The sequence below is a fragment of the Rhipicephalus microplus genome, chromosome 9 (assembly GCF_043290135.1).
Source record: "Rhipicephalus microplus isolate Deutch F79 chromosome 9, USDA_Rmic, whole genome shotgun sequence".
NCBI lineage: Eukaryota > Metazoa > Arthropoda > Arachnida > Ixodida > Ixodidae > Rhipicephalus > Rhipicephalus microplus.
The window spans coordinates 132,072,327-132,144,415 of record NC_134708.1 but is presented as its reverse complement, the minus strand read 5'-3'; the positions used below and the strand labels follow the sequence as shown (position 1 = coordinate 132,144,415).

Genomic DNA, 72,089 nt, shown 5'->3' with positions numbered 1-72,089 from the left:
CGCGTGCGCACGTCGAATTTGTATGTGCCTGCACACGGGGAAATTTTTTGCGCTTGCGCACGTCGAATTTGTATGCGCGTGCGCACGTCGAAATTTCTATGCGCGTGCGCACGTCGAAATTTCTGTGCGCGTATGCACGTCGAACATTCGTATGTGCGTGTGCACGTCGTCATGCATATTCGCGTGTGCACGTCGAATTTGTATACGCTTGCACACGTCGAATTTGTATTCACGTGCGCACGTCGAATTTGTATGCGCTTGCGCACGTCGAAATTTGTATGCGCGTGCGCGCGTCGAATTTGCATGCGCGTGCGCACGTCGAATTTGTATGCTCTTGCACACGTCGAAAATTGTATGCGCTTGCGCACGTCAAACATTCGTATGCGCGGTTGCACGTCGTAATGCATATTCACGTAGAACGTCGAATTTCTATGCACTTGCGCATGTCGTATTTGTATGCGCGTGCGCACGTCGAATTTGTATGCGCTTGCACACGTCAAAATTCGTATGCGCGTGCGCACGTCGAATTTGCATGCGCGTGCGCACGTCGAAACTGGCATGCGTGCGCACGTCAAATTTGTATGCGCGCGCGCACGTCGAACTTTCTATGCACGTACGCACGTCGAACATTCCTATGCGCGTGTGCACGTCGTAATGCATATTCGTGTGTGCACGTCGAATTTGTATGCGCTGGCGCACGTCGAAGTTTGTATGCGCGTGCGCACGTCCAATTTGTATGCGCGTGCGCACGTCGAATTTGTATGCGCTTGCACACGTCGAAATTTGTATGCGCTTGCGCACGTCAAACATTCGTATGCGCGGTTGCACGTCGTAATGCATATTCACGTAGAACGTCGAATTTCTATGCACTTGTGCACGTCGAAATTTGTATGCGCGTGCGTATGTCGAATTTGTATGCGCTTGCGCACGTCGAAATTTGTATGCGCGTGCACACGTCGAATTTGTATGTGTTTGCGCATGTCACAATTTGTATGCGCTTGCCCACGTCGAAATTCGTATGCGCGTGCGCACGTCGAATTTGTATGTGCCTGCACACGTGGAAATTATATGCGCTTGCGCACGTCGAAATTTGTATGCGCGTGTGCACGTCGAATTTGTATGCGTTTGCGCATGTCAAAATTTGTATGCGCTTGCGCACGTCAAACATTCGTATGCGCGTGAACACGTCGAACGTTCGTTTGCGCGTGTGCACGTCGTAATGCGTATTCGTGTGCGCACGTCGAATTCGTATGCGCTCGCGCACGTCGAATTTGCATGCGCGTGCGCACGTCGAATTTGTATGTGCCTGCACACTTGGAAATTGTATGCGCTTGCGCACGTCGAAATTTGTATGCGCGTGTGCACGTCGAATTTGTATGCGTTTGCGTATGTCAAAATTTGTATGCGCTTGCGCGAGTCGAAATTTGTATGCGCTTGCGCACGTCGAAATTTGTATGTGCTTGAGCACGTCAAATATTCGTATGCGCGTGCCCACGTCGAACATTCGTTTGCGCATGTGCACGTCGTAATGCATATTCGCGTGCGCACGTCGAATTCGTATGCGCTTGCACACGTCGAAATTTGTATGCGCGTGCGCAGGTCGAAATTTGTATGCGCGTGTGCACGTCAAATTTGCATGCACTTGCGCACATCGAATTGGTATGCGCGTGCGCACGTCGAATTTGTATGTGCCTGCACACGTGGAAATTGTATGCGTTTCCGCACGTCGAATTTGTATGCGCGTGCGCACGTCGAAATTTCTATGCGCGTACGCACGTCGAACATTCGCATGCGCGTGTGCACGTCGTAATGCATATTCGCGTGTGCACGTCGAATTTGTATGCGCTTGTGCACGTCGAAATTTGTATGCGCGTGCGCACGTCGAATTTGTATGCACGTGCGAACGTCGAGTTTGTATGCGCGTGCGCACGTCGAATTTGTATGTGCTTGCACACGTCGAAATTTGTATTCGCTTGCGCACGTCGAATTTTGTACGCGCTTGCGCACGTCAAATATTCGTACGCGCGTGTGCACGTCATAATGCATATTCGTGTGTGCACGTGGAATTTGTATGCGTTGGCGCACGTCGAATTTGCATGCGCATGCGCACGTCGAATTTGTATGCGCTTGCGCACGTCGAAATTTGTATGCGCGCGTGCACTTCGAATTTTTATGCGTTTGCGCATGTCAAAAGTTGTATGCGCTTGCGCACGTCGAAATTTGTATTTGCTTGCGCACCTAAAACATTCGTATGCGCGTGTGCACGTCGTAATGCATATTCGTGTGCGCACGTCGAATTCGTATGCACTGGCGCACGTCGAATTTGCATGCGCGTGCGCACGTCAATTTTGCATGAACGTGCGCACGTCGATTTTGCATGCTCTTGCGCACGTCGAAATTGGCATGCGCTTGCGCACATCGAATTTGTATGCGCGTGCGCACGTCGAATTTGTATGTGCCTGCACACGTGGAAATTTTATGCGCTTGCGCACGTCGAATTTGTATGCGCGTGCGCACGTCGAAATTTCTATGCGCGTAGGCATGTCGAACATTTGTTTGCGCGTGTGCACGTCGTAATGCATATTCGCGTGTGCACGTCGAATTTGTGTACGCTTGCACACGTCGAATTTGTATGCGCGTGCGCACGTCGAATTTGTAAGCGCTTGCGCACGTCGAAATTTGTATGTGCGTGCGCGCGTCGAATTCGCATGCGCGTGCGCACGTGGAATTTGTATGCGCGTGCGCACGTCGAATTTGTATGCGCTTGCACACGTCGAAAATTGTATGCGCTTGCGCACGTCGAATTTGTATGCGTTTGCGCATGTCAAAATTTGTATGCGCTTGCGCACATCGAAATTCGTATGCGCTTGCGCACGTCGAAATTTGTATGCGCTTGCGCGCGTCAAACATTCGTATGCGCGTGCCCACGTCGAACATTCGTTTGCGCGTGTGCACGTCGTAATGCGTATTCGCGTGCGCACGTCAATATCGTATGCGCTCGCACACGTCGAATTTGCATGCGCGTGCGCACGTCGACTTTGCATGCGCGTGTGCACGTCGAATTTGTATGCGCTTGTGCACGTCGAAATTTGTATGCGCTTGCGCACGTCGAAATTTGTATGCGCTTGCCCACGTCAAACATTCGTATGCGCGTGCCCACGTCGAACATTCGTTTGCGCGTGTGCACGTCGTAATGCATATTCTTGTGCGCACGTCGAATTCGTATGCGCGTGCACACGTCAAAATTTGTACGCGCTTGCGCAGGTCGAAATTTGTATGCCCGTGCGCACGTCGAAGTTGCATGCGCGTGCGCACGTCGAAATTGGCATGCGCTTGCGCACATCGAATTTGTATGCGCATGCGCACGTCAAATTTGTATGTGCCTGCACACGTGGAAATTGTATGCACTTGCGCACGTCGAATTTGTATGCGCATGCGCACGTCGAAATTTCTATGCACGTACGCACGTCGAACATTCGTATGCGCGTGTGCACGTCGAAATTTGTATGCGCTTGCGCACGTCAAACATTCGTATGCGCATGTGCACGTCATAATGCATATTCGTGTGTGCACGTCGAATTTGTATGCGCTGGCGCACGTCGAAATTTGTATGCGCGTGCGCACGTCCAATTTGTATGCGCTTGCACACGTCGAAATTTGTATGCGCTTGCGCGCGTCAAACATTCATATGCGCGGTTGCACGTCGTAATGCATATTCACGTAGAACGTCGAATTTCTATGCACTTGCGCATGTCGAATTTGTATGCGCGTGCGCACGTCGAATTTGTATGCGCTTGCGCACGTCGAAATTTGTATGCGCGTGCGTACGTCGAATTTGTATGCGTTTGCGCATGTCAAAATTTGTATGCGCTTGCGCACATCGAAAGTCGTATGCGCTTGCGCACGTCGAAATTTGTATGCGCTTGCGCGCGTCAAACATTCGTATGCGCGTGCCCACGTCGAACATTCGTTTGCGCGTGTGCACGTCGTAATGCGTATTCGCGTGCGCACGTCAAATTCGTATGCGCTCGCACACGTCGAATTTGCATGCGCGTGCGCACGTCGACTTTGCATGCGCGTGCGCACGTCGAAGTTTCTATGCGCGTGCGCACGTCAAAATTTCTATGCGCGTATGCACGTCGAACATTCGTATGCGCTTGTGCACGTCCTCATGCATATTCGCGTGTGCACGTCGAATTTGTATACGCTTGCACACGTCGAATTTTTATGCGCGTGCGCACGTCGAATTGGTATGTGCTTGCGCACGTCGAAATTTGTATGCGCGTGCGCGCGTCGAATTTGCATGCGTGTGCGCACGTCGAATTTGTATGCGCGTGCGCACGTCGAATTTGTATGCTCTTGCACACGTCGAAAATTGTATGCGCTTGCGCACGTCAAACATTCGTATGCGCGGTTGCACGTCGTAATGCATATTCACGTAGAACGTCGAATTTCTATGCACTTGCGCATGTCGTATTTGTATGCGCGTGCGCACGTCGAATTTGTATGCGCTTGCACACGTCAAAATTTGTATGCGCTTGCGCAGGTCGAAATTTGTATGCGCGTGTGCACGTCGAATTTGCATGCGCATGCGCACGTCGAAATTGGCATGCGTGCGCACGTGGAATTTGTATGCGCGTGCGCACGTCGAACTTTCTATGCACGTACGCACGTCGAACATTCGTATGCGCGTGTGCACGTCGTAATGCATATTCGTGTGTGCACGTCGAATTTGTATGCGCTGGCGCACGTCGAAATTTGTATGCGCGTGCGCACGTCCAATTTGTATGCGCGTGCGCACGTCGAATTTGTATGCGCTTGCACACGTCGAAATTTGTATGCGCTTGCGCACGTCAAACATTCGTATGCGCGGTTGCACGTCGTAATGCATATTCACGTAGAACGTCGAACTTCTATGCACTTGCGCACGTCGAAATTTGTATGCGCGTGCGCATGTCGAAGTTGTATGCGCTTGCGCACGTCGAAATTTGTATGCACGTGCGCACGTCGAATTTGTATGCGTTTGCGCATGTCAAAATTTGTATGCGCTTGCCCACGTCGAAATTCGTATGCGCTTGCGCACGTCGAAATTTGTATGCGCTTGCGCACGTCAAACATTCGTATGTGCGTGAACACGTGGAACGTTCGTTTGCGCGTGTGCACGTCGTAATGCGTATTCGCGTGCGCACGTCGAATTCGTATGCGCTCGCGCACGTCGAATTTGCATGCGCGTGCGCACGTCGACTTTGCAAGCGCTTGCGCACGTCGAAATTGGCATGCGCTTGCGCACGTCGAATTTGTATGCGCGTGCGCACGTCGAATTTGTATGTTCCTGCACACGTGGAAATTGTATGCGCTTGCGCACGTCGAAATTTGTATGCGCGTGTGCACGTCGAATTTGTATGCGTTTGCGCATGTCAAAATTTGTATGCGCGTGCGCACGTCAAATTTGTATGCGCTTGTGCACGTCGAAATTTTTATTCGCTTGCGCACGTCGAATTTTGTATGCGCTTGCGCACGTCGAATTTGTATGCGTTTGCGCATGTCAAAATTTGTATGAGCTTGCGCACATCGAAATTTGTATGCGCTTGAGCACGTCAAACATTCGTATGCGCGTGCCGAAGTCGAACATTCGTTTGCGCGTGTGCACGTCGTAATGCATATTCGCCTGCGCACGTCGAACTCGTATGCGCTTGCACACGTCGAAGTTTGTATGCGCTTGCGCACGTCGAAATTTTTATGTGCGTGCGCAGGTCGAAATTTGTATGCGCGTGCGCACGTCGAATTTGCGTGCACTTGCGCACATCGAATTGGTATGCGCGTGCGCACGTCGAATTTGTATGTGCCTGCACACGTGGAAATTGTATGCGTTTCCGCACGTCAAATTTGTATGCGCGTGCGCACGTCGAAATTTCTATGCGCGTACGCACGTCGAACATTCGTATGCGCGTGTGCACGTCGTAATGCATATTCGCGTGTGCACGTCGAATTTGTATGCGCTTACACATGTCGAATTTATATGCGCGTGCGCACGTCAAATTTGTATGCGCTTGTGCACGTCGAAATTTTTATTCGCTTGCGCACGTCGAATTTTGTATGCGCTTGCGCACGTCGAATTTGTATGCGTTTGCGCATGTCAAAATTTGTATGAGCTTGCGCACATCGAAATTTGTATGCGCTTGAGCACGTCAAACATTCGTATGCGCGTGCCGAAGTCGAACATTCGTTTGCGCGTGTGCACGTCGTAATGCATATTCGCCTGCGCACGTCGAACTCGTATGCGCTTGCACACGTCGAAGTTTGTATGCGCTTGCGCACGTCGAAATTTTTATGTGCGTGCGCAGGTCGAAATTTGTATGCGCGTGCGCACGTCGAATTTGCGTGCACTTGCGCACATCGAATCTGTATGCGGGTGCGCACGTCAAATTTGTATGCGCTTGCGCACGTCGAAATTTGTATGCACAAGCGCACGTCGAACTTTGTATGCGCGTGAGCACGTCGAATTTGTATGCGCGTGCGTACGTCGAAATTTCTATGCGCGTACGCACGTCGAACATTCGCATGCGCGTGTGCACGTCGTAATGCATATTCGCGTGTGCACGTCGAATTTGTATGCGCTTGTGCACGTCGAAATTTGTATGCGCTTGCGCACGTCGAAATTTGTATGCGCTTGCGCACGTCGAAATTTGTATGCGCTTGCCCACGTCAAACATTCGTATGCGCGTGCCCACGTCGAACATTCGTTTGCGCGTGTGCACGTCATAATGCATATTCTTGTGCGCACGTCGAATTCGTATGCGCGTGCACACGTCAAAATTTGTATGCGCTTGCGCAGGTCGAAATTTGTATGCCCGTGCGCACGTCGAACTTGCATGCGCGTGCGCACGTCGAAATTGGCATGCGCTTGCGCACATCGAATTTGTATGCGCATGCGCACGTCAAATTTGTATGTGCCTGCACACGTGGGAATAGTATGCACTTGCGCACGTCGAATTTGTATGCGCGTGCGCACGTCGAAATTTCTATGCACGTACGCACGTCGAACATTCGTATGCGCGTGTGCACGTCGAAATTTGTATGCGCTTGCGCACGTCAAACATTCGTATGCGCATGTGCACGTCATAATGCATATTCGTGTGTGCACGTCGAATTTGTATGCGCTGGCGCACGTCGAAATTTGTATGCGCGTGCGCACGTCCAATTTGTATGCGCTTGCACACGTCGAAATTTGTATGCGCTTGCGCGCGTCAAACATTCGTATGCGCGGTTGCACGTCGTAATGCATATTCACGTAGAACGTCGAATTTCTATGCACTTGCGCATGTCGAATTTGTATGCGCTTGCGCACATCGAAATTCGTATGCGCTTGCGCACGTCGAAATTTGTATGCGCTTGCGCGCGTCAAACATTCGTATGCGCGTGCCCACGTCGAACATTCGTTTGCGCGTGTGCACGTCGTAATGCGTATTCGCGTGCGCACGTCAATATCGTATGCGCTCGCACACGTCGAATTTGCATGCGCGTGCGCACGTCGACTTTGCATGCGCTTGTGCACGTCGAAACTGGCATGCGCTTGCGCACATTGAATTCATGTGCGCATACGCACGTCGAAATTTGTATGCGCGTGCGCACGTCGAATTTGTATGCACGTGCGAACGTCGAGTTTGTATGCGCGTGCGCACGTCGAATTTGTATGTGCTTGCACACGTCGAAATTTGTCTTCGCTTGCGCACGTCGAATTTTGTACGCGCTTGCGCACGTCAAATATTCGTACGCGCGTGTGCACGTCATAATGCATATTCGTGTGTGCACGTCGAATTTGTATGCGTTGGCGCACGTCGAATTTGCATGCGCATGCGCACGTCGAATTTGTATGCGCTTGCGCACGTCGAAATTTGTATGCGCGCGTGCACTTCGAATTTTTATGCGTTTGCGCATGTCAAAAGTTGTATGCGCTTGCGCACGTCGAAATTTGTGTGTGCTTGCGCACCTAAAACATTCGTATGCGCGTGTGCACGTTGTAATGCATATTCGTGTGCGCACGTCGAATTCGTATGCACTGGCGCACGTCGAATTTGCATGCGCGTGCGCACGTCAATTTTGCATGAACGTGCGCACGTCGATTTTGCATGCTCTTGCGCACGTCGAAATTGGCATGCGCTTGCGCACATCGAATTTGTATGCGCGTGCGCACGTCGAATTTGTATGTGCCTGCACACGTGGAAATTTTATGCGCTTGCGCACGTCGAATTTGTATGCGCGTGCGCACGTCGAAATTTCTATGCGCGTAGGCACGTCGAACATTTGTTTGCGCGTGTGCACGTCGTAATGCATATTCGCGTGTGCACGTCGAATTTGTGTACGCTTGCACACGTCGAATTTGTATGCGCGTGCGCACGTCGAATTTGTATGCGCTTGCGCACGTCGAAATTTGTATGTGCGTGCGCGCGTCGAATTCGCATGCGCGTGCGCACGTGGAATTTGTATGCGCGTGCGCACGTCGAATTTGTATGCGCTTGCACACGTCGAAAATTGTATGCGCTTGCGCACGTCGAATTTGTATGCGTTTGCGCATGTCAAAATTTGTATGCGCTTGCGCACATCGAAATTCGTATGCGCTTGCGCACGTCGAAATTTGTATGCGCTTGCGCGCGTCAAACATTCGTATGCGCGTGCCCACGTCGAACATTCGTTTGCGCGTGTGCACGTCGTAATGCGTATTCGCGTGCGCACGTCAATATCGTATGCGCTCGCACACGTCGAATTTGCATGCGCGTGCGCACGTCGACTTTGCATGCGCTTGCGCACGTCGAAATTGGCATGCGCTTGCGCACATTGAATTTATATGCGCATGCGCACGTCGAATTTGTGTGTGCCTGCACACGTGGAAATTGTATGCGCTTGCGCACGTCGAAATTTGTATGCGCGTGCGCACGTCGAATTTGTATGCACGTGCGAACGTCGAGTTTGTAGGCGCGTGCGCACGCCGAGTTTGTATGTGCTTGCACACGTCGAAATTTGTATTCGCTTGCGCACGTCGAATTTTGTACGCGCTTGCGCACATCAAACATTCGTACGCGCGTGTGCACGTCATAATGCATATTCTTGTGTGCACGTCGAATTTGTATGCGTTGGCGCACGTCGAATTGGCATGCGCATGCGCACGTCGAATTTGTATGCGCTTGCGCACGTCGAAATTTGTATGCGCGCGTGCACGTCGAATTTTTATGCGTTTCCGCATGTCAAAAGTTGTATGCGCTTGCGCACGTCGAAATTTGTATGTGCTTGCGCACCTAAAACATTCGTATGCGCGTGTGCACGTCGTAATGCATATTCGTGTGCGCACGTCGAATTCGTATGCGCTGGCGCACGTCGAATTTGCGTGCGCGTGCGCACGTCAATTTTGCATGAACGTGCGCACGTCGATTTTGCATGCTCTTGCGCACGTCGAAGTTGGCATGCGCTTGCGCACATCAAATTTGTATGCGCGTGCACACGTCGAATTTGTATGTGCCTGCACACGTGGAAATTTTATGCGCTTGCGCACGTCGAATTTGTATGCGCGTGCGCACGTCGAAATTTCTATGCGCGTAGGCACGTCGAACATTTGTTTGCGCGTGTGCACGTCGAATTTGTATGCACTTGCGCACGTCGAAATTTGTATGTGCGTGCGCGCGTCGAATTCGCATGCGCGTGCGCACGTGGAATTTCTATGCGCGTGCGCACGTCGAATTTGTATGCGCTTGCACACGTCGAAAATTGTATGCGCTTGCGCACGTCAAACATTCGTATGCGCGGTTGCACGTCGTAATGCATATTCACGTAGAACGTCGAATTTCTATGCACTTGCGCATGTTATATTTGTATGCGCGTGCGCACGTCGAATTTGTATGCGCTTGCGCACGTCGAAATTTGTATGCGCTCTCGCACGTTAAAAATTCGTATGCGCGTGCGCACGTCGAACATTCGTTTGTGCGTTTGCACGTCGTAATGCATATTCGCGTGCGCACGTCGAATTTGTATGCGCTTGCACACGTCGAAATTTGTATGCGCTTGCGCACTTCGAAATTCGTATGCGCGTGCGCAGGTCGAAAATTCGTATGCGCATGCGCACATCGTAATTCATACTCGCGTGCGCACGTCAAATTTGCATACGCTTGCGCACGTCGAAATTGGCATGCGCATGCGCACATCGAATTTGTATGCGCGTGTGCACGTCGAGTTTGTATGTGCCTGCACACGTGGAAATTGTATGTGCTTGCGCACGTCGAATTTGTATGCGCCTGCGCACGTCGAATTTTTATGCGCTTGCGCACGTCGAATTTGTATGCGCTTGCGCACGTCGAAATTTGTATGCGCTTGCGCACGTCGAAATTTGTGTGTACTTCGGTATATTCGAGTGCGCACGTCGAATTTGTATGCCCGTGCGTACGTCGAATATGTGTGCGCTTGCACACGTCGAAATTTGCATGCGCTTGCGCACGTCGAATTTGTATGCGCGTGCGCACGTTTAGTTCGTATGTGCTTGCACACGTCGAATTTGTATGCGCTTGCGCACGTCGAAATTTGTATGGGCTTGCACACATCGAAATTTGCAAGCGATTGCGCACGTCATATTTGTATGCGCGTGCGCACGTCGAATTTCTATGTGCCTGCAAATGGCGAAATTTGTATGTGCTTGCGCACGTCAAAATTTGTATGCGCTTGCGCACGTCGAAATTTGTATGCGCTTGTGTACATCGAATTTGTATGCGAATTTGTATCTTGAATAAGGTACAGCCATTTGAAAGCCTACTACTCGATCGAGAACCCGATATAGTGGCAGTTACCGAAACGTGGTTATCGGCACCCATCTTGAGTCATGAAGTTGCTCCCCCAAACTATGTACTTGTTAGAAAAGACCACCAGTCACGTGGTGGAGGCGTGGCGTTAGTAATAAAGAAATCAATCCCCCTAATTATCCTTCCAGAAGTAGCAGATGCTGAGGCAGTTTTTTGTAACATTATTACCAAAAGCACAAGTATAGTTGTTGGCTGCATATATCGAAGCCCCTGATGCGGGCACGAATGCATAACTGCCATACAAGAGTATTTGCACCACATGCTGGAAAGTGCCGGGTTATTCTTATGGGGGATTTCAACCTTGCCGACTTTAACTGGGCTACCATGCAGTACACGACAAAGGCTTCAGAAGCACTTGTCGATATGATGCTAAGTTTTAACCTGCGCCAGATTGTGGAATGCCCCACAAGGGTACAAGGCGAGTGTCGCAGTGTACTTGGCTTAATCTTGTTGAGTAATAACTTCCTTTTAGAACAAACACAGGTTGAAATAATTGAAGGGATATCAGATCACAGAATACTGATGTGTGAATTACCGCTAGATTTTTCAATACCGATGCAAACGGCAGCGCAATCCATAATAAACTTTGACAAAGCAAATGACGCTTCCATACAAACCTACTTGGCTCATAAATTCCCAGTGTTTTCGGAATTGGCCTCAGATCCCTGGTCTGATGTAAACGATGTCTGGTTGTGTTTCAAAGCTATAGTGTCGCACTGTGTAACACATTTTATTCCTGTGCGGTTAAAAAACCGTTAAAAAATAACCCATGGATTACACGTGAAGTAATACATGCAGAACGCCAACTCAAAAGGATTCGGAAGGCAAACAAGGTACCAGGCACCAACCCATCTAACGCTTCCAGGCTAGCGCATGCAGTAAAAACTTTTAAACAGAAATGCAGAGAAGCGAAAAGTCATTATTTCAACACTGTACTCCCCAGCTTCTTAAAAAACAACCCACATATATTTTAGAACCATTTGCGCCAAATAAACACACTGACAACTAAGCTTTCGTCCATTGAAAAAAAAAGATAAAGCCAACATATACAACCAATTCTTCCGTTCTGTCTTCACTAAAGATAATGGTGCCATGCCGGACTTACATCCGCGGCCTGGTCCCACTATCCAGCTACTCGTTATCACAGACGCCGGCGTTCTTAATCTTCTGCTTGGCCTAGACACCAAAAAAGCCTGTGGTTTGGACAATATACCAAATAAATTTTTTAAACGATACACACAATGGTGCAGCAGATACCTGGTGATTATTTTTCGGAAATCCCTGTCGACATCCAAACTACCAGAAGATTGGAAAATAGCAAAAATTATTCCGATACACAAATCAGGAGATAAATCCATTGAAACAAATTTCAGAACAATATCGCTAACCAGCACGGCATGTAAACTACTTGAGCATATCATTCTAAAACATTTAACCGTTTTTCTTGAACAAGAAGGCATTCTGTCCAATAACCAGCATGGTTTTCGCCAAGGTTTATTCACCATAACACAGTTAACCGAAGTAATACACGACCTCGCACTAAGCATTAACAATCACCGCCAAACCGACATAATCCTACTCGACCTATCCAAGGCATTTGATTGCGTTTGTCATACAAAGCTAAGCGCTAAGTTAAGAAGCCTTATTGGAGATTGAGAAATTATCGCTTGGTTTCAAGATTTCTTGTTTAATAGATCCCAGTTTGTTATTTTTGAACATTTTGCATCAGACACAGTACCAGCTACGTCAGGAGTGCCCCAGGGCTCCGTGCTTGGAACCTTGTTATTTCTCGTTTATATAAATGATATAACTACTAATATAGATATAAAATAAAGTTATTCGCAGACGACTGTATCATTTATCGAGAAATTAACAATCAACAAGATCACCTCTCTCTCAACAAATCACTTATTACCGTTGCAGAATGGTGCTGCATTGGCAGATGACAATCAACATAAAAAAATCTGCATGCATGACGATAACACCGAAAAAAGAACCCTCTAACTTTTGCTATAACATAAATGGTGCTGCTCTCACGAATGTACACAGACATAAATATCTAGGCTTAACAATAACATCAGATCTAATGTGGGACCCTCACATCGACAATTTACTTCTTCTGCTATGCAAAAACTATTTTTTATTCGCAGATCGCTCCATCTGGCACCCACCTCGACAAAACTACTAGCCTACAAAATATTCATTAGGCGATTCCTTGAATATGGAAATACTGTATGGTTTCCTCAGACCGTGACTAACATAAAAAATAGAAAAGGTAAAAAGGAAGGCCATAAGATTCATACATAACAAATTTAAACTGGCTGATTCACCCACTATCCTTCTAGCTGTTTCTGGGCTTCCCACGCTCGAAACACGGGCGAAGCAGGCACGTTTGAAATTTCTTTATCAACTCCTACATAACTATTTCGAAATAGATGTCTCAAACTATGTTGAATATTCGCAAACACGAACTACCCGGCACCAACATACAAATACTCTATTAGAATATAAATGTAACAATGATGCGTTTAAATACTTTTTTTTCCAGTTGCCATCCACGAATGGAATTTGTTAACCCCTTTCACCACTAATGCTCAGTCATTGTGCGATTTCTTATCAAGAATTGAAAATAACGTCATTAGCGCCCTGGATATGTCTTCTTTTCTGTGACATGAAAACCAGAATTCACTTGTATTTGGTGTGTATGGTGTGTATAAGTGCTGATTGTATGCTTCAAGGTTGCTGATTTTGTATTTTTACACATGATTTACCAATTTACGATCCTGAAAGTGTTAAGTGCTCTTTGTAACTGTATACTGTAGTGCCCACCTGGTACGGTCTCTTTGGAGACTGGCAGTATTGTGAATACATAAATAAATTTGTATGCGCTTGCCCACGTCGAATTTGTATGCTCTTGCGCACGTCGAAATTTGTATGCGCTTGCGCACGTCGAAATTTGTATGCGCTTGCGCACGTCGAAGACTGTATGCGCTTGCGCGCGTCAAACATTCGTATGCGCGTGTGCACGTCGTATTGCATATTCGCGTGTGCACGTCTAATTCGTATGCACTTGCGCACGTAGAAATTTGTATGCGCATGCGCACGTCGAAATTTGTATGCGCTTGCGCACGCCGAAATTTTTGTTGCGCTTGCGCACGTCGAAATTTGTATGCGTTCGCGCACGTCGAAATTTGTGTGCGCTTGTGCACGTCCATATTTCTTTGCGTTTGCGCACGTCAAACATTCGTATGCGCGTGTGCACGTCGTAATGCATATTCGAGTGCGCACGTCGAATTTGTATGCACTTGCGCACGTCGAATTTGTATGCGCGTGTACACGCCGTGTTTGTATGTGCCTGCACATGTAGAATTTGTATGCGCTTGCGCACGTCGAAATTGTATGCGCGTGCGCACGTCGAAATTTGTATGCGCGTACGCACGTCGAACATTCGTACGTGCGTGCGCATGTCGAACATTCGCATGCGCGTGCGCACGTCGTAATGCATACTCGCGTGCGCACGTCGAATTTGCATGCGCTTGCGCACGTCGAAATTAGCATGCGCTTGCGCACGTAAAATTTGTATGCGCGTGCGCACGTCGAATTTGTATGTGCCTGCACACGTCGAATTTGTATGCGCTTGCGCCATCGAAATTGTATGCGCGTGCGCACGTCGAAATTTCTATGTGCTTGCGCATGTCGAAATTTGTATGCGCTGCACACGCCTCACATTCGTATGCACGTGCGCACGTCGTAACGCATATTCGCGTGCGCACGTCGTAATGGATATTCGCATGCGCACGCACGTCGTAGTGCATATTCGCGTGCGCACGTCGTAATGCATATTCGCGTACGCACATTGAATTTGTATGCGCTTGTGCACGTCGAAATTTGTATGCGCGTGCGCACGTCGAAAATTCGTATTCGCGTGCACATGTCGTAAGGCATATCCGCGTGCGCAAGTCGTAATGCATAATCGCGTGCGCATATCGTAATGCATATTTGCAGGCACACGTCCAATTTGTATGCGCGTGCGCACGGCGAATTTGTATGCGCTTGCGCACGTCGAAATTTGTATGCGCTTGCGCACGTCAAAGATTGTATGCGCGTGCGCACGTCGAAATCTGTATGTGGGTGTGCCCGTCGAATTGGTATGTGCGTGCGCACGTAGAATTTGTATCCGCTTGCACTTGTCGAAATTTGTATGCGCTTGCACACGTCAAACATTCGTATGCGCGTGTGCACGTCGTAATGCATATTCGCGTGTGCACGTCGAATTTGTATGCGCTTGCGCACGTCGAAATTTGCATGCGCTTGCGAACGTCGAATTTCTATGCGCGTGCGCACGTCGAATTTGTATGTGCCTGCACACGTCAAATTTGTATGCGTTTGCGCACGTCGAATTTGTTTGCGCGTGCGCACGTCGAATTTGTATGCGCTTGCGCACGTCAAAATTTTTATGCGCGTGCGCACGTCAAAGTTTGTAGTCGCTTGCGCACGTCAAAATTTGTATGCGCGTGCGCACGTCGAAATCTGTATGCGGGTGCGCAAGTCGAATTTGTATGTGCGTGCGCCGGTAGAATTTGTATGCGCTTGCACTTGTCGAAATTTGTATGCACTTGCACACGTCGATATTTGTATGCACTTGCGCACGTCGAATTTGTATGCGCTTGCGCACGTCGAAATTTGTATGTGCTCGCGCGCGTCGAAATTTCGGTCTGCTTGCGCACGTCGAAATTTGTATGCGCTTGCGCACGTCAAACATTCGTATGCGCGTGTGCACGTCGTAATGCATATTCGCGTGTGCACGTCGAATTTGTTTGCGCTTGCGCACGTCTAATTTGTATGCGCGTGTGCACGTCTAATTCGTATGTACTTGCGCACGTAGAAATTTGTATGCGCATGCGCACGTCGAAATTTGTATGCGCTTGCGCACGCCGAAATTTTTGTTGCGCTTGCGCACGTCGAAATTTGTATGCGTTTGCGCACGTCGAAATTTGTGTGCGCTTGCGCACGTCCATATTTCTTTGCGTTTGTGCACGTCAAACATTCGTATGCGCGTGTGCACGTCGTAATGCATATTCACGTAGAACGTCGAATTTCTATGCACTTGCGCATGTCGAATTCGTATGCGCGTGCGCACGTCGAAATTGGCATGCGCTTGCGCACATCGAATTTCTATGCGCGTGCGCACGTCGAATTTGTATGTGCCTGCACACGTGGAAATTGTATGCGCTTGCGCACGGCGAATTTGTATGCGCGTGCGCATGTCGAAATTTCTATGCGCGTATGCACGTCGAACATTCGTATGCGCGTGTGCACGTCGTAATGCATATTCGCGTGCACACGTCGAATTTGTATGCACTTGCGCATGTCGAAATTCGTATGCGCGTGCGCACGTCGAATTTGTATGCGCTTGCACACGTCGAAAATTGTATGCGCTTACGCACGTCAAACATTCGTATGCGCGGTTGCACGTCGTAATCATATTCACGTAGAACGTCGAATTTCTATGCACTTGCGCATGTCGAATTTGTATGCGCGTGCGCACGTCGGAATTTGTATGCGGGTGCGCACGTCGAATTTGTCTGCATTTGCGAATGTAAAAATTTTTATGCGCTTGCGCACTTCAAAATTTGTATGCGCTTGCGCACGTCAAACATTCGTATGCGCGTGCGCACGTCAAACATTCGTTTTTGCGTTTGCACGTCTTAACGCACATTCGCGTGTGCACGTCGAATTTGTATGCGCTTGCACACGTCGAAATTTGTATGCGCTTGCGCACGCCGAAATTTGTATGCGCGTGCGCACGTCGTAATGCATACTCGCGTGCGCACGTCGAATTTGCATGCGCTTGCGCACGTCGAATTTGTATGTGCCTGCACACGTGGAAATTGTATGTGCTTGCGCACGTCGAATTTGTATGCGCCTGCGCACGTCGAATTTTTATGCGCTTGCGGACGTCAAATTTGTATGCACGTGCGCACGTCGTAATGCATATTCGCGTAGGCACATCGAATTTGTATGCGCTTGTGCACGTCGAAATTTGTATGCGCGTGCGCACGTCGTAATGCATATTCGCGGGCGCACGTCGAACTTGTATGCGCTGGCGCACGACGAAATTTTTTTGCGCTTGCGCACGTCGAATTTGTATGCGCTTGCGCACGTCGAATTTGTATGCCCGTGCGTACGTCAAATATGTATGCGCTTGCGCACGTCGAAATTTGCATGCGCTTGCGCACGTCGAATTTGTATGCGCGTGCGCACGTTGAGTTCGTATGTGCCTGCACACGTCGAAATTGTATGCGCTTGTGCACGTCTAACTTGTATGCGCGTGCGCACGTCGAATTTGTATGCGCTTGCGCACGTCGAAATTTGTATGCGCGTGCACACGTCAAAATTTGTATGCGCTTGCACACGTCAAAGTTTGTATGCGCGTGCGCACGTCGAATTTGTATGTGCCTGCACACGGCGAAATTTGTATGCGCTTGCGCACGTCAAAATTTGTATGCGATTGCGCACGTCGAAATTTGCATGCGCTTGCGTACGTCGAAATTTGTATGCGCCAGCGCACGTCAAACATTCGTATGCGCGTGTGCACGTCGTAATGCATATTCGCGTGTGCACGTTGAATTTGTATGCGAATTTGTATCTTGAACAAGGTACAGCCATTAGAAAGCCTACTACTCGATCGAGAACCCGATATAGTGGCAGTTACCGAAACGTGGTTATCGGCATCCATCTTGAGTCATGAAGTTGCTCCCCCAAATTATGTACTTGTTAGAAAAGACCACCAGTCACGTGGTGGAGGCGTGGCGTTAGTAATAAAGAAATCAATCCCACTAATCATCCTTCCAGAAGTAGCAGATGCTGAGGCAGTTTTTTGTAAAATTATTACCAAAAGCACAAGTATAGTTGTTGGCTGCATCTATCGAAGACCCGGATGCGGGCAAGAATGCATAACCGCCATACAAGAGTATTTGAACCAACATGCTGCAAAGTGCCGGGTTATTCTTATGAGGATTTCAACCTTGCCGACTTTAACTGGGCTACCATGCAGTACACGACAAAGGCTTCAGAAGCACTTGTCGATATGATGCTAAGTTTTAACCTGCGCCAGATTGTGGAATGCCCCACAAGGGTACAAGGCGAGTGTCGCAGTGTATTTGGCTTAATCTTGTTGAGTAATAACTTCCGTTTAGAACAAATACAGGTTGAAATAATTGAAGGTATATCAGATCACAGAATACCGATGTGTGTATTACCGCTAGATTGTTGAATACCGATGCAAACGGCAGCGCAAACCATAATAAATTTCGACAAAGCAAATGACGCTTCCATACAAACCTACTTGGCTCCTAAATTCCCAGTGTTTTCGAAATTGGCCTCAGATCCCTTGTCTGATGTAAACGATGTTTGGTTGTGTTTCAAGTATATAGTGTCGCACTGTGTAACACATTTTATTCCTGTGCGGTTAAAAAACCGATAAAAAATAACCCATGGATTACACGTGAAGTAATACATGCAGAACGCCAACTCAAAAGGATTCGGAAGGCAAAAAAGGTACCAGGCACCAACACATCTAACGCTTCCAGGCTAGCGCTTGCAGTAAAAACTTTTAAACAGAAATCCAGAGAAGCGAAAAGTCATTATTTCAACACTGTACTCCCCAGCTTCTTAAAAAACAACCCACATAGATTTTGGAACCATTTCCGCAAAAAAAACACACTCACAACTAAGCTTTCGTCCATTGAAAAAAAGATAAAGCCAACAGATACAACCAATTCTTCCGTTCTGTCTTCACTAAAGATAACGGTGCCATGCGGACTTACATCCGGGGCCTGGTCCCACTATCCAGCAACTCGTTATCACAGACGCCGGCGTTCTAAATCTTCTGCTTGGCCTAGACACCAAAAAAGCCTGTGGTTCGGACAATATACCAAATCAATTTTTTAAACGATACACACAGTGGTGCAGCAGATACCTGGTGATTATTTTTCGGAAATCCCTCTCAACATCCAAACTACCAGAAGATTGGAAAATAGCAAAAATTATTCCGATACACAAATCAGGAGATAAATCCATTGAAACAAATTTCAGAACAATATCGCTAACCAGCACGGCATGTAAACTACTTGAGCATATCATTCTAAAACATTTAATCGTTTTTCTTGAACAAGAAGGCATTCTGTCCAATAACCAGCATGGTTTTCGCCAAGGTTTATTCACCATAACGCAGTTAACCGAAATAATCCACGACCTCGCACTAAGCATTAACAATCACCGCCAAACCGACATAATCCTACTCGACCTATCCAAGGCATTTGATTGCGTTTGTCATACAAAGCTAAGCGCTAAGTTAAGAAGCCTTATTGGAGAACGAGAAATTATCGCTTGGTTTCAAGATTTCTTGTTTAATAGATCCCAGTTTGTTATTTTTGAACATTTTGCATCAGACACAGTACCAGCTACGTCAGGAGTGCCCCAGGGCTCCGTGCTTGGACCCTTGTTATTTCTCGTTTATATAAATGATATAACTACAAATATAGATAGTAAAATAAAGTTATTCGCAGACGACTGTATCATTTATCGAGAAATTAACAATCAACAAGATCACCTCTCTCTCAAAAAATCTCTTATTACCGTTTCAGAATGGTGCTGTCACTGGCAGATGACAATCAACATAAAAAAATCTGCATGCATGACGATAACACCAAAAAAGAACCCTCTAACTTTCGCTATAACATAAATGGTGCTGCTCTCACGAATGTACACAGACCTAAATATCTAGGCTTAACAATAACATCAGATCTAATGTGGGACGCTCACATTGACAATTTACTTCTTCTGCTATGCAAAAACTATTTTTTATTCGCAGATCGCTCCATCTGGCACCCACCTCGACAAAACTACTAGCCTACAAAATATTCATTGGGCGATTCCTTGAATATGGAAATACTGTGTGGTTTGCTCAGACCATGACTAACATAAAAAATAGAAAAGGTACAAAGGAAGGTCATAAGATTCATACATAACAAATTTAAACTGGCTGATTCACCCACTACCCTTCTAGCTGTTTCTGGGCTTCCCACGCTCAAAACACGGGCGAAGCAGGCACGTTTGAAATTTCTATATCAACTCCTACATAATTATTTCAAAATAGATGTCTCAAACTATGTTGAATATTCGCAAACACGAGCTACCCGGCACCAACATACAAATACTCTATTAGAATATAAATGTAACAATGATGCGTTTAAATACTCTTTTTTCCAGTTGCCATCCACGAATGGAATTTGTTAACCCCTTTCACCACTAATGCGCAGTCATTGTGCGATTTCTTATCAAGAATTGAAAATAACGTCTTTTAGCGTCCTTGATATGTCTGCTTTTCTGTGACATGAAAACCAGCATTCACTTGTATTTGGTGTGTATGGTGTGCATAAGTGCTGATTGTAGGCTTCAAGGTTGCTCATTTTGTATTTTTACACATGATTTACCAATTTACGATCCTGAAAGTGTTAAGTGCTCTTTGTAACTGTATACTGTAGTGCCCACCTGGTACGGTCTCTTTGGAGACTGGCAGTATTGTGAATACATAAATAAATTTGTATGCGCTTGCCCACGTCGAATTTGTATGCTCTTGCGCACGTCAAAATTTGTATGCGCTTGCGGACGTCGAAATTTGTATGCGCTTGCGCACGTCAAAATTTGCATGCGCTTGCGCACGTCGAATTCGTATGCGCGTGCGCACGTCAAAGTTGTATGTGCCTGCACACGTGGAAATTTGTATGCGCTTGCGCACGTCTAAGTTTGTATTTGCGTTCGCACGTCGAATTTGTATGCGCGTACACAAGTCGAAATTTGCATGCGCTTGCGCACGTCAAAATTTGTATGCACGTGCGCACGTCGAAATAAGTATGTGGGTGCGCACGTCGAATTTGTATGTGCGTGGCCACTTCGAATTTGTGTGCGCGTGCGCACGTCGAATTTGTACGCGCTTGCGCACGTCGAAATTCGTATGCGCGTGCGCACGTCGACTATTGTATGCGCGTGCGCACGTCGAATTTCTATGTGCATGCGTACGTCGATTTTGTATGCGCTTGCACAAGTCGGATGCGCGTGCGCACGTCGAAGTTTGTATGTGCTTCCACACGTCGAATTTGTATGCGCGTGCACACGTCGAAATTTGTACGCGCTTGCGCACGTCGAATTCGTATGCGCTTGCGCACGTCTAATTGGTATGCGCTTGCGCTCGTCGAAATTTTGTATGCGCGTGTGCACGTCGAATTTGTATGTGCCTGCACACGTCGAATTTGTATGCGCTTGCGCACGTTGAATTTGTATGCGCTTGCGCATGTCAAAATTTGTATGCGCTGCACACGCCTGACATTCGTATGCACGTGCGCACGTCGTAATGCATATTCGCGTGCGCACGTCGTAATGCATATTCGCGTACGCACATTGAATTTGTATGCGCTTGTGCACGTCGAAACTTGCATGCGCGTGCGCACGTCAAAAATTCGTATTCGCGTGCGCACGTCATAATGCATATTCGCGTTCGCAAGTCGTAATGCATAATCGCGTGCGCACGTCGTAATGCATATTTGCGGGCGCACGTCGAATTTGTATGCGCGTGCGCACGTCGAAATCTGTATGTGGGTGCGCACGTCGAATTGGTATGTGCGTGCGCACGTAGAATTTGTATCCGCTTGCACTTGTCGAAGTTTGTATGCGCTTGCACACGTCAAACATTCGTATGCACGTGTGCACGTCGTAATGCATATTCGCGTGCGCACGTCGTAATGCATATTCGCGTACACACATTGAATTTGTATGCGCTTGTGCACGTCGAAACTTGCATGCACGTGCGCACGTCGAAAATTCTTATTCGCGTGCGCACGTCATAATGCATATTCGTGTTCGCAAGTCGTAATGCATAATCGCGTGCGCACGTCGTAATGCATATTTGCGTGCGCAGGTCGAACTCGTATGCGCTCTCACACGTCGAAATTTTTATGCGCGTGTGCACGTCGAACATTCGTATGCGCGTGCGCACGTCGTAATGCATACTCGCGTGCGCACGTCGAATTTTCATGCGCTTGCGCACGTCGAAATTTGCATGCGCTTGCGCACGTCGAATTCGTATGCGCGTGCGCACGTCAAAATTTTTATGCGCGTGCGCACGTCGAAATCTGTATGTGGGTGCGCACGTCGAATTGGTATGTGCGTGCGCACGTAGAATTTGTATCCGCTTGCACTTGTCGAAATTTGTATGCGCTTGCACACGTCAAACATTTGTATGCGTGTGTGCACGTCGTAATGCATATTCGCGTGTGCACGTCGAATTTGTATGCGCTGGCGCACGTCAAATTTGTATGCGCGTGCGCACGTCGAATTCGTATGCGCTTGCGCAAGTAGAAATTTATATGCACGTACGTGCGTCGAACCTTCGTACGTGCGTGCGCACGTCGAACATTTGTATGTGCGTGAGAACGTCGTAATGCATATCCGTGTGCGCACCTCAAAATTAGTATGCGCTTGCGCACGTCGAAACTTTTATGCGCGTACGCACGTCGAACATTCGTATGAGCGTGTGCACGTCGTAATGCATATTCGCGTGTGCATGTCGAATTGGTATGCGCTTGCGCACGTCGAAACTTGTGTGCGCTTGCCCACGTCGAAATTTGTATGCGCTTGCGCACGTCGAAATTTGCATGCGCTTGCCCACGTCGAATTTGTATGTGCTTGCGCACGTCAAATTTGTATGTGCCTGCACACGTCGAATTCGCATGCGCTTTCGCACGTCGAAATTTGCATGCGCTTGCGCATGTCAAATTTGTATGCGCGTTCACACGTCGAAATTGTATGCGCTTGCGCATGTCGAATTTGTATGCGCGTGCGCACGTCGAATTTGTATGCGCTTGCGCACGTCGAAATTCGTATGCGCTTGCACTTGTCGAAATTCGTATGCGCTTGCACACGTCGATATTTGTATGCATTCGCTCACGTCAAATTTGTACGCGCTTGTGCACGTCGAAATTTGTATGCCTGTGCACACGTCGAACATTCGTATGTGCGTGTGAACGTCGTAATGCATATTCGCGGGTGCACGTCGAATTTGTATGCGCTTGCGCATGTCAAAATTTGTATGCGCTTGCGCACGTCGAAATTTGTATGTGCTTGCGGACGTCGAACATTCGTACACTCTAAGCCGAAATCGGAGAAAAAAGGACTAACGGCAGCCGTTAGTCATTTTGACCAACCATTAGTCCACCGTGCGTGCCGTGCGCAAAGCGAGAGTGCCGTGAGCAAAATTTAGAGACTAACTGTTCGTCTTAACCGGACAATGGTCGAAGGTGGGAATCAAACGCAGCATTTAGTCCGCGAGATTTGGTCCTCTCAGTTAGTCCATGACCACTCTGTGCGAATACACTTAAATTTGGAACAGTAAACATGTACTCAATCATGCATTATAGCAGAGTGCAGTTTTCAAGTTTCATATCACCCTGCGTCGGTAATCTCTATTGAGTGGGATGTGAATACTCGAGTTGGTAGATGACGATGGCGTCATCTACCAACTCGCACGCAAAGATCATGGCATGTGAAGCACGCAAAGATCATGGGCATGTGCTATAGGCGGAAAGTGGCGCTTGATGTTGTGCGCATTTCTGATTATCCGCACTTCATCACCGTATTTCAGTGTTGTACAGTGTTCTCTCACTGTATAGCGCCATTCGATCATGCGGGCGAACGGCCGTACGCTCACATCACTGAACGTGCACTGCCCAACTTCTCGGACTTCAAACATTTGCTTTCTGTGTCACCGACTACTGTCTACATTTCATTTTTTCGGACTCCGTATGGACCCTGAAGTCATCTGAGAAGTCTAATGCGTGCTTATTTGATTCCACGTCGTTCGAATAAAAGTGATTGCAGGACGCACAAACTGGTATGCGCAGGAAAATTAGGCCACTGCCGTGTAGGCAGTGTAAAGATATGACTTATCTAGACTGTGTTGGACATTCGCCATAACTACGTTTTAGCCGGGAGTGCATTGAAAACTGGTACACAATAATGATACACTACCGACTCGGCCGACCTCATCTACATACTACAGTGTTTCGTGACAGTGGACCCTTCCATTTCCTAATATGCTTTGTTGCATAGCACGTTTGCCTTGCGGAGAAGCTAACTTTTAAAACCTTTAAATGAATTTTTATTTCATTGCTAATCAAATACGTGCAAAAGTGGAGATGATGCAGTTTCTCTAGTCCTCATTTTCAAACTAGCTATTACTGTTTCAAACAAACTGTTTCTATCCTTCATGTGTGACAGCAGTGTTCAATTCTGTAGACAGTTTTTCACTGTATTGCCAAACATATTCTGTTGCCCTTGAACAATGCAGATAAATGTGCCTCAGTACTGCCCTAATAGTTTTTGCCCAAACTTTCAGCGTTCGACATGCCAGTTGTGTAAATAGCTAATAAAGAGCATTTTACTGGGTTTGAATAAATGCATGCTGACAAAATGCATGCTCAAACACTTCTCGCTATTACAACGAACCATGCCACACATCATGATCATCACCACTGCAGCAATCAACTCGAGTTGTCTTTTGAGGACTCACTTGATGCTACATGGGTTCACATCTTGCTTTTATGTATTTCTGCCCTAACAGAGACATCAGCTCCAATTCATAATGTGGGCGTGTGTTGAAATGTGGCTAACTGCATTTATATATGCCACCATTATTTATACTAATAACACACTCCCTTACAAAGTTCCATTTTGATTACAGCATTTACCTCACACATTATCGTTATAAATCTATGCATGTTATACTACTATCATGACATGTCTTTGCATTTGCATCTCTGAAATAGTTTCCGACATGCGCCTGAAATACCATTTTTCAAGCTTACACTACGACTAGGTTGGCTAACTATATGGCTATAGGTTGGCTAACTCACTCAGACTCAGATAGAGCCATGAGTCTGAATGAGTCCAGACCCAAGAATATTTTGGTGAGTCTGAGTCCAAGTGCCTACAGCCTACAGCACAAGACACATTTTTTGAGTGAGTCTGAGTGACTTCTTTTTTTTATACAGACTTATGGCCCAAAGTGTACACTCTTCAGCATTACTATCAACATTACCTGGACTCATGACTACCCCCCCCTATTTCAAAGCAGTGTCATTTATACACCATTTCAATAGTTATTGATCAGAGGCAGGAATTAACAAAAGGGTATTTTGATTTCTAGCTCACAAGTCGGGAAATTTCTTGATAAATATGTCTTATGTTGTCAGCTCTTTAAAGAAATGTGACCTTACTCACAACTCATACCTATTTGAAGGTACTATATCAATTGGCACCAAGAGGAGCACTGATTACGTGAGATATTGGCGTTAATGAGTGTAGACACCAGGTTTGAAAAAGTTCATTCAAGACTAACGGACTCTTGAGTCGACTCACTCGGTCTCAGTTACACTCAGGTCAAGCCGTGAGCCTGAGTCTGAGTGAGTTCGGTTGAGCAACGTTTTGGTGAGTTTGAGGCTAAGTGAGTTCGGGGAAGAAAGTTTTCGTGAGTTTGAGTTTGTCTCAGGAAAAGTTTGGTAAGTGTGCATTCAATTTATTCGAAAGCGCAAAGTATGTTTATAAAGTGGGTGTGAGTGAGCTCCACAAGTTGTGCCGACCAGCTGCGTGTACTGTGCAGAAATGGTTCTTTTTTGCCCGACCTCATATAGCGTAAATTAAAATTTAGCGTAACAAAAAGTGCCAAACAAGTCTTCTGTAGTTGTGCATGTTGCACTTTAGACAGTGTGGAACATGCAGTTTGACTTCTTCAGGTATATGCAAACAATAAATATCAGCAGCAATAAAAATAAATACAGGCAGACTATCATACAGACAGACTATTAGCTTTTGAGCTCCAACTGCTTCAATTGGCCATAAACTAGTGAACTAATAAAACATAATCAGGCTAACACATCTTAGAGTGTGTGAGACAATATAATGTACCTAAGCCAATGAACAAACAAATGAATTCTAGGAAGCTAGGTTTGGTTGGTTTGATTCTGCCTGGCAACTTGCACCAGGCAACGTGCACGAATCAATGCTATCTTTCCTAATTACACAATAAAAATTAATGAGCTCGGTATAGGGCGTCCCTGTGACAGTGCGGCATCTTGAAATACCAAGCTGAAAGCCTAAACGACAAAAATAAAAAAACTTGCTATTTCATGCAGTTTTATTCTAACAACCACCTGGTTCTGAAGAAAGTATTGTACTGCTGCTCCACAACATCGTTGCACTTGTTTTCTGCTTTAGTGGATGAAATAAGCCTTAACAGTATCAGCAGGGGTTAGCCAAGTATAGCATCCCTTCTTGTCTACTCCCATCTTACAGAAAACTTAATTTACTTTGTAATGTCGGGAAGGTGCAGCATCAATTTCATCATTCCAAAAATTGCTGATTGTACCTTAAATCATTCTGTCCCTCCAAATTTTCTATTTTAGCCACTGGTATATGGTTCTCACCACACACTATTTGTGCTAAGCAAAATGTACAGCTGTAATACAGACCAAATATACTGTATTGCATAGAAAGGACATTTCAATACCAGTTTTCTACATGACAACATTGCTTGGTTTAGCATAGATGCACGCTGAAGGCCTGAGCCAATGAATAAACTAGACATCACTGAATTATGCTTCTTCACGTAACTTATAGCTATTTTTGTCGTACTCCTGAATCAGCATTAACATAACAAAGCTCGAGATTTGTGTTCATGTGAATACGGTTATGTCCCAATTTTTAAACACAGTAACTTAGGATAGAGAGGGATGAAGTGCTGGCAGATTGAGGAGATACTCTTTTATCCAATTCATAAGTGGTCCACAAGCTTCATGTAGTAACACAACTTCTTGCTGAGGTCATATATAGAAGCCTGAACACTTTGCACTTTGCTGTTACTGTTGATTCACTCTGAAGATGCTAATAAAGAACGCCCAAACAGGGAATTAGCGTGACACACAGGAGAGGGCCAGCCTCATGTTTGCAGGTTGAGGTTTTATTTTTCTATCTCCCGCAGCACAGCCTCCGTAGCTGCTGAGCTTGCTTTCTCCAAGCACTTGCTTAAATATGCTGTGTGACAAGTCTTTCCAACCAGCTCCCACCCATGAATGCAAACATAAACTTACACCTCATGTGATGCATCAAGAGCAAAGACAGAAATACAGAGTTCTTTTTGATGTTTCCAGTTGTCCTACAGGCCTCACAATGCTTGTTATTTCTTTAAATGTGAGCCAGGTGCGTAGCCATGGTGGAGTGTGGAGACTTGATGTGTTCACCCCCCCCCCTCCCTGATGTTTTTTCAATTTTGCTTGCATATAATGCAAATACACATACGAATGCAAGCATAAACATACATAAAGTATGGTTGAACACTCTCCCCCCCAAAAAATTTCTGGCTATGCCGCTGGTGTGAGTGTGTTATATATCACGGTGCAGTGTTACATTAATTTTCCCACACAGACACATATTCTTGTCGCTGGTTTTTTGTCAAAAACATAAAGACTTGGCAAACTTCAATGAAGATTCCAATATCACTTCTTTGGCAAGCATTATACTCACAGTAGGCATGATATACTTTAACTTTTTAATGTGTGTAGCACTTTCATTAGCTGCGAAAAAGTACTTATAATTAGAATGGAAGCCACGTACCACGTCTGTTGCACAGAATAATAACACAGTTCTTTGGGCTCAGCTTGTATTTGTTCTTAGGTTGTTATTGACTACAACAAGAAACCTGTGAAATCCTAGGAAGAACACACATGCAGAAATTTTGCTTGGCGATTCAAGGTGAGCTGCTTTTCTGGTTGCACAAGTGAACACTTGGATATAAACTTTGAGTGTAACCTCAGCTGACTGACATTGCTTTACATATAATGGACCTGCAAAATCTAATTGTCGACTTGAAACAGCTTTGCTGCTCAGCTGCAAGCTCATTGGGGCATATTGCCCATTTGCAGTCTTTGCGTATCTTTCTGAGAGACAGTAAATATTAATGATTTAGTTACTATCTTGTCAGGCACAAATGACCCAATATGCTGTCAAATCTGCAATATATTTCTTGACTTGGTGTTTTAGTGTCTATACATATTAATTCTTTTAATTGAGCCATAAAGATGAAGCTGTTCACTTTGGTACTGGTAAGGATGAACGTAAAAAAGCACTATATAACAGCATCTATAATCCAACGGTGTTCAAAGTCATCCACACATACTTTGTGCTCGACATGATAGGTCCAGAACATTTCTGTCTTGTGTAACTTGTGTGCCGAAACTGTTTCACTGTGCAGTTTTTGAGTACAATGGCATAAACACACATAGATTAATGTAAAGGTATTTACCACAAAAATTTCTGCAGCACAGTGTTAAGACAGGTATACGGGAAGGGAACACACACAGTGCTGTGTACGTTCCTTTCCTGACACATACCTAGTCAATAAACCTGATGAGTTGTCTTCAGCTGCGTAGTAGCGCCATAGTACTGGGTCAGCAACTACCATGATTTCAGTCTCTCAACATTTTACATGCTAACCTAACTTGTTGTGGTCACCCTTGATCCGGTTTTAGAACAATTAATCGTAAGTCTGTCTACATGACGGGAGGAAAGTGTGTCAAATTTTATGATAAATAAATGGCATGCTGTGGCAGCATTAGTATTGATAGCTACTCTACTTGTGATTTAATGGCTGCTAGCGTAAATGATGCAGCTGAATTCGCACAATCATCTAACCGCTCTGCACATGCTCCATAAGCCTTCTAGCTTGCTTGGACCGTCACTCTGTTTTTTTTAAATGCTCAATCTATCTCATTTTGCCTTCGGTGCGAATGTTTGGTCCAGCAAAGCAGGACTACGTGTGAGCACCATGATGTTCACGGTGTCCCAATCCTCGTCTGGTAACTTGTCCCCTTCAGGAATAGCCCAAAGCTAAGAAGCATTGAAACAAAGGATTTGCCATGACAGAGCCAAAAAGGTTGAAATTCAGAAAGCAGCCTTAAGCTGTGTTCATTCTGTGTCAGGCTGCAGCTGGGCTTAGTCTAAATATTTGAGTGCAGATGCAGCAGAAAATTCAAAGCAGTTATAGTTGTCTGTTTCAGTGCACCACCAGTGCATCATCAAAACTGCAATTTATTTTCTTGTTGCACATTCTACATGCTTCTTCCAGTCTTCAAAGGTCTTCTGTGGCTACTTTTTTTTAAATCATTCATGCATCTCTCATCAATCATTTATGCTCAGTCTTTCATTGAGTGTTTCACGCCCACCAGTACCTACAAGACTTCTTCGGAATAAATGTAACCACTATATGTCATATCACAAGCATTAGGTAAGAGGGAAGGAATATTGTAGTCGCCATGAGCACAAAAGCAGTTGACAGTGATGCAAATTGATGGCACATGTGTAATGCGTATCGTGTGTCATTTGACACATGATTTGAGTTTTATTGCTTTGGCTGATATGAATGGCATTGAACCACAGAAAATAGAATGAATTCTGGTCTCTTGGAATGCCTTCTCGATACCTCAGTTTTTGGTAATTCGAAACAAGCAATTCATTGAGGTTCATTGTTTTATTCGGTGTCATTGAGGGATGGGATGCTTTGCATCTGTGACAATGCATGCTACTTGACCTAGACCTTAGCAGTTATTGACACCTGTCTAACGGCTTCCTGGTGTTCAAAATAGCTATCAACTCGGAGAATAGGGACATTGTCAGGTACCATTTTAGCATGTCCTGCCTCCAGAAAATGTTGTAACACTGTCATTGATCCAAAAATGTTTCATCAGTAGCCCTTTTCACCAGTATTCATAAACTTCTGAGAGCAGTATTATGGTTGTTTATAACGGCCTGCTTGTCAACTTTTTTTTATGACAATGCTATAATGTAGAGGGCTAGTCTAAAAGTTTCTGGGTTGCACTGCCATACATATATGATAATCCATGGCTTCAGAACTAGTTTTGACCACCCCTGTATCTGTCGTTTTTCTAATTAACCGTTCATTGGGACTGGTGCGCGCCGTGGTGGAGCAGTGTTTATGGTGCTCGGCTGCTGACCCGAAGGTCGTGAGCTTGATTACGGCCGCGGCGGTCGCATTTCGATGGAGGGGAAAAAATTGATTGAGGCAAGTGTACTGTGCGATATCAGTGTCCATTGATGAACACAAGATGGTCGAAATTTCTGGAGCCTTTGCAGCGTCTATCATGATCTTATCTTGGTATTCCGGGCGACGCTTTGCGTTGCCATGCAGACTGACCGTGAATCATTGCTAAATAATTTACTCGCGGGAAGCAGGTCGTAAAAGCAGCAGTGAGCAGTTCTCATTTTTTTTAGCGACTTGGACTTCGCATACGGTGTGTGTCCATCCAAACGCCATACAGTTCAGCAGAATTGTAGCTTGCCGTGATAACGAGTTGCGAGGCTCACCGTCACATATCCAGATAGATAGGAGTGAAAGAACCAGCTCTTTCACTCTTCTGATGTTGCAGCTGCCGTTGCTGAATCACGAATGTTATTATTAGTCCGATGTTGCCATACCGCTACAACGTTTGGTTGATCGCGTCCGGCGCAAAGCAGGTGCTGCTACGCTATCACTCATAGTTGCGATTACGGGCCAATCTGCTTCATAGATCGCGTTTCGGCAGTCAAGCACGATCCGGATTTGTACCGTGCAGCAGCAACGGTTACACGTTAACTGCGATTCAAAGAATTCCTATGTGGGTGGCATTGCATTGATCGCGCCCAAAGTGTTCTCGTGACTCTGCTATCCACGATTACGTCCCAGAACAATCATCTATGGCAATGCTTTCTGGAGAAATTCGAAAAGTCAGGAACGTAAAGTACAGTCGGACGGTGGATATTTAACTGCACGGCATCGTAAGTAGCCCTAGGCCTCGTACGTCGCTTCCCGACTTATCCCTTTACAGTTGCCGAAACGGTTCTCATATAAAGCCTTGAATGTCGATAGGCCGTCAAGTGCTGCTGCGGCTTCTCCGCGTAAATAAATAAAAAAAACATCGTCGTTTGTTCGTTCTCTGCACAGTCGGCTGATTGCCCCCAAAAGTTGACAATTTGTGAACGTCGCCCGGCCCTTAATGTTGAATAATCAAGATTCGGTAAGCTAGCCAATTATGGGCTTAGCTTCAGGAACCGACGTAGGAGTTGCATTCTGTGGGTGCAAACTCCAGGATACTGTCCATTATTCCGTATATAGTGGCGTCGCACTTCGCAGCGCGCCATATCGTTAGTTATCTTCTTCGCGAGAGGAGGCAGTAGCACTATGCTAATCACAGACCAATACTTTTCTAAATTGTTCATCTCTGAATAATGTACCAAGCTCACACTAGTTGTTATGCTGACGACTGGTGAGGTTGTGCCAACTGGGCCACAATATTTTATGCCACAACCGAATTCGCTGCAAACCTGTCCTCCTTCAACCCATTCGTGACAAAGATCTCTGTTATGATTCCCCTTCCCCCACGCTCCGCGGTCCTCCAAGTCACAATACAGATTATCGACACGGGGTCACTCCAAAGGTCCCAAACCTCACTGTCCAAATCTATTCAAAGACGTGAAAGATATGTTACCCACTCTGTCTCAGCAAGTATGCTGGTAGCGTGATCGTCACACTAGTTCTACTGTGGGCACTATAAATCAGCAGTTCGATACAGTGCATCGTTGAACTTTCAGAACTCATTCTGTTTGTGCATAGTCAAAACTACCAAACAGCTTAAGCCTGTCACAGTAAGATCTGTAAGTAGCAAATAGGTTTCCTGCAGAATGTGTGTGTTCTACATGATTATTAGGCTGACCGCCGGGGATTTTGAGGCAATCAATTCAAATAGCCCTCCAGCTAAAGGTCTGCTATCACCACCAATGATATATAGAAGGCGTTCACTCTCCACTAAATTGCAAGAGCATGCAGTTTATCAAGTATAAGGCACGTTGGAATACGAGATGACTGAAAGCTGTCCAGGCAAAGGATGTCAATGCAAAATGTAGAAAACTAATGATAAGTGAAGAAACAAGACAAGCTTATCTGCCTGGATGTCCACATTTATTTGCCTTATTTTACAGTCCAAGTGGACATTGCACCATCGTGTCCTTTGTGACCACAAGCATTATTGCAATCTTTATTTGCACTGAACTTTGCATTATTTGTAGTCATCTCTTTTGCGCTAGTCATAAAATTTTAGTCAATGCTTCACAGGCCTTGTTAAGTCTCACTTTCTCCTACCTTTCTTTCCTCTATTCCATAAAAAAGTGATAGCAAAGCAATAATAGCACCAGTGAATCAAGCCTATTGGCCATTAGTGACTTCTTGTGCCATCATCATTCGAACTTCATTACCAATACAGCAAATTGAAATTACTTGCGAATATTGCACAACTAAAGGCAGGCATTGTGCCCCTAATAATATTATGTGGAGTTTTAAATACCAAAATCACATGTTTATGCGAAACACTACAGTGGAGAACTTCGAAATTTTGACCATTTACTGTTCTGTGACGTGCACTGACATTGCACAGTGCCCGGGCCTCTACCGTTTCCCCTGCATTGAAATGTGACTGCCGTGGCTGGTATTGAACCCGCGACCTTTGAGTTAGCAGCCGAGCACCCAAGCCACTGATCCAACGAGGCGAACCCGCATTGTGCCCCATTAGATGGCGGTTGTGAGCCTGTTCCATCCTCATTTGCTTGTGTTTTCGTGTTTCTTGTGTATCAAAATTAAATAATAATAATAATGCCATGAAAAAGTGAAAGCAAAGTAATAGCACCAGTAAATGCAGTTAATTGGCCATTAGTGACTTCTTGTCCTATCACGATTTGAATTTTAATACTGATACAGCAAATACAAATTACTTGCAAATATTTTATTGCCCATCACCCAAAGGCAAGTAGTATGGCTAGTAACAGGTATATGTTGGTAGCAAGCTAATCAATGATGCTTAACAAAGAAAAAAATATCAACATTATGGAAAAAAATACAGATGGAGTGGGCAGTGAATAGTAAGGTCAGTACCAAAAAAATTATACAATTACTTATAGCAAGTGAAAATATCTGACAGGTTCAGCTGACATTTGCTAAAAATAGCATACTGCAAACTAATATGGTACGCTTTTATTTTATTCAAATTGTATGGCACCAAAGAACCTGATCTTGAGTAGTCAATAACACTTTTTAATAACTAGAGGAGTGTAAATTTCAGATGACAAAGTTACAGATGCTTCAGTGGTGCTCCATCCTCTAAATTTTGAAAAAGGCCTCTAGGGAAATGTGTTTAACTTTTTTGCACTTGTGCCAAAAGCTTTCATGTCATGAACGGTGGCTCACAGCCACTAGATGCATCATGCACAATTAAGTGTACATACTTCCTCTACTTCTTGTGCAAAAGCTCTCGCATTTGACTGTTCAAATGTCACTCAGCTTGCCTAATAGACTTTTTACTGCATGGAAGAGTAACAACTCCTGTGGAACACTGCATGAAAGTAGTCGCAGGCTTTTTTGCACTGCCAGGTTGCTTGGCATTACACATGCAAGGGCATAGCCTCTCAAGTTTCTTGGGGGTTGAAAGGACCTTCGGCACTGTGTACCTACCCTAAACTTTGCTGAGACTATGGGAGGATTTGTGGATATCGGGCACAACTTGAGGTCTGATCTTTTAGCATGGCAGCCATCTCTCACCTGCTCCACATTTTCACTTCTGTAATAGCATCTCGGCAATTACGGAAATGATGGAAGTCGAGAAGCTTGAAGCCAAAAACGGGCTCGCCTAGTTTTTTTAAGTTTCACTGCATCTTGTGTAGGCATGATTTGATCAGTGCAGACTTGAAGCAAAATGAGCTGACACATCTAACAATCTTACAATGTGCTGTATCAAACAGCCACAGCTGTCTGTTTACTCTGAATTGATAGCACCAACAAAGCTTATTGTCATTACACGAGTCGCAGATATAAAACTTTCAAGCAAGGTTTGTGAGGTTTCTCTACAGTGAAATTAAGGCCCTACCTCGCTCTCTACAGTTAACGAGAATACATGATTATCAAGTTTATCTCAAGACATCTAAATTAATCCACATATCACAAAATTATTACATACCACCCACCTTTAAAAATGTCATGAAATCCCCTATGTATACATCTGCAAAAAGTCATACAGAACTAGTACGACTGAGAAACCAATACTACTCATCGCATAAGGTAGGGCTCATTCTCAAAGCTAATGTCACATTCACATAAAACTCTATTATTTTGACATGTGGTGACTACATCTCCGCCATAGTCTTATTATCATGACCTTTTGACATTCAATCTGACTGCACATATGTCACGCCACTGTCATGATTTTAATACTTAAGTTTTTACCCGCATTAGCGCGGGGAATTTTAAGGCCCCTTTACAGCCTCTTATCATTTACAATATATATCATTGTTCATATTTCTAGTCTATCGAAATGGTACTCTTTGGCCATCAATTGGCCCTTGCGCCATAAAGCGCCACACGTCATCATCATAATTATTTCGACAATTGCACCTGCTATATAATAAATGACACTACACGAAGAAAAACTAACTTTGCATGCAAAACTGAACGAAACAAATCCTAGCATTTATGAAGACATTGTCTATGAAGAGATTAATGCCAAAGGGATCCACTTCGAAAATCTTCACCTCATTCTGCAGGAACCTTACTTTGCAGGAACATTAAACTTCCAACACCTACTATTAACTGTGACTGACCATGGCACCGAATACTTCTGTGTCTCAGTGATGTAAAATGTATGCCACCCCATATAAAACAAGCCCCGGTGCACACTAGGAACATTCCTATCTTCTAATGTAAGTCGGTCTCCTCTATAGTGTTGTGACGAGCTATGACCAGTAGATACATAAGGACATAATACATAAAAAACTTTATTTCATGAAGATTCCAGGCCTCACGGTACACATCAAGATTTGTGCTGTAAGGGCTAGTCTTTCTCACATAAAAGTAATAAAAGTAATGGCAAAAACAGTGCTTCAAACATAGTACACAAGACTTTACACTTCACAATACTTTATAGTACACATATCATAGAATTACGCATCTAGACTTGCACAAAGGAAAAAAGACATGGAAAGAGTACCAGGCTTGTGAATCTTTCTGAAGGAGAACACACTACTGCATTTGTAAATTTCTACTGCCCTAGGAAGTACCGTCTGGCCAACCTCCCTGCTGAAGTTCTTAGAGTAAACCTTTCACCACTCTTTGTTATTATGCCACCAAAGTTCTTCCTAATGACTGGCAAACTTGACAGATCTTTTCATAGTCAAAGAGGCAAATCTGATGCCATAATTTAAACCCAAAAATCTTTCAAGAATGTCTTCAAGAAGTTTAATGATAGTTTGACATAGTGAAGCTGATCATTTACTTCTCGTGGAGTACGCCACAGTGGTGTAGTGGTTACAATTCTCTACTGCGGACTCGAAGGTCGCGAGTTAGTTCCCAATTGCAGTAGTCCCATTTTGATGGCAGTAAAATGCTAGAGTGCTGTGTACTGTGCAATGCCAATGTACATTAAAGAACACCCCAGGTAATCAAAAATTCTGAAGCCCTTCACTATGGCATCCCTCAATTATATTGCGGTATTTAGATGTAAAACCTCAAATCTTATTATGATTATTATTTCTTATGGGGTAGCCTTGCAGATAAGAGCACACATCATCTTGCTTGACATGTGGCTTCAATAATGTTGAGCACCGGTACATCAGCTGAGGCAAAGGCTTGAAATATAAAACGACTGGCCCACAGTCGTAGAAATATCCTCTTAAGATGGTTTGTAATACATCTAACAAAATAAAACATCAGAAAAACAAACAAATATGCTGTTTCGTACCTCTATGCTGACAGATTTCAGCAACCATTGGCAACATAGGTTTTATATTCATGGTTTATACTAACAGTGCCAGAAGTTTCAGTCCACATTAGACAAGCTGAACAAATCAAAGCCTAGCTATAGCAAGCTACATATGTGTCTTGCCAAACAAAAAAGGTCAGCACGCGGACTGCTGCCGTGACACTGCAGACGACGTGGCGGCGACTGATCCGACGTGGTGGGGAACGAAGATGACTGTGGTGGCTCTGGACGATAGGAGTCGTAAGTCGCTTCACCAAGAGTTGGGTTGTAGTCCCGACGACGGCAGTAGCGTGCTACGTGACCGGGAAGACGGCAGAAGTAGCAAATTGACCTGTTGTCCGAAGTGCTCTAAGGGTTAGTTGATGGTGGTGCGAGGTGGCGAACAGGAGGTGGGTGGGGACGGATAGGTGGACTTGCTGCGTAAAGAAGACGGGGCTGTCGAGCAAGATCCATGACGGTTGGTAGCGACAGCGGCAGTCTGGCAATCTCAGCGAAAGTGAGACGGGCAGAGATAGGCGAAAGATGGTATGTGGGAGACAGGGCGTCAAAAACTTGCTCTTCGATTGCCTTGTGAAGCGTTGGGGTCAGCATGTGCGCACTGGTTGGGACGACGTACGGCACAAGAGACAATTGGCGTGACACTTCTTCTCGGACGAACTGCTGGATTTGCTGCATTAACGTGGTTTGTTCGGAGGAAACAGCGCCAATAGTCAACACAGATGTAGAGGTCGTGTCGAGGTTAGGGCGTTGAGTAGAAATGCGCTCTCTCTGCGGCTCGTCGAAACTTTAATAGTGCTGAATAAGCTGGGCGACGGTTTGCGGGTTTTTTGCAACGAGCATGTGAAAAGCGTCATCCTCGATACCTTTCATGATGTGCCGTATTTTGTCAGTGTCAGACATGTCGGAATCAATACGACGGAAGAGGTCCAGAACATCCTCAATATACGAGGTAAAAGTCTCGCCAGAGCGCTGTGCTCGGCAGCGCAAGCGCTGTTCGGCGGGGAGCTTGCAAACAGCGGGTCGGCCAAAGACTTCTGCAAAGCGTGTCTTGAAGGTTGACCAAGAGGGTATTTTTATTTTGTGGTTGTTAAACCACAGTTCTGCCACAACCGCGAGATATAAATTAAGGTAAGTGAGCTTGTTTGTGTCATTCCACTTATTGTGAGGGCTTACGGTTTCATACTGGACCAGCCAGTCTTGGTCGTTGGTCGCGTTGAAAATCACTGAATCTCGCTGTCGTGGCATTCCGGAACAAGTGACAGATGGGATTATGACTGCAGGTGGCTGGGTCATGTCGTCAGGAATTGGCGAGGCAAGAGGTTGAGGTAGAGTTCGGAAACGGAGTTCCAGTTTGAGACAACCAGCACTCTCCACCAAATGTAAGAATACTGTTAGACGCCACGCCGGGGTGGAGCAACCGTTTAACGGGCCTAAAAGCAGCGATACAGCAGCTAGTGGTTTCAGCAGCAGCTGCAGTAGCACGAGCCTCGGCCACAACAAACGTCTTTTTCGTTGCTTCTATAGCAGAGCCCGTATTTGTCACTACTTACAATATAAATTGAATACACAGAACCCCAACTATTAGTTACCACAACTCCCATTTTGGGACAATTTCTCCATTTTTGTACAGATCCAAAAGGCAAGGAGCAAAGGTATCAGCAGTTTCATGAATTTGCTGCTGATCCGACCTTGAAACAACATAACAAAACCGGTGCCGGTCAAAGCGCTCAATTACCAGAGTCCTCGTAAGGATGTACAGCATGCCACTGGCGACGAAAAGTGACTCGATTTGAAGAAAGTCAAAGGAATCAGAGTTTTGTGAAACCAAGACACTTCCACACCTGAACTTGCACTTGTCAATCGCTGCAAATTTGACTTCATGGGTGGTAGGAGGTAGGAGCCCTTTGGCACACTCTGGCAGTTTACTGACATCAACGGGCTTGCTCTGCGATGTTGAAAGTCCTTCATACAGTTCGTAGAAGTTCATCTGAAAGCTCTGCTTTAGCTGATGTCGTTTTGAAAGTGTGAATGTAATGTTCTTGAAATTCTTCACACATAGGGCTTGCTTCTTCAACTCCTGGTGCTTGCTCTCAAAGCGCATGGACCAAAGATGTTTTAATGGCCCCACTTCACGCACGTACCTTGCATAGTGCACCATATAGAGCATTTTTGGTGACACAACTTGGCGGCCATACCTGTTGGCAAATTCTGTTAGGAAAGTTTGTACAAGTATATCAAGGTACGCGAGACGCTTTGCTTCAATTTCCGGAGCAAAAACAATGTCCATGATCTCGCGAAACTGTAATAGAAGTTCCCAGTCCGCATTTCCCTCAGAAATGTTCCCTCCAAGCATAAGCGGTATGAATCGCAGCAAACACCATTTGCCTGATGCTGTCCCTCTCAGGTTCGCTTTCTTCAAGACGAAGGTCATGTTGATTTGAGCAGGCTTGTTCTTTGTGTCATTGGGACCAAACTCAAATGAAGAGATGTCCTCCACATCTTTTTTTGAAATGACAGCAGAGGAAAGGAGGCCTTTCAGTACTTCACGCAGGACACACTCAGCTGTCCCTTCAACGATGTCGTGCATAATATCTGGGGGCAGCTGGCGGGTGACGTCAAAGTAAGGCAGTTCAAGAAGTGGCGACTCTTCGTTCACACCATATAGAAGCTTGTTATAAAGGCTGCTAACAGCAAGTGCTTGTAGATGGAGCTGGTGCCTGTTTGCCGTACGTGCTTGACACACATCATCGCTAGTTTTGTCTGCAAGCTGTTTTGAAGACACCATGCAAAATCTGCACACTCGACCGCTGCTAAAACAACATGAAAAACCTCCCAAACGGTTCAGTGATAGGTTGTCACCGCAAAAGCCGAAAACAAGCACCTCAGCACGCTGCTCTATGCCATCCAAATTAAAGCTCATGCCATGCTCATACAGGTGCTTAAGATCATCTACTAGTGGCTGTAAAATAGCTTTCAGGCCGTACTGATTAACATCAATGTACCGTACAATCATCACCAGATAGATATTACGCAGTTGCGACCTGTATTTGACATGGAGATTTAAAAGAGTACAGTAAACAGCCAGAAGCTTGTGCTTGCCTCGCTTGGCACCCAGCGGATTGACGATCTCTATTTCGTCTGAGTAAAATAAAAGAACAATTGTGTGTGTTGTTGTTGATGAGACAAGAGACCAAAGGTGCTGTCGGTACAGCTGGCCATCTGTAAAATCTCTGTAGACCGTGGGTGTGTGGTTCTCAGCCTCTGGTGTTGTTAGGTGAGCAGCAATGTCTGGTACATTGCAAAGCACAGAAAGGAGCTTAGGCAGTGGCACATAGTGATATTTAGAATTTTGGCCAATGATTTGTTGCTTCGGTGCAACAAGAGGGAAATTCATCTCCGCATATTTATCCCTCTTTCGCCTGCTTTGCAGGCCACTGAAAATTTGTTCAACAAAATTACATTTTAGCAAATCATTCAGGATAGATGTTGGCTGAGATGTTGACATGGCATTTGATATTTCATTCGCGTACGCTACGAACAACTGCTCAAAAACAAAGCGTAGTTCTGAAAATAATTTTTCCACAGCAGTGTGTGGTAAGCTGTGCTGATCAATCACACTAAAAAAAAGTTCCACAAGGTGCTCTTCGCTTGCTCTACAAAGGTACGTTGACCGTTGCTTTGCGTTGCACTGCTGTTCTGCGGCGGCTGCTTTGCCTGATCCTCGCCATTTATTCCCTCCGCACAGTTCACATCAGAAGGGTACTCAGGGCAGAACTGATCGAACAGCGAACAGCTGACATTGTCAGTTGCCGCAGAATGAGAGCCTGAAAAGTTGCTTCCACTCTCCTCTAGCACATCCTTGTGTTGACGGTAGAGGTGCGAACGGTGTGAGGAAAAAAATTTGTATGTGTTTGCACAGCCGCCAATACCACAAAAAATCCTGAATCCAGGTTCAGCGCTGTGGGCTAAACCTATGTGGCTTACAATCTTCGTAAATTGAGGGGATGAGAATGGACACCTCGGGCAGTGTTTCACATCCATTGCGGGTCACGAATTGTTGCTCCTCAATGAGACAGTCACGGAACCTGGGCTGCCAACGACGGGAACGAACCGAGTCGTCGCAAATAGTTAAATATACAATTACACACACACACACATCACTGCACACAAGAAAATAAAAGCAATCGCTGCGTGTGCACAGTCCGAAAAGATGCCCCCGTAGTGTTACGTCCAGCCTGCACGTCCGGCGGTCGCGTAGCGGGCACAGGAATAGTGGTTGGTGATTATGCCACTTCCAATCGCTCTCTGACACACCGTTTCTTCTTCGGCTTCAATTGCTTTTCGTGAGCCACTAACACGGTTATGACACGGCTGCCTCCAGAGAACCATTCAGTACGCGCTCTGTTGAGCGTACACAAGTGGATGTCGCACGGCGCCTCTTACGACGGAGAGTAAGAATGAGAAAAAGCTCGCACGCCTTTTCAGTGCGCTGTGTATTTAATGACATAAAACTTTATTCTTTTAGATTGTGAAGCGTCTATCATTTCATAGGTGTTTTTATCCGCAACTGTGCCACAGAACCTGTTCTGTAGTAGCGCCGGTGGCGCCAAAAGCGCGCCGCAAATAAAGCGCGCACGGAGGAAGGAAAGGTTTCACGGAGGAAGGAAACCTTTCCTTCCTCCGTGAAAGCGCGTGTTCAGCCATCATTCCCTCTGCCCCAGTTGCACAGTGTTCTGTGGCTGCTCTACAGAGATTTCCCGCGTTAACGGCAGCTCAGTTCTTTTTCTTTTGTCACGCAAGTTCGCAGCACGTTTGATGGCGGCATCGAAGTGTTTAGTCGCCTACGGCGATAAAAACGTCGTCGTCACGTTTCATGGACCGTGGACGAAGGAAAATTTAACTGAGCACATCAAAACAAGCAAGCCTTTCGAAGGTCTCGACTTCTCCGCAATGAGCTTGAAGGTGAGTTATGTTCCTGTCACACTCTATGACAATCCACAGGCTTGCGCACGCGGGAAGTGGGGGGGGGGTGAGGTGAACAAAGTTGACGTAATTTCTGTGTGATTAATGCCTCATTGTAGGTTCCTTGTGGTTCAGAACCAAAGGGACAAATGACAAAAGCAAAGGCAGGAAAGGGTTAATGAAAAAAACAGTACTCGTCGCACAAATGGTAGCCCGCCCTCAAGTGTCACTAGAGTAGGATGCAGCATTCGGGGTGCTCAATGAAGGAGCGCGCGGATCAGGATGTTACACTTCCCGCAGTGCAAAGCGTGAGCTCAGGTTGATTTAACGCGCATGCCACTCACGCTGTAACAGCGTATAGTATTAAAAAAAATGTAGAGCATAAATTGACAACCACTAGTCTGTGGTCAAGGCTACTTGCTTGATATGCTCACACATGCGCAACACTTTTGCTGTATCAGTCGATGACTGCAAGGGAATGGATATGAAGGTCTCATTTTTTATTGTACGCAGCCAAATAAACTCGCAGTCAGTGAAGCAAAGGGAGGCAAAAAGGTCATTAATTGTATTTTTTACATGTATAGTAACTATGACACAAATGTAAGGAACTCCAAGTAGGTGACCGAGCTGACCCACAACGTTCTGATAACACATACAGTGCTCTGCTAATTCAGCTATAGTAGCTGGGAAAACGAACACAACTTTTCCATCCATTCGTATCCAATCAAAGGCATACTAGGGTATTTCCCTGTACTGATGCTGAATTCCATTGATTTCCAGAAACATCAATCGCCTGAAATTGTTTTCTTAAACTATAATGCTAAAGTCTGCCTTGTTAATACAGCTTTGCCAATAACACAAAAGGCTAAAGAAGTTCATTAATATTTTTTACATATAGGTTTGACCTGTATTTATTTATTTATTCATTCATACTACCAATTCCAAGAAAAGAAATATAGCAGGGACATTATGTTGTCAAGTATGTATACTTTTCTTTATCAACTAATATCAGCCAACCTCACCACTTTAACTCCATGAGATCAAAATAAAGACAGTGTGACCTAATGGCATTATAATATGGTTTCATGTGACTTGTGCTGATAGTTCCATATTGTTTTGTCTGCTGAGGTATTGTAAAATGTGCAAAATCACTTTAAAAATGTGACAAAGCACTCGTGCAATGTTTACATGTCTAGCTAAATTAGTCTACTTGTTAAGTGCACTAATATTGATCGAAAGATCATGCTGGGAAAATAAAAAAGTTGGCAATGATTTAGGAAGAGTGAGGTGTGTACATTTTAGTGTATTATGTTTCCACTAGGTCTTCGACAAGGACTTTGAGATGTATGTTGACATAGACGACGACTTCATCATCCCAGACAAAGCAAGGCTTCTTATCAAGGAGACAGTACAGTACAGGTAAGGTTGCTTATCAATTGCATGTTTTTCGTGGCAATACTCAGTGCTTAAATGATATATCACCTGACTGAAATCTCACCATGGTCTGACAGCAAGCTGACTATGCCATTTATAATGGCACTGACATTAGCGGCCACAACCATTAGAGATCAGCTGGACTGCAGAACTAGGGAAGAAAAACAGAAGCCATTGTCATTTGCTACTCAAGGTGCTGCTGTGTGAGCTCTGCAAGCTTGTCTGTGATGCCACTTGGGGAAGGGGCGAGACATCACAGCAAAGCACAAGCAGCCACTAAAAATGTAATGTTAATAAGTTAATGAAGATATTACTGGGTACTGTTAGCTCAGCTGGATGATCATTCATGCTTACTTTGAAACCGCATTAAGATATGCTCAAGGCTATGCTCGCTGCTAATGCTCAGTCCGAGGTACACATGCATGCATTAGAAAGAAAGAACACAATTATCTTGAGCTCGAAACTTTGATGTCATTTCTAATTCACACATCACTTGATGCCTGTAAAAAGTATCTATGTGTGCATTCCGGATAAAAGAATAGATTGGTGTGAACTCCGTGAGCAGTTTTGAATTGGTGAGTCTAGAAAGGTTAAGGTTGTTAAGTGGACCTCCTGAACATTTGCTGAGCTTCGTCTTAAGACAAAGCAGCTCCAAGTCACATGGAGCCAAAAGAATGAAGCTTAGACAAATCTGTGTAGTACCCAACATTCCAATGGTGGCAAACGTGCCATGCATTGCAGCTCCCATAAACACTAGTGCAAGATTTCACTCTAATGTATTATAAGAAAACTTTTAATATACCCAGTGCACATTGCATAGCCAAGATTTATGTATGTACTCCGCCCCAGAAACTATTCTGCAGTGATTTGTTTTTAACAGTTTGCTATGCCAACATGCAATTGGGTGATGCAATCAATGCTGGGGTGTCGCATTGTCATAGCAGTGCCCACACAGTGAATTCTTTGGAAATTAAATCGCTGGAGAACATGAAATCTGATATGTCATATAAATTCACAAAATGGCCACACAAGCAATTGTATTACTATGATCATATGGTTGCTATTACTGCCATCTTGCTGCTACTGACTCTAGTTAAATGGAAATAAGCTCGATCCGTAAGTATTGGAAATGTGTAAAGTAGCACAACGGCTCATTTACACATGCAACTAGGAATGGTCATGCGATTATGTTAGTTGCAAATGTTTGCAAATGGCCACTTGTCTATAAAAACCATTGTTTTGCTCAATCACTTGTTGCTAAATTTTTCAGTCACAAGAGTGCAGCGGCACGCCTTTGTACCGAACAAATACACAGAACAGGACATTAGCTTATTTATCAGATCAGGAAGAGGAGGTCAGCAAGGCAGTAGTAACGCGAGCAGTTACCGCTTCAGTCGTTGGGTTGTAGTCTCAGAACTTTCAAGGTGTTCCATGCACACAAGAAGGCTGTCTGGTAGTCTAGGCTTTTAAAAGAAAGGTACCGTACGTACTCGATTGTAATGTGACCATAAACGTATAGGGCGACTTCTCATAGTGTCCAGGAAGAAAAAAACAGAATTTCGGTATACGATGTAGCTCTAGGGTTGACTTTAGGTAGCAAAAAACTAAAGAAAAAACATCACTTTTGAATACATATCACATTGTCACATCGCATCATTCATTGGTGCACGATATACTACATACAAGTCTCACTAGTAGGTGTCAATATCAATTGCCTTGAGTCCCTTTTTGGTTGGCAGCCATGAGTGGTCGTATAACCGGTGCTAGTTGCAGGTGTGAGTGAAACTGAAGCATGCTGATCTCATTGATATTTGTTCATGGTTACTACCTGGTTTTTGTTGTTTTGTATGGTGTAATAATTTTAATAATTCTGCTCTTCCTTTTATATTATGTAAACCATAATGAACAAAGATTATGTATTTTAAGGTGTTTCATTCACCAAAGGTAATTAATTTTGCAGAAATCTTAGCATGAGCTTGTGTATAGCACACATAAATAGCTCTGAAAATTTCACTGCACCCATTAGCAACAACGTGTTGGTTTGGGCGAGTCAGTTCATCTTGCAAATAACTCGTGGCAAGAAAAATATCAGGACAAGAATTACTTATGAACACAACAGCATGAGTGCTATTGTGCTCATCTTGTCTTCATTCTCGATTCTAGTCTTCATTTTTTACACTGCTTCAAGCTATTTGTAGTCATTAGTTGTTTTTTTACGAGATCTCTTCTATTGTCATTATATAAGCATGGTTTCATGCATCCCCCTGTTTTCGTTCTTGTTCAGCCGTTGTCACTAGAGATTTATCGAGCATTGCTTGTGCTTAGCTCATTTATACCAACAACTGCGCAATAAGGAACAAGGGATAGGAAGGCTGTTCAGCACTCGTCTGTGCTTCTTCTTATCCCTTGTCCCTTATTGCACTCTTGTCAGTATCTTTCAGCGTGTTTTGTCGCTTTAATGACAAGATATTGTAGCAATGATGCCTTATCCGAGTATGGCTCTTAAACTGTTAAAATGTGAGACTCGTAGTACTAGCGGGCTTGGATAGCTTCATAGTGCTCTGGTGTTGATCACAGAGGTTGACTATAAATTTTGCACAGTGGCCACTTCCATTCCATTTGCCCTCAGATTGATGCTTGACCGATGTCTTTGTGCAGGGGTTGCACTTAGGCTATAGTGCCTAGAGCATACTGGCTAGTGTGCCGTTTGCCAGCTCTTTTCAATAGAGGAGAGTAGCACCGATTTGGATGTATGCCCACGGTGGCCGTTGGAGGCGCTGCCAAGCGGGAGGGTGTGGACAGAGTGTGTCGTCTGCTCCGCATAGCCGATTTGCAGCTGTTGCGGGATTTTCGTTTTCATGTTTTTCAGTGTTATTACCGGGTGGTGCGTTTGTTGTTCACGTCGTCAAAGGGTGAGTGAGTGGTTGTCGTGTTTCTGTGCCTGTCCCAACGGGAACTATGAGGTCAATGATAGAATGTCAAAGTCAAGGCGATTGAAAGAAAGGACCTGCTTCGTACCATTCTGTGCAACTGGTTATATCGTTCGAACAGCGACTATCATTATTCATGACGTCATCAGATGAAGCACATCTCGCGGAACAGGACAGAAGGATAAAGAAGCGGACAGGAGACTGCCACCAACTGCTGTGGTCTGTGAAAAGCCACAGAGTTTCGCGGGAAACACTTTGAAAAGAGTTTTATTGAGCGAATGTTCACCATTGCCGTAAACGGCGTGTTCAGCAAGATCCCCCACAACAAGGCACGCCTGCGGTGCCCACAATAGTCCTTGAATATTCTGAGCAAAATGTGAGCGAAGTACCAGCAAAACGACAAAAACGAATTGGTCTGTGGAGACATTTCAGCAACACGCGTCGCAGTAGTGCTCTGAAGCGAGCTCGACCGTCGAAGGTCCTAAACTTGAAGAGTGCACTACACCCTGAGGATCTGAAATAGTCAATGCTGGGGGAAATGCTAGTTGTCAATGCTGGGGGAAAACTGGGCTACAAGAAGCAGGCGGCGCCGCGGCACCCACCCTGGCCACAGCGCCCCACGCAGCAGTCGCCGGCATTCATCCAATTTGGTGCCACTAGAAGGCTACGGACGACACATTAGCCAGTGTATTTTAGGCTCCATACTTAGGCCCTGCTGAGCGTCAATCTGCAGCTTCTGAAACTTGCTAACCCCCTACTTCCTAATAGTCAAGGCTGTGTGACACTTTATCCTCAATTTTTATGCAGGATTGTCGACGTGCTGAATGTTGAAGAAGCCGTACCATCTGCAGTCTGTGGGGATGAACGAACTGTTTATCTTCTGCCGAACATGCCTCTCGATGTCAAACTGAGCATCGACAGACATCAGCAGGGGCACTATTTCGAAAATCGCCGCAGAGTTTTGCAGTGGCTGTATAATGACTTGTGCTCCTACAGAATGTAAGTGTTGCTGCAAGCCAGCCTTGTGAAAATAGGAACAGTGCACTTGGGGGTACATGCCCCATCGTGGTGGTGTTGCTGCTGAAAGCCTTCCCCTCCTCCCCTTCCTAAATTATTAATAAAGGTCTTGTTTAGAGGTTTTCAAAAGTATGCGATGACAAAATGTGCCCCCTTTTCTGCTTCACTCAAATTTGAGTTCCAGAACCCCTGTGCGATACTAAAATGCAACTCTTTTACAGCCTGTAGTAGTGTCTGCACATCTTGCTTTTGTAAATTAGCCAATGCAAGTAGTGAATACGAAATAGTAGCTCGGACCTGGTAATTTAAATAACTTGAAGTTGTTATCTGCTCAATTTTACAATCATTACTGTATTGTAAATACTCAGTGATGACTGTGACAAAACTTGAATCAGCAAGTTGGTGCCATTCTTCTTCTGTAGTCAGAAGACATGACGAAATGTATGTTATTCCCTATTTACAAACATATACTAGGTACCCTGGGAAGCTTTATGAAGAAGCTGCAAGAGCCCTCATTGCCATGTTTCCCAATTTGGCAGACTCCACAGGAACTGGATATGTAAGGAGGCACTGTTTTTGTTTCTTGTATGTTAATTCAGTTGGCATTTGGCATTCATGACATATTACTGGGTAAACAAAGTTCAGTGTGTTTTTGTTAATGTATTTGAAGCAAATGAAGGGTGTTTCAGTGCCACCCCAAAGTTTTTGGGTGTTGCATACCCCGGTCTCCCCTGCCTTTCAGCCTATGTAAATAGTAAATATGAAAGTTAGCAAAATAATCAGCCCTTTTTCTTTGTTATTACAGCATAAAAATGACTAGATGTTGTTTGGGAACAGACTCTCATAGTTTTAACTTTTTAGCCGGTGGCGTATAACACTCCCTGAAAATATTTCTGGCTACACTGCCGACTTTACCTATAGACAAACTTTTTATGGCGTTTTTCACTGGTAGATTCAGGGAAAGTTTTTTTGCCCTGTGGTGACAAATTCGAATTTCACTTGTACATTTAGAGCGAATGTGCGCTTTTCACTGGTAGTTTCAGAGCAACTCGCTCCGAGGCAGATTGCTCCCATCACACAGCCGCCAAGTTGCATATTCTTGTGGCAGTATAAGGAGCAGCATACGCCATTTTCGTCATTGTGCATGGGCTGCGCTTCGCAAAATGGCTGCGTTCTCTGCTGTGGAGGAACTGGTGTTTAGCGACGAGCACGTTCAGCAGCAGCCGACGCGCAGCCGGATAGATTACCATGTGCTGGTTCATATTTGTCAGCGCAACACTAGAAAACTGTACCCATGCTTTGTGCGACAACATAGTCTAAATGCACGCTTTGCAGTGGCGACTAATTTGCCAAGGAAGCGTAGAGAGGAAAAAAGGAAATCGTTTCTGGAACCGGTTTAGTGACGTAAACATAAACAACTTCTTCAACGACCTCCAACGGGGCATTTTTGTGTTTCACTGGCAGATTTGGCTTGGTGCAATTCGAGTACTCACTCTAAGGTTTAGGTGGCACTCTGGACTCTGGATATCCAAGTTTAAAATGCCATTTTTCATGGATCGACTCATTCATACTCGGACCAACTCAGGACTCTAGTTGGGCGAAATTTTGACGAGGCAGTTTGAGGAAACCCAGCTGACGAAATTCAAATGAGTTTGGTTAGTCTAGTCTGAATGGACCTTGTCGATCAAGATTTCAGTGAATATGAGTATATACAAATGAGCACGAATGAGCCAATTTACAGAGTCTAGTCGGTATGAGTAGACCTAGTTGAAAACATTGGTGAGTCTGAGTGCGATTGAGTGGCATACAAATAAGTATTTCTAATGAACCTGAGTGAGTTGAGTTTATGTTGCCAACCTTAATGTACGTACTGTCAGACAACACAACCAAACTTTCTACCTGATAACTAGGGTCTGTGTGGAGAAATGTTTTTACTTGTTTTGACTGGTGGCTGTACAACATTGCAGGATTCATGGCGTGAGGGCCTGCGCTTCAAAGGAAAATATGAAAGATACAAGCTTAGGAAGGCCAATGAAGGGGAAACCGGTGCTCCACCACCGAAAATATCAAGAAGCAGCCCTCAAAATAAGCTGCCTCTTAGGATCACAAGGCCCAGTGCTGTATGTACAAATGTGTTTATTATTCAGTGGGCATCTTGAAGGGACAATAGACAAATAAGTCAGTGTATATTGTTAAAGTATCATTACAGAAACCTCTCAAAACTGGTTTCATGTCTATTTAAATCAAGAGAAATTGATGATTGGAGGGTATTCCCACACAGCACTATCTTAATTACCCAACACCAAACCAGTAGAGTGATGCCACCTATGCCACCACCACCCTTTTTTTGTCCTGCAAGGAGTACTACAGACTCTTGCTCAAAATGAGCCTAAAATTCAAAATCGCATCTATGAAGTGAGCTGACAACATCGATAGACATGCAATTTTCTCTCTTTTGAATCTATAACAAGTAAAGCCAGCAAGCATAACACTTCAGTAAAACCAGTATTACTAAACTGCAAGGGTGATCAAACTTTTTTATTACTCGAATCATTGTCTACAGACGGTGTCATCGCATGGTAGCCATGATGTGCTTGTGGTTAGAAGAACTTGCTGCTTGTCTAGTTGGTGCCTATGCTTACTGAACATCTTAATTCTGGCACAATGCTTGAAACATGAGAGCACAGAAGAGACAGAGGAGGGCTAAGTACCAACTGTTCATTGACTGTCAAAGCTGCTAACGAAATAAACTTCCGAGCATGCGTGGAGGTGCAAAAGCATGATGTCAGATGTCATCACGGAAGCAGCTCCTGCTATAGAATCTTACTCTTGCTAGTCCTGAAAACAGCTACCTTTTTTGTAATTGGTTGCTGCTACATGAAATTGTCTATGGCACGCAAGTTATGAGAGTGGGAAGTATGGGAGCTATGCACTTCCTTAGGAAAAAAAATATATGAATGGCACAGGTGGCATTTTATACTGTCTTAGAGCACTCTTCAATAAAGCTTTATTAAAACTTGCTTATTGTAAGGAAAGAATCCTATGGAGCATGGGCTACATTGAGTGAGAACTAGTCTCCTGCTAGAGTCTCTTCTTTTTTCTTACCATACCCCCTTAAAGCTTATCTTGCCACAAATAAGTTGTCTATCTGACGGGCGAAGGCATAGCAACTGGTAGTTTTTAAAGCTAAGTCAAAAAGCCAAAACGAGTCGTACTGCTGGTACAACCTATTTTTGTTATCTATTGAGGTTTTTTGTTAAAGTATGAATGCCACAGCATGATTGCAACTGCACACACTTCAAAATACCCTGTAACAGCAGCAATATTAGTGAGAACTAACAGATAATAATGCCAAGAGAAATGTAGGGGATGTTATTAGTAGTGATTGTTATAGGATTGTTAACAAAGAAAAGTGGCCAGGCAGGAAGAAGGACGTTCCACAATTGCCGCCACAGCTACTGGCGACACTGACTGATGATTCCACGTTTAAAATGCACATATATACCTCATTAACAGCCACAGTGTGAAAGAAACGTTCAATCTGGACCTCTTGAGTGGTCTCGGCAAGAGAAAACAGCTATTTCCAACTAGTGGGTATGTAACCAGGTGTCAAGGTAGAAGCTAACATCAAGGCTAAGTGTGCTTCTTGGCCCTTGGTATTTCTGTTATTTTTCACATCTAAACCCCTCTACTAATGCCAAATCAAGTAAAGGATAACTTGTTTCCACTAGTGCATGCAAACATTTACTGTGCATCTCTACATGACAGCATTGCGTTTACAAAGGTAATAAGTTTGTCCTTTCTCTAGGCTTTGAACCTCAATGATGCTGAGGACGAGGACCGCATTGCAGCGCACATTGCTGGCATGCAGAAAGAAATGTTAAAAGCGAGTCCGAATTATGAATATATCATGGACTCCATATCAAGAACGTATTCGGAGCGAAGATTATGGATTTCGAAAGAAATTCCAAGTGTGGCTGATGTTGTGGAAAAATATCCAGCACTTACAACAAGCACCATTGTAAGCATTCACATTCACTTATTTCCTCATGGTATAGTGATTTGGGTCTGTGTTGCAGGACTCATTCCTTCGAAGGGCACAATCGCGTGGCTTACCTGCACCCTTTGGCCAGTTCCTGGCCACACCTTTAAATGTAGCTGTAGAACATTTATATTATTCACAGCTGCATTTACCATCACCCTGCAGGACATTAAAAATAAGTCTTAAATTTGTGAAAGTCTTGTTTAGAATGCTATTATCTGAGATTTGTTGTATAAGTTTGAAGAACTTAATTTTCACCTTTATTTTGCTGAATTAAAGGCAGAAGTTAGGAAATGCTCGCAACACTTAAAATATGTTCTTGTGCCTGAAAGAGCTTTGAATAAGTTGCTAGTTGTTTTTACTCCACACCTAATTTTTTTATTGATTTAGTTTGTGAGTAAGTGATTGTGTCAGTTTTGTAGCAGTGCAGCAAACGATTATCAACCTGGATTTGTGAGTGGCAAAACATAGTTCTAGTTTTCACACTTTTTATATCTTGCTATGACACTCACCAAAAGAATTATGGTAACTTTTGGCTGTAACCTTATTTTTTTTAGGCCCACTTGGAGTTCCACCTACTCACAAAGGTGCAGCTAGTGGATGCCTTGCAGCACTCTTTTGCAGCTGCAGCTGCTAAAATTGTTGATGCCGCTCGGAAGAAGCGGCACTTGGACGGGTTCATGAAAGAGCTTGTGGACCGTGCCGACTATGCTCTCGAGGCTCCGAAAAATAATGGTAATGATATAAATACTTTCATGGTACAAAGGGTCATTATCTTTGGTTAAAAGGCTTTTTTAAGAAGATAAATGCCACAAGCATAATAGTTGTCCAATAGCATTTGGTACGGACAAGCAAGAAAATTAAGGTTATTTTTCAGCAGCATATTTTATCTATATTTTAAGGCACTGCACTTGGAAGAAAAGGGTCTGGCACATGTTAATGATATTCAGTAAATAGCCACGGTGCAAGCTGAAGTTCTGCAACGTAGCTTTCATTTGATAGGTGTGGCTCAATATGCAGAATTGTCAGCACTAGGCAAAGGTGAAGGAGCAGTTTATTTTTTACGAAGTAGTTACAAAAATAATGTCTTTAGCTTTTGCTGTTACAGTAAGTAGCCAGCAACTCACTGATCATTGGTGGAACACTTCATTACTTGAGTGCATGATGGTTAAATTTTGGTGAAGATTTTGTAGCAATCAGCTGCAGCTTTGGTTTCAGAAAGCACTGTCAGAGGCAGAACCAAGTTGTTGGTTTTTGTCAACACAGCTGGCCTTATGATCACAGAATAGTGCTGCGAACTGAAAGTGGCACTGTGTGCATTTTAAGTCTGTAGCCAAAAGTAACCAATGCAGCCAATGCAAACATGCTGTCCAGGTAGTCATCGGTTATTAGTACTATAATGAAGTCGTCACCCATGCTACGAGGAAATTTATTTTGTGCTCAGTTGTGCAAAATGCAACAGAGCATGAGACGGGTACTAGATGTGCCGTGTACATGCATTTATAAACAAATAAATAAATCACGATAATACTAAATGAATTTTCTGTTTTGAGAGAAAAAAACCGACTGAGATTGTGCACCATCATAATGTGGGTGATAAATAGACTGTTGTGCTCATTGACATATTTAGGTACAGTCGAGCTCATTTATAAGAGGCAAACCCATATATCACACAAATGGGTATAAGAGGCAGCAGTGTGCCTACAGTAAAATACAGCTTGATAAGCAAATTAATACGAGATACCCTGCTTATAAGAGACGTTTCATATAAAAGACAAGAATTGCTGCTTGGAGCATGCCTCTTCTAAAGGGGTTTAACTGTATTAAAAAGGGCTTGTAGATAACTGTGTATGGTATTTTCTTGATAAATTTCTTGCAACATGATGTGATAAAGCTACTGACCCATTTGTTTCCCAATTCAGATGTCCTGCTAACGGCAGCAGTGTGTGTTTTGCCAAGTCTCGTGAAAGAGCGTATGGAAGCCTTCATTTGTCCTGAGGCAAGTAACCTTTGACAATGAAGTTATTTTGGGGGGAACAGTGCTGATCTACTAAGCTGGAGCATTAGAAAAGTTTTCAAATAACGTAAAGTGTGAGATTAGGTTAGTTGGTATTCCAATATTAAACTTCTCAGCGCAAACATTTTTAGACAACAAACCCAAGAGATGAGGACCAGCACAGTCATCGTCTCTTGTGTTCATTTTCTAAATTTTGTGCTGAGCAGTTTAATAACTTCAGCTGACTATTTAAAGCTTAACCCACTCATAACCACATTCGAATGCCATATGAATATTAAAAAATAAAAGAATTAGAGGGAGGTAGAGCTGCTGTTGATACCAGTGGGGCACTGAGTTCAAAATATGGCCCTTGTTTATTGATAGAGTGACACCAGGCAAACAGGTTTGTTTGCTGAAATCACTGTGATGTGCAGGGTTGGATCACGTAATCTCGCCTTGCTCTGGCGGATGAAAACTGGCAGTTGGATGCATTGTTTTTAGCCGCGACTTCGCGGTGTTTTCATTTTTTAAAAGCATTGTATTGCTCTGACTTATGGTGCGCGGACTTCTGCAGACTACACAATGTGAAAAGTCGCAGTAAATGTTACCGGCTGCGTGCCATAGTTTGCTGCCTATGCGATGCCGCTGTCACTGCCACTGTTAATTCTCTCTTTCTTTGTTAATGTTTTCGAGTCCATGGGGTTGAAATGAGCACAGACCATGACTGTTCACATAAAAGCAGATCGTTTCAGATTGTGCACAGGAGCCTCATTCACCACGAAAAATGAATATGCAAATGGTCCGATTATGTATATTTAAAAAAATAGGACGTAGAAGCGTACATCTTCGGGAAGTTGCCATTATTGCATTAAAAATGTGCGCTGTTGTCTGAATTGTCAGAGTCAAGATAGCCCACAAGTCCAATTTTTCCCCTTTATTTTCGTTAATTTCATCCTATTTCGGTTCATTTCGTGGCCAGTTGCTCCTGTGTGTTCGAGGAGCGCGTTTGACGAAACCTTCTTTCTTACATTACACATGTGCTGATCCAGTCTTCGCAAAAGCTTACTTCTCTCGCCAAGGTAACCTTTACCGCACTCTGCGGCACCACCATCTCCTTCTTGGTCGTCCGTACTTGTGTGTGTACCCGACCACACGGGTTTCCATTCGCCAGTGGTGGCGTAGGCAGGGGTTGGCACACCCAGCCCCTGACCCCCTCCCCCCCAAATTCCGTGGTATATGCGCACAAAGTGATGGTTTACTACCGCTGCCTGCCCAGGCCCAATTCTAATCTGGAATATAGGTGGTGCTTCGTGAAAAAAAACTGCCAACGCCGGTGTTGTCCATAACTTCAGCTCACAGGTTTAGTTCCTTCCTTATAGATTACGTGTGGAATGGGCCAGAGCCACTGTAACTACCTCTCAATGTTGTTTTGATCTACAAGAGAAAAGAGCTGCCATGAATATTGCACAGCTTATGAATAAAGCTGTAAGAAGAAAGAAAAAAAACTGGACATTGGCTATATTACTGAAACATGATATTGCCATTTAGATCACGGTGCGCAAGACCTCGCAGCATCCACTTTCAAGGGTGCAAAATGATACGGCTGGCTGATCGTAATTTTATCATAATTTATCCTTGTATAGAAGCCCTGAAACTGAACCAATCATTCAGAATTTTCACCCATGTGTGGCTCGATGGCGATATAATGTGCAACGCGTGACCACCATGGAAATTTTTCCACAATAAATGTTAGGATTGTGCCACAAAGAAAAGTTACAACACTGAATGAGGCACGCGCGTGCATGATTCTCACATTTGCCTGCAATGATAACAGAAAGATGCGGTGGCATGCGGCTGTAATAATGCTGTGTCACTACCCACAAAGTGCAGAATGCGCTTGTGCTGTGCTTCGTAGGGCTATGTGTGCTAAACAGCCCCGCCACGTTGGTCTAGTGGTTAAGGTACCCGGCTGCTGACCCGCAGGTCGCGGGATCAAATCCCGGCTGTGGCGGCTGCATTTCCGATGGAGGCGGAAATGTTGTAGGCCCGTGTACTCAGATTTGGAAGCACGTTAAAGAACCCCAGGTGGTCGAAATTTCCGGAGCCCTTCACTACGTCGTCTCTCATAATCATATGGTGGTTTTGGGACGTTAAAGCCCACAAATCAATCAATCAATCATCATGTGTGCTAAACAAAGATGCAATTTGCACATGCTTGTCATGTCAACCGCTGACCCTCTTTGACGCAAACCGACAATGAATGAAGTAGCTTGGTTGAATGTATTTCGTTCAGCAAAGATAAGTTTCTTTACCGTTAATACCTATTTGATACTTCAATTCGACATGGAATGAGCTCCGACTTTTTAAGAGGTGGCGCGCTCGGTTCTCAAGTTTTTCATTGAGGTGACCAGAGCAGACGATGTCAGTAGTCGGGCATTATGAGAAGTGTAAAATATTTCCACGGCAGTTATTTAGCTCTTTGTACAGTCAGGGAAGAAGCTGCAGGTGTATTTTACTGATTTTGTTGAGTGAAGTACAATAAAAAGAATAATAAAAAGAGGAGATGCGAGAGCGGCTGCGGGCTGTGCATGAGAGGGCGGCGGAGCAATTCAATCACGTACGTCACTGCCTCTGCATGGTGGCGCCGCAATATGTCCTCATGCCCAATAGACTTTCTAACGGCTTTAGTATGTTTTGACAATACATTTTTACAGGAAACCCTCACAAAGAAATTTTCCTGCTTTTATTTACTTTTTTTCTAGCCTGCACTGTACTTCTCTTATAATGTCTTCTGCTAATTGACTAATTTCAATAACAAGTGCAACGTTTGCCCATTGTGGCAGGCAGCCTGTGAACTTGGAGTTGAACAATCGGGGAGGATCTTTTAATTTCCATTAAAACTTTTAGGCTTCTTCGGTTCACTTGGTTTAGGACAAAGCACATTGGATAATCTATATCGTGATACTGATAAACTGCTGAGAAGTATCAAAAAACACTTTTTCTCTACCAATTTATTGAATTGTGAACATAGTAAGCGGGGCTTTCTGTACTTAGTGGACCTTCACTTAGTCTTCTGCTCTTGGCAAAAAAACTTTTCTTGATGTTGTGCAGTTCGAAAGATAATAACCTACTGCTCAATGCATTCTCTTTCAGGACCCAGAGGCCACCTACCTGTTTCCGAAAATTACATACAGAGGAAGCAGCATTTTTGATGCCACGCTATTTACTGTGCGGCTGGAGGACATCTCCATAATCGAAGAAAATTTGCTGGCAGCAGTTGCTACACAAATAGCTTTGTATTGGGTTTTTGACATTGTCTTTGATTCGAAAGCGAAAAAATCCCTCGACTTGTTCTGCCGCGCTGCTCAAGTTGACAGTGGAGTGAGCCCTACACCCCTCACTCGGCTTGCTGTAGCACTGTTTGCACAGTAACATGTAGGCTTAAATAATTTTTAATAGTGCAATAATTTCAGCCAACTGTTACTGCACAGTCCAACAGTGTCAAGTGCAAATATTTTCAGACTAAAGGATAGTACAGATGTGAGTAGGCGTTAGCTGCAGAATGAAATTAAAAATTACACAAGGCATGTATACCCTACAAACAAAACAAATGATAACAGATTCATTTCACCACACAAGCATGTGCTATACAAGCATTCATACACTCATTGAGCACATAGATCAAATATGTCCTTCATGAAGGCCAGCTCTTTCGTGATCAAAAAAGAGGACAGTTACAGCCCTCAAGCTGCAGCTGGATATTTCGGCATTCTCCCATCTGTGATTATAGCCATCCCAAAACCAAATAGTGTATTTCTCAAACAACAGCTTGCACTTCCGCACATTGCAATGAACAGCCTGGATAGCCAAGTTGCCATCAGTGCCCTTGTTCCACTACATGAACATGATCATGCAGCTGATATTCTGGCCAGACTGTTTCAGTGCCTTAAACATCGCCTGCATGAACATGCTAGTAAAGTGGAAAGGGGGCCACTATTGGGAGCTTTGCTAATCAGGCTATTCATTGAAATGTGTGCAAGTGCAAGCTGTTGTTTGAGAAATACACTGTTTCATTTCGGAATAGTTATAAGCATGCACGGCATATTCTTGAGGCATCCTAATGGCAGCATGAGAGTAGTCTAAGTGTGTCAGTATAACATTCTCTTTTCTGACTATGAAAGCACTGGCCTTTTTAAGATACATACTTGATATACATGCCCATTAATTGCATCCATGCTTTTGTACTTTCCACCTTTGTGGCAAAATTCATTTATTATGGGTTTGTTTATAGAACACGCAGTTTTAACCCTTTGAAGGAGACGTCACTGGAAGCTGCTGTTGTACATTTTACGAAGTGTCTCTCATAAGCAATGTACCTGTTCACTTTTTCTAATCTATCCATATTTCTATCAGGAAACTCTACTGTCTCTTAATATAAAGGGGTTCAACTGTGTATGTTTTATCATACAAGAAAATTTGAGGATGATGCTAATGTCTGTTTATGTCAGTGTTGTTTTTATTGTAATGTAGTAATTGCTGGGATTTATTATTGTAAAACGATGATTTGATTGAGAGACACTGTAGTGTAGACCTCTGGAAATTTCGACCACCTGGGTTTCTGTAATGTGCAGACCACAGAACCGTGTGGCAGAAGGCATACACGCGCTATCTAGCGATGTGACACCATCTGCAGTAAGTAAGCACGTCTAGTTGTATCAGTTGGCCTCTCATGCCACTCTGTCTGACGCTGTTACGCCGCTTGCAGCCGAAACGACAACTGGGTGCCGCTTTCTTTGCTCTATTAAATTTGTGCCGTTCTTTTACGTAGCAGCTGTGCTGGGGGCGGTTCAAGTGCCAGGCTAAGGTTAGCCTTTTTAAGCTAATTTTGCTGATCTAAATTATGGGATAGCATAATCAACTGTGCCTAATTGGATTTGGCTGTACTTATCTCGACCCATCTGGGTGTAATGAGGCTTACATTAGCATGAAAGGAAGCTGGACTGTATTAATTAGGCCTACTTACACACAAGTGTATTGGGTGACACCTTGCTCATATAAATTTGATTAGTTTTTTCTACAGTGACATTATATAAGTAAGCTCATTAGTGTCTAATTTGGCTTAACCTGACAAGGCAAGCTCGGCTGAGAAAACTTAATTTATTTTTTTGGTTAATTAGGTTGTGTGATAGTAGCTATGTTTAGTTATGCTAATCAACCGTTGTAAATAACGCAAGCCCAGTGCTTGAACCGGCCCCGTCACTGCCACTACATTAAATAACAGCACGAATTCGATGGAGCAAAAAAAGCGACACCCAGTTGTTTTTGCTACGAATGCCGCAATCGCATCAGAAAGACTGAAATAAGAGGGCAACTGATACGCCGGCACATGCATGTGCACCGCAGCAGGCGTCTCATTGCTAGATGGCGTGTCGATGCCATATAAACTAAGTACACTGGTCTCAAGCATTTTTGCTTCTATCGAAAATGCAGCCATGGTGACTAGGTTGGAATCCCGTGACCTCCAGGTCAGCACTCGATCACTATAACCACTGGAGTACTGTAACTATTATATTTCCCTTTTTTTTGCACGCCTCGCTGCTGTGGTCTATAGTAGCTAAGGTACCCAGCTGCTGGCCTACTGGTCGCGGGATCTAATCCCGGCTGCAGCGGATGTATTTTCATGGAGGCAAAAATTCTGTAGGTAGGTGGGCTCAGATTTGGGTGCACAATAAAGAACCCCTGGTGGTGAAAATTTCCGGAGCCCTCCACGGCGTCTCTCATAATCATACGGTAGTTTTTGGACGTTAAAACCCACATATCAATGAAATGTTTTGCACTTGACACTTGCAGATCATGGGTGTTTTATTCAGGTAAATGTCGTGTAAAAAGTTTTCAATGACATTTCTCAGGACATCTATTTTGCCATTTAGTGTTTGTATCGTCAAAGAAACGAAATATGTAGTGTTATATGAAGCCATTATTGAGCTGTGATATTTCAAGTCTGTCCACTTACTTCATGTTAGGGTTTTGTGCTGTTTTGTTGCAATATTTTACGTGAAGGTGTTATGCTGTCAAAAATACCATTTCATTACAGACAACTGTGAGATTTAACGTTGTTTGTTACTTCTGGTTTTCTAAATGCTGCCTAGCAAATTGGATTACGGCAAGTAGTTATTAAATGTGTTCATGGCTTTAATGATGCTTTCTTACACTATGCTGTATTGCTTGACTATTTCAGCTTTATGTAGATTTTCAAAATATTTTCTTGCTTTGTTAGGCTGTTTCATTGTCATTGTCGATAGCACTTTCATTTTTGACTAGCTAGTCCAGAGAGCTTTTCTTTTTTGTGAAAGTGCAATACGTTTTCTATTGTGACAGAAAATAAGTGCTGGAAAACATTTTTTATATGAATGTAGTGAATATAAACTCTACAGTGCTGATATAACAATTTTTCCCTTACTAAATTTGCTTTAATTGAAAAAAATATACATATGAGCATCACTGTGAAGCCGTGATATTCCTAACTACTGAATATTCCGGGCATCATCATCATCAGCCTGACTACGTACACTGCAGGACAAAGGCCTCTCCCATGTTCCGCCACCAGTCAACTTGGTCCTGTGCTTGTTGCTGCCAATTTATACCTGCAAACTTCTTAATCTCATCTGCCCACCTAACGTTCTGTCTCCCCCTAACTCGCTTGCCTTCTCTGGGAATCCAGGTAGTTACCCTTTATGACCAGCAGTTATCCTGTCTACGCGCTACATGCCCAGCCCATGTCCATTTTCTCTTGTGGATTTCAACTATGATATCCTTAACCCCCGTTTGTTCCCTAATCCACTCTGCTCTCTTCTTGTTTCTTAAGATTACACCTACCATTTTTCTTTCCATTGTTCCCTGCGTTGTCTTCAATTTAAGCTGAATCCTCTTTGTGAGTCTCCAGGTTTCTGCTCCGTAGCTAAGTACCGGCAAGATACAGCTGTTATATACCTTCGTCTTGAGGGATAGGGGTAATCTTCCTGTCATAATTTGAGAGTGCTTGCCAAATGTTCTCCACCCCATTCTTATTCTTCTAGTTACTTCAATCTCGTGGTTCGGCTCCGCGGTTATTACCTGCCCTAAGTAGACATAGTTTTTTCGCAACCTGATGTGCACTATTACCTATCTCGAAGCATTGCTCTTTTCTGAGGTTGTTGTACATTACTTTTGTTTTCTGCAGATTAATTTTAAGACCCACCTTTCTGCTTTCCTTGTCTAACTTCGTAATCATGAGTTGCAATTCGTCCTCTGAGTTACTTAGCAGTGCAATGTCATAGGTGAAGTGCAGGTTACCAAGGTACTCTCCATTAACTCTTATCCCTAACTATTCCCATTCTAGGCTTCTGAAAACCTCCTGTAAGCACACGGTAAATAGCATTGGGGAGATTGTGTCCCCCTGCCTTACACCCTTCTTGATTGGTATTCTGTTGCTTTTATTATGAAGCACTATGGTAGCAGTTAATCTCCTGTGGATTTCTTCCAGGATGTTTTTATATACTTCATCGACGCTCTGATTCCGCAGTGTCTGCATGACGTCTGGTATTTCTACTGAATCAAACACCTTCTCGTAATCTAAGAAGGCTATGTATAGTGGTTGGTTATATTCTGAGCATTTCTCTATTACCTGATTGATAGTATGAATGTGGTCGATTGTTGAGTAGCCTGTTTGAAATCCTGCTTGTTCCTTTGGTTGATTGAATTCTAATGTTTTCTTTACTCTGTTAGCAATTACCTTTGTAAATAGCTTGTATACTACAGCGAGCAAGCTGATCGGTCTGTAATTTTTCAAGTTCTTGTCATCTCCTTTCTTATGCATTAAGATGATGTTAGCATTGTTCCAAGACTCTGTTACTCTTCCCGTCAGGAGACACCTCGTAAACAGGGTGGCTAGTTTTTCTAACACAATCTGTCCTCCACCTTTCAGGAGATCTGATGTTACCTGATCCTCACCAGCAGCTTTGCCTCTTTGCATGCTCTCCAAAGCTTTTCTGACTTCTATCATTACTTGTGGGGTGTCATCTGGGTTACTGCTAGTTGTTATAGTGTTAAGGTCGTGGTTGTCTTGGCTACTCTACAGATCTCTGTAAAACTCCTCCACTATTTTAACTATCCTATCCATATTGGTAGTTATTTTGCCTTCTTTGTCCCTTAGTGCATACATCCGAGTTTTTCTATCCCAAGTCTCCTCTTCACTGCTCTGACACTTCCTCCGTTTTTCAGAGCGTATTCGATTCTCTACATGTTATACCATCTTACATTGCATACCTTACGCCTATTAATCACCTTCGAAAGTTCTGCCAGTTCTATTTTGTCTGTTGTACTTGAAACTTTCATGATTTGACGCTTCTTAATGAGATTCTTTGTTTCCTGGGAAAGCTTGCCAGTGTCCTGTCTAACTACCTTGCCTCCAACTTCCACTGCACAGTCCGTAATGATACTCGTCAGATTATCATTCATTGTATCTACGCTAAGGTTGGTTTCCTCAATAAGACCAGAGTACCTGTTCTGAAGCGAGACTTTGAATTCCTGTACTTTCCCTCTCAGTGCTAACTTATTGATTGGCTTCTTGCGTATCACTTTCTGTCATTCCTTCTTCAAGTCTAGGCGAATTCGAGACCGTACCACTCTATGGTCACTGCATCGTCCCTTGCCAAGCACTTCCACATCCTGCACGATGCCTGGGTGTGCACTCATTATATAGTCTGTTTCGTCCTTATTTTCGTGCCATTAGGGCTCCGTGTCCACTTGCCGTTTCCTCGTTTTCGGAAGAAGGTATTCAAAATCCATAAATTATTGCGTTCTGTAAATTCTACTAGTAGCTCTCCTCTGGCGTTTCTAGTACCGATGCCATTATTTCCTACTGCCTGGTGTCCAGCCTGCTTCTTCCCTACTTTTGCATTAAGGTCTCCCATCAGTATAGTATACCGTGTTTTTACCTTACTGGTTGACGATTCCTCGTCTATTCCGGGCATATGACGTGGTATCTATTCATTTTGTTATTGCGCTAGATCTTGCACTGCTCGGCCACATAATCGTCATAGTCCTACTCAAGAGCTGTTTGTGTTTAAAAGTGGGATTTTCCTGAGTTATTCTTGTGTTCATTTAACTACTAGATGTTTGACTAATCACCTATGATATGTTGATGTTTTTTTTTCATCATAGGCCCTAGGTGACATGCCATCCTGTTTACTTTCGTCATGTTGATTAGCATTGTCCTGCTGTTTTTTTCTTTAAAATTCATGTTTTCTATGGTTTACTCGTATAGTGACAGCCAGACACCTGAAGAATAACAATATGGCTCGCATTTGTGTTTTTTAAATACAGTGTTGTATTATAATAATAAAAATGATCAATTGGTTGGATAAAATGTGCTTTGATAATGTTGTACTCTGCAAAGCTGCTCAATAAGAGTCTTTCTAAACTGCGAGTGACGGCACGCTTTCTGCACTAAGCCTGGGCCACTTCCACCACGTATTTTGTTCACTCTTTCACAGAGTAAAAGCAAAGTCCTGCAGGATTCAGGGCATGTGGCAAACACAACTTGCTGCTCAAAGTGGCAATGCCATATAGGTCGTTTCTTGCAATGTGGATCAACAGGCTTCACTTGATTTTGATTTACCTTTTTACTTGAATATGAAGAATGTCCTGGAAACACTGGAAAAGTTATCGCAATGGCAGACTGGCAAATGCTAATGAGCATCACAAAGTGCCAGAAATTCTTTCACTAGCCGACATCATTTTCTAGATAAATAATTGGTATTTATTCAGTTGAGGTAAAGCCCCTTTGTGTGGGGTTACATTTGAACTGATTGGGACGACAGACTTTGTAAGCCTAAATGTTGCTTTAGACGCGCTTTCTAGTGGCATAATTATGCACGAAAGTTTCTTCTGAAAGAGGTAAGAGGTTCTCCTTGTGGTCTAGCTAACCATGATCCATTACACTAGCTGGGACCAATGATGGGTGCTGAATATTGCTCCTGACCAACTTAAACTGTTAAACCCCTCTAGATTAACTGAAAGAGGCTAACAGTTACTCCTGTATTTAGTACTTGTGGTCTAACATGAGCAGGCCAAGTGTTAAACCTTCAGTATTAAATGGGGTGGAGCAACAGTTGATCTCGCCTTTAGTCTTTGGGGTCTAATGTGAGCAAACCAACGGTTAAACCTTTCAGGGCTAAATTGGGTGGAGCAACAGTTGATCCTACATTTAGTCCTTGGGGGTCTAACATGAGCAGACCAACTGTTAAACCTTTCAGGGCTAAATAGGGTGGAGCAACAGTTGATCCTACATTTAGTCCTTGAGGTGTAACGTGAGCGGCCAACCGTTAAACCTTTAGGGTATAAATGCGGTTGGCTAACAGATGCTCCCGCGGTTACCCCATGGCGGTTGGTCCCGCCATTAGACCACGGCAGTTGCTCCCGCAGTTAGTCCAAAATTGGTTCAAAATCTGTGGCAGCGCAGTTGGTCTCCCAAAGGTTTAATGGCATACTCCATTTTAGTCCTTTTTGGCTTAGAGTGTATGCGCGTGCGCACGTCGAACATGCGTTGCGGGTGTGCACGTCGTAATGCATACTCGCATGTGCACGACGAATTTGCATGCGCTTGCGCACATCGAATTTGTATGCGCGTGCACTAGTCGAATTTGTATGTGCCTGCATATGTGGAAATTTGTATGTGCTTGCGCATGTCGAATTTGTATGCGCTTGCGCACGTCGAATTTGTATGCGCGTGCGCACGTCGAAATTTGTATGTGCTTGCGCACGTCGAATTTGTATGCGCGTGCACACATCGAAATTTGTACGTGCTTGCGCACGTCGACTTCAGATGCGTGTGCGCACGTCTAATTGGTATGCGCTTGCGCTCGTCGAAATTTGTATGCGCGTTTGTTCGTCGAAATTTCTATGTGCTTGCGCACGTCGAAATTTGTATGCGCGTGCACACGCCTGACATTCGTATGCACGTGCGCACGTTGTAATGCATATTCGCGTGCGCACGTCATAATGCATATTCACGTGCGCAAGTCGTAATGCATAATCGCGTGCGCACGTCGTAATGATATTTGCGGGCGCACGATGAAATTTATATGCGCTTGCGCACGTCGAACATTCGTATGCACGTGCGCACGTCGAACATGCGTTTGTGCGTGTGCACGTCGTCATGCATACTCTCTCGCGCACGTCGAATTTGCATGCGCTTGCGCACGTCGAAATTTGCATGCGCTTGCGCACATCGAATTTCTATGCGCGTGCGCATGTCGAATTTCTAAGTGCCTGCACATGTGGGAATTTTTATGTGCTTGCGCACGTCAAATTTGTATGCGCGTGCGCACGTCGTATCTGTATGCGCGTGCGCACGTCGAAGTTTGTATTTGCTTTCGCACGTCGAATTTGCATGCGCGGGCACACGTCGAAATTTGTACGCTCTTGCGCACGTCGAATTCGTATGCGCGTGCGCATGTCTGATTGGTATGCGCTTGCGCTCGTCGAAATCTTGTATGCGCGTGTGCACGTCGAAATTTCTATGTGCTTGCGCACATCGAAATTTGTATGCGCGTGCACACGTCGGACATTCGTATGCACATGTGCACGTCGTAATGCATATTCGCGTGCGCACGTCGTAATGCATATTCGCGTAGGCACATCGAATTTGTATGCGCTTGTGCACGTCGAAATTTGTATGTGTGTGCGCACGTCGAACATTCGTATGTGCGTGCGAACGTCGTAATGCATATTCGCGGGTGCACGTCGAATTTGAATGCGCTTGCGCATGGCGAAATTTGTATGCGCTTGCGCACGTCGAAATTTGTATGCGCTTGCGCACGTCGAAGATTCGTATGCGCGTGCGCACGTCGAACATGCGTTTGCGCGTGTGCAAGTCGTAATGCATACTCGCGTGCGCACGGCGAATTTGCATGCGCTTGCGCACCTCGAAATTTGCATGCGGTTGCGCACATCGAATTTGTATGCGCGTGCGCAAGCCGAATTTGAATGTGCCTGCACATGTGGAAATTTGTATGCGCTTGCGCACGTCGAATTTGTATGCGCTTGCGCCCGTCGAGTTTGTATGCGCGTGCGCACGTCGAATTTGTATGCGCGTGCACACATCGAAATTTGTACGTGCTTGCGCAGGTCGAATTCAGATGCGCGTGCGCACGTCTAATTGGTATGCGCTCACGCTCGTCGAAATTTGTATGCGCGTGTGCACGTCGAAATTTCTATGTGCTTGCGCACGTCGAAATTTGTATGCGCGTGCACACGCCTGACATTCGTATGCACGTGCGCACGTCGTAATGCATAGTCGCATGCGCAAGTCGTAATGCTTATTTGCGGGCGCACGTCGAATTTGTATGCGCTTGCGCACGTCGAAATTTCTATGCGTTTGCGCACGTCGAAATTTGTGTGCGCTTGCGCACGTCAAACATTCGTATGCGCGTGTGCACGTCGTAATGCATAATCGAGTGCGCACGTCGAATTTGTATGCGCTTGCGCACGTCGAATTTGTATGCGCGTGTACACGCCGAATTTGTATGTGCCTGCACACGTCGAATTTGTATGCGCTTGCGCACGTTGAATTTGTATGTGCTTGCGCGTGTCAAAGTTTGTATGCGCTGCACACGCCTGAAATTCGTATGCACGTGCGCACATCGTAATGCATATTCGCGTGCGCACGTCGTAATGCATATTCGCGTACGCACATTGAATTTGTATGCACTTGTGCACGTCGAAACTTGCATGCGCGTACGCACGTCGAAAATTCGTATTAGCGTGCGCACGTCGTAATTCATATTCGCGTTCGCAAGTCGTAATGCATAATCGCGTGCGCACGTCAAAATTTGCGCACCTTGCGCACGTCAAAATTTGTATGCGCGTGCGCACGTCGAAATCTGTATGTGGGTGCGCACGTCGAATTGGTATGTGCGTGCGCACGTAGAATTTGTATCCGCTTGCACTTGTCGAAATTTGTATGCGCTTGCACACGTCAAACATTCGTGTGCGCGTGTGCACGTCGTAATGCATATTCGTGTGTACACGTCGAATTTGTATGCGCCTGCGCACGTCCAATTTGTATGCGCGTGCGCATGTCGAATTCGTATGCGCTTGCGCAAGTAGAAATTTGTATGCACGTACGTGCGTCGAACATTCGTACGTGCATGCGCACGTCGAACATTCGTATGTGCGTGCGAACGTCGTAATGCATATCCGCGTGCGCACCTCGAAATTTGTATGCGCTTGCGCACGTCGAAATTTTTATGCGCGTACGCACGTCGAACATTCGTATGCGCGTTTTCACGTCGTAATGCATATTCGCGTGTGCATGTCGAATTTGTATGCGCTTGCTCACGTCGAAATTTGTTTGCGCTTGCCCACGTCGAAATTTGTATGCGCTTGCGCACGTCGAAATTTGCATGCGTTTGTGCACGTCGAATTTGTATGCGCTTGCGCACGCCAAATTTGTATGTGCCTACACACGTCGAATTTGCATGCGCTTTCGCACGTCTAAATTTGCATGCGCTTGCGCACGTCAAATTTGTATGCGCGTGCACACGTCGAAATTGTATGCACTTGCGCATGTCAAATTTGTATGCGCATGCGCACGTTGAATTTGTATGCGCTTGCGCACGTCGAAATTCGTATTCGCTTGCACATGTCGAAATTCGTATGCGCTTGCACACGTCGATATTTGTATGCACTTGCGCACGTCGACTTTGTACGCGCTTGTGCACGTCGAAATTTGTATGCGTGTGCGCACGTCGAAATTTGTATGTGCTTGCGCACGTCGTACATTCGTATGCGCGTCCGCACGTCGAACATGCGTTTGCGCGTGTGCACGTCGTAATGCAAACTCGCGTGTGCCAGTCGAATTTGCATGAGCTTGAGCACGTCGAAGTTTGCATGCGCTTGCGCACATCGAATTTGTATGCGCGTGCACAAGTCGAATTTGTATGTGCCTGCACATGTGGAAATTTGTATGTGCTTGCGCACGTCGAATTTGTATGCGTTTGCGCACGTCGAATTTGTATGCGCGTGCGCACGTCGAATTTTGTATCTGCTTCCGCACGTCGAATTTGTATGCGCGTGAACACATCGAAATTTGTACGTGCTTGCGCACGTCGAATTCAGATGCGTGTGCGCACGTCTAATTGGTATGCGCTTGCGCTCGTCGAAATTTGTATGCGCGTGTGTTCGTCGAAATTTCTATGTGTTTGCGCACGTCGAAATGTGTATACGCGTGCACACGTCGACTTTGTATGCGCGTGCGCACGTCGAAATTTGTATGCGCGTACGCACGTCGAACATTCGTACGTGCGTGTGCATGTCGAACATTCGCATGCGCGTGCGCACGTCATAATGCATACTCGCGTGCGCACGTCGAATTTGCATGCGCTTGTGCTCGTCGAAATTTGTATGCGCGTGCACACGTCGAAACTGTATGCGGGTGCGCACGTCGAATTTGTATGTGCGTGCGCACGTAAAATTTGTATGCGCTTGCACTTGTCGAAATTTGTATGCGGTCTCACACGTCGAATTTGTATGTGCTGGCGCACGTCGAATTTTTATGCGCGTGCGCACGTCGAATTCGTACGTGCTTGCGCACGTCGAAATTTGTATGCGCGAACGCACGTCCAACATTCGTATGTGCGTGCGAACGTCGTAATTCATATTAGCGTGCGCACGTCGAAATTTGTATGCGCGTGCACACGTCGGACATTCGTATGCACATGCGCACGTCGTAATGCATATTCGCGTGCGCACGTCGTAATGCATATTCGCGTACGCACATCGAATTTGTATGCGCTAGTGCAAGTCGAAGTTTGTATGCGTGTGCGCACGTCGAACATTCGTATTCGCGTGCGCACGTCATAATGATTATACGCGTGCGAAAGTCGTAATGCATAATCGCGTGCGCTCATCGTAATGCATACTCGCGGGCGCACGTCGAATTTGTATGCGCTTGCGCACGCCGAATTTTGTGTGCGCTTGTGCACGTCGAAATTTGTATGCGCTTGCGCACGTCGAAATTTGCATGCGCTTGGACACGTCGATATTTGTATGCACTTGCGCACGTCGAATTTGTACGCGCTTGTGCACGTCGAAATTTGTATGCGTGTGCGCACGTCGAACATTCGTATGTGCGTGCGCACGCCGTAATGCATATTCGCTGGTGCTCGTCGAATTTGTATGCGATTGCGCATGTCGAAATTTGTATGCGCTTGCGCACGTCGAAATTTGCTTGCCGCTTGCGCACGTCGAACATTCGTATGCACGTGCGCACGTCGAACATGCGTTTGTGCGTGTGCACGTCGTCATGCATACTCTCTCGCGCACGTCGAATTTGCATGCGCTTGCGCACGTCGAAATTTGCATGCGCTTGCGCACATCGAATTTCTATGCGCGTGCGCATGTCGAATTTCTAAGTGCCTGCACATGTGGGAATTTTTATGTGCTTGCGCACGTCAAATTTGTATGCGCGTGCGCACGTCGTATCTGTATGCGCGTGCGCACGTCGAAGTTTGTATTTGCTTTCGCACGTCGAATTTGCATGCGCGGGCACACGTCGAAATTTGTACGCTCTTGCGCACGTCGAATTCGTATGCGCGTGCGCATGTCTGATTGGTATGCGCTTGCGCTCGTCGAAATCTTGTATGCGCGTGTGCACGTCGAAATTTCTATGTGCTTGCGCACATCGAAATTTGTATGCGCGTGCACACGTCGGACATTCGTATGCACATGTGCACGTCGTAATGCATATTCGCGTGCGCACGTCGTAATGCATATTCGCGTAGGCACATCGAATTTGTATGCGCTTGTGCACGTCGAAATTTGTATGTGTGTGCGCACGTCGAACATTCGTATGTGCGTGCGAACGTCGTAATGCATATTCGCGGGTGCACGTCGAATTTGAATGCGCTTGCGCATGGCGAAATTTGTATGCGCTTGCGCACGTCGAAATTTGTATGCGCTTGCGCACGTCGAAGATTCGTATGCGCGTGCGCACGTCGAACATGCGTTTGCGCGTGTGCAAGTCGTAATGCATACTCGCGTGCGCACGGCGAATTTGCATGCGCTTGCGCACCTCGAAATTTGCATGCGGTTGCGCACATCGAATTTGTATGCGCGTGCGCAAGCCGAATTTGAATGTGCCTGCACATGTGGAAATTTGTATGCGCTTGCGCACGTCGAATTTGTATGCGCTTGCGCCCGTCGAGTTTGTATGCGCGTGCGCACGTCGAATTTGTATGCGCGTGCACACATCGAAATTTGTACGTGCTTGCGCAGGTCGAATTCAGATGCGCGTGCGCACGTCTAATTGGTATGCGCTCACGCTCGTCGAAATTTGTATGCGCGTGTGCACGTCGAAATTTCTATGTGCTTGCGCACGTCGAAATTTGTATGCGCGTGCACACGCCTGACATTCGTATGCACGTGCGCACGTCGTAATGCATAGTCGCATGCGCAAGTCGTAATGCTTATTTGCGGGCGCACGTCGAATTTGTATGCACTTGCGCACGTCGAAAGTTATATGCGTTTGCGCACGTCGAAATTTGTGTGTTCTTGCGCACGTCCAAATTTCTATGCGTGTGCGCACGTCAAACATTCGTATGCGCGTGTGCACGTCGTAATGCATATTCGAGTGCGCACGTCGAATTTGTATGCGCTTGCGCACGTCGAAATTTGCATGCGCTTACGCACGTCAAGTTTGTATGCGCGTGTACACGCCAAATTTGTATGTGCCTGCACACGTTGAATTTGTATGCGCTTGCGCACGTCGAATTTGTATGTGCCTGCACACGTGGAAATTTGTATGTGCTTGCGCACGTCGAATTTGTATGCGCGTGCACACGTCGAAATTTGTACGCGCTTGCGCACGTCGAATTCCTATGCACGTGCGTACGTCGTAATGCATATTCGCGTTCGCAAGTCGTAATGCATATTCGCGTGCGCACGTCGTAATGCATATTTGCGGGCGCTCGTCCAATTTGTACGCGCGTGCGCACGTCGAATTTGTATGCGCTTGCGCACGTAGAAATTTGTATGCGTGTGCACACGTCAAAATTTGTTGCGCTTGCGCACGTCAAAATTTGTATGCGCGTGCGCACGTCGAAATCTGAATGCGGGTGCGCACGTCGAATTGGTATGTGCGTGCGCACGTAGAATTTGTATCCGCTTGCACTTGTCGAAATTTGTAAGCGCTTGCACACGTCAAACATTCGTATGCGCGTGTGCACGTGGTAATGCATATTCGCGTGTGCACGTTGAATTTGTATGCGCTGGCGCACGTCGAATTTGTAGGCGCGTGCGCACGTCGAATTCGTATGCGCTTGCGCAAGTAGAAATTTGTATGCACGTACGTGCGTCGAACATTCTTGCGTGCGTGCGCACGTCGAACATTCGTATGTGCGTGCGAACGTCGTAATGCATATCCGCGTGCGCACCTCGAAATTTGTATGCGCTTGCGCACGTCGAAATTTTTATGCGCGTACGAACGTCGATTATTCGTATGCGCGTGCGCACGTCGTAAGGCTTACTCGCGTGCGCACGTCGAATTTGCCTGCGCTTGCGCACGTCGAACTTTGCATGCGCTTGCGCACGTCGAATTCATATGCGCGTGCGCACGTCGAATTTGTGTGTGCCTGCACACGTGGAAATTTGTATGTACTTGCGCACGTCGAAGTCCGTAAGCGCGTTCGCACGTCGAATTTGCATGTGCTTGCGCACGTCGAATTTGTATGCGCTTGCGCACGTCGAAATTTGTATGTGCTTGCGCACGTAGAACATTCGTATGCGCGTTGCGCACGTCGAACATGCGTTTGCGCGTGTGCACGTCGTAATGAAACTCGCGTGTGCCCGTCGAATTTGCATGCGCTTGCGCACATCGAAATTTGCATGCGCTTGCGCACATCGAGTTTGTATGCGCGTGCGCAAGTCGATTTTGTATGTGCCTGCACATGTGGAAATTGGTATGTGCTTGCGCACGTCGAATTTGTATGCGCTTCCGCACGTCGAATTCGTATGCGCGTGCGCACGTCAAAATTTGTATGTGCTTGCGCACGTCGAATTTGTATGCGCGTGCACATATCGAAATTTGTACGTGCTTGCACACGTCTAATTCAGATGCGTGTGCGCACGTCTAATTGGTCTGCGCTTGCGCTCGTCGAAATTTGTATGCGCGAGTGTCTGTCGAAATTTCTGTGTGCTTGCGCACGTCGAAATTTGTATGCGCGTGCACACGCCTGACATTCGTATGCACGTGCGCACGTTGTAATGCATATTCGCGTGCGCACGTCGTAATGCATATTCACGTGCGCAAGTCGTAATGCATAATCGCGTGCGCACGTCGTAATGCATATTTGCGGGCGCACGTCGAATTTGTATGCGCTTGCGCACGCCGAAATTTTTGTTGCGCCTGCGCACGTCAAAATTTTTATGCGTTTGCGCACGTCAAACATTCGTATGCGCGTGTGCACGTCGTAATGCATATTCGAGTGCGCACGTCGAATTTGTATGCGCTTGCGCACGTCGAAATTTGCATGCGCTTGCGCACGTCGCATTTGTATGCGCGTGTACTCGCCGAATTTGTATGTGCCTACACACGTCGAATTTGTATGCGCTTGCGCACGTCGAATTTGTATGCGCGTGCACACGCCGAATTTGTATGCGCTTGCGCACGTAGAAATTTGTATGCGCGTGCGCACGTCGAAATTTGTGTGCGCGTGCGCACGTCGAAGTTTGTATGCGCGTGCGTACGTCGAATTTGTTTGCGCGTGCGCACGTCGAATTCGTATGCGCTTGCACACGTGAAACTTTGTATGCGCGTGCGCACGTCGATTGTTGTATATGCCTGCACACGTTGAATTTGTATGCGCTTGCGCACGTCGAATTTGTATGCGCGTGCGCACGTCAAAATTTGTATGCGCGTACGAACGTCGAACATTCGTACGAGCATGCGCACGTCGAACATTCGTATGTGCGTGCGAACGCCGTAATGCATATTCGCTGGTGCTCGTCAAATTTGTATGCGCTTGCGCATGTCGAAATTTGTATGCGCTTGCGCACGTCGAAATTTGCTTGCCACTTACGCACGTCGAACATTCGTATGCGCGTGCGCACGTCGAACATGCGTTTGCGCGTGTGCATGTCGTACTGCATACTCGCGTGCGCACGTCAAATTTGCATGCGCTTGCGCACCTCAAAATTTGCATGCGCTTGCGCACATCGAATTTGTATGCGCGTGCGCAAGTCGAATTTGAATGTGCCTGCACATGTGGAAATTTTTATGTGCTTGCGCACGTCGAATTTGTATGCGCTTTCGCACGTCGAATTTGTTTGCGCGTGCGCACGTCGAAATTTGTATGTGCTTGCGCACGTCGAATTTGTATGCGCGTGCACACATCGAAATTTGTACGTGCTTGCGCACGTCGAATTCAGATGCGCGTGCGCACGTCTAAATGGTATGCGCTTGCGCTCGTCGAAATTTGTATGCGCGTGTGCACGTCGAAATTTCTATGTGCTTACGCACGTCGAAATTTGTATGCGCGTGCACACGCCTGACATTCGTTGCACGTGCGCCCGTCGTAATGCATATTCACGTGCGCAAGTCGTAATGCATAATCGCGTGCGCACGTCGTAATGCATATTTGCGGGCGCACGTTGAATTTGTATGCGCTTGCGCACGCCGAAATTTTTGTTGCGCTTGCGCACGTCGAAATTTGTATGCACTTGCGCACGACGAAAGTTTTGTGCGCTTGCGCACGTCCAAATTTTTATGCGTTTGCGCACGTCAAACATTCGTATGCGCGTGTGCACGTCGTAATGCATATTCGAGTGCGCACGTTGAATTTGTATGCGTTTGCGCACGTCGAAATT

The 72,089-nt window shown here is 45.2% G+C and overlaps 1 protein-coding gene across 1 annotated transcript; it reads left to right on the top strand.

Annotated features, from left to right (window-relative positions):
• Positions 1-40,618: 40,618 nt before the first annotated feature.
• LOC142772353 (uncharacterized) lies at positions 40,619-55,701 on the top strand. The gene is made up of 10 exons (XM_075874546.1): positions 40,619-40,804; positions 42,087-42,184; positions 45,937-46,128; positions 46,621-46,705; positions 48,114-48,266; positions 49,955-50,367; positions 50,611-50,641; positions 50,746-50,923; positions 52,111-52,187; positions 55,338-55,701. Exons 1-10 carry the CDS (start codon positions 40,619-40,621, stop codon positions 55,614-55,616), a joined length of 1,692 nt encoding a protein of 563 aa, XP_075730661.1. The 3' UTR covers positions 55,617-55,701.
• Positions 55,702-72,089: the final 16,388 nt, after the last annotated feature.

Bases quoted from the DNA above. Each gene is read 5' to 3' on its own strand.
- LOC142772353 (XM_075874546.1), top strand. From the start codon at position 40,619: ATGGCGGCATCGAAGTGTTTAGTCGCCTACGGCGATAAAAACGTCGTC. The intron at 40,805-42,086 runs GCTTGCGCACGC...TGTTTCCACTAG, and splicing joins CACTCTATGACAATCCACAG to GTCTTCGACAAGGACTTTGA. The intron at 50,924-52,110 runs GTAATGATATAA...TTCCCAATTCAG, and splicing joins CGAGGCTCCGAAAAATAATG to ATGTCCTGCTAACGGCAGCA.